At 36.7% G+C, this 72,089-nt stretch overlaps 1 protein-coding gene and 1 long non-coding RNA gene across 3 annotated transcripts; both read left to right on the forward strand.

Moving 5' to 3' along the window:
- Window positions 1–13,814: 13,814 nt before the first annotated feature.
- On the forward strand, window positions 13,815–54,135 carry LOC149843499 (mitogen-activated protein kinase homolog MMK1-like). Of its 2 annotated transcripts, XM_089999865.1 has the most exons (6): window positions 13,815–14,199; window positions 28,046–28,175; window positions 43,659–43,796; window positions 50,995–51,327; window positions 52,970–53,150; window positions 53,709–54,135. In XM_089999865.1, exons 1-6 carry the CDS (start codon window positions 13,976–13,978, stop codon window positions 53,879–53,881), a joined length of 1,179 nt encoding a protein of 392 aa, XP_089855991.1. In that variant the 5' UTR covers window positions 13,815–13,975; the 3' UTR covers window positions 53,882–54,135. The 2 variants fall into 2 exon arrangements, with proteins under 2 accessions (XP_089855991.1, XP_089855992.1); XM_089999866.1 differs by lacking the exon at window positions 43,659–43,796 and having other exon boundaries at window positions 13,823–14,199.
- Window positions 54,136–59,373: 5,238 nt separating this feature from the next.
- Window positions 59,374–61,288, forward strand: LOC149843500 (uncharacterized). Its single transcript, XR_016431139.1, has 3 exons — window positions 59,374–59,702; window positions 59,938–60,769; window positions 61,209–61,288. It is a non-coding gene; the product is annotated as an uncharacterized LOC149843500 (long non-coding RNA).
- Window positions 61,289–72,089: the final 10,801 nt, after the last annotated feature.

Genomic DNA, 72,089 nt, shown 5'->3' on the forward strand with positions numbered 1-72,089 from the left:
GTCAAAATGTGGTGGTGAGGATAGAGTTGCCAAAAACATCTTTTTTATATGAATAGTGTTGAAATGTGGTGTTAGGGGGTGCCAAGCAATGTTTTGGCAACATGCTTGCTCTCAAAAAGCATAGAACATAAGAGCTAGGGGTATAATTGGGTCAGGTCTAAGAGACCCAAGCCTGACACAATCTAATTTGGGTTCGGGTACAACTAGAAACTATGGACCCATGTGAGTTTATGAGTTCATGTATACATCGGGTCAAGCCTTTAGTAGATCCATTTTGATTTGGTTCGGGTTCAGGTCTGGGTATGGCTAAAAAAAATATACCCATATACGTTAATAGGTTTGGGTATAACAATTCAAGTCTTAATGAGTTCAGGTCTTAGATCGGGTCTTGATATGATCGGTATCCTGGACCCAATTACCTGCCAATAAAAATATGTATGTGCTAACTATTTTGAGCCCAAATGATGAGTCGTTGAATATCAAAATGAAAAAAATCAACAATCAAAGCCTTGGTAAAAAATTAGGAAGGTTATCTAATGAGGAAGGTACGTCTACCAATCATAAAAAAAAACAGCAAAATCATCTATTGAAGAAGGAAGTCTACCAGCCATTGTGAGAAGCCAAGAAAGACTCCTCATGAAGGAAATAAATTCAAAGAACAACGGAAAGACTTCAAGAGAGGATCCCACGTTCATAATTGTAAAGGGTTGGAAAAGAAATTCAAATAAGAACATGTTTCAAGTAAAAAGATAAAACTCATATTGGATGAAGAAGGAAAGGTTTCAAGTGTAACAACTTAGATTTTTTGAAATTATTAAATATTGTAATAACTATAATTGTTTTTAATTATTAAACAAATAAAAAAAAACCAAATATACCTAGAATTTATTCAATAAGTAACCCTAGTTAAATTTTGTGAACAAAATTTGTTCAAGGAGGGAATGATGTAAAACCAATAAATTTTTTATATTTTTATGAGGAATAAAGGTAAATTCAATGTTAAAATATTATTTGAATTTAAAATGATATTTAATTATAATTTGATCTTTAATTTGGATTTATAATGAATCTTAAATTGGGAATTCATTTTGAATTGGGTTTTGATTTTTAATTGGATTTAATTTAGATTTAAATTGGGTTTAATTTGGATCTAATTTTGGAGTATATTGCGAATTAAATTTCTAGTTTTAATTTAGTTCAGATTTGAATTGCGAGTGTATTTGAAATTGGATTCTCATTGAATTTGGATTTCAATTTCTGAAATTTAAATTCGGATTTGGATTTAATAAAATGATCTTGAATATTATAATTAGATTTGGATTTTATTTAAATTTTCATCTAAACTAAAATTAAATTGAATTCCAATTAAAAATTTAAAATATACAATATATTGAATTAATTTTGAAATTGAATTTGAAATTAAAATTGAATTTGTATGTAATACCTATTATTTCTCGATAATTAATAAATAATATTAAAATTTGAATATAAAAAGAATATATCTATGCCAACCAAACAATATAAGTTAAAAAAAAATAATATATCATATTCAAAATCTATCAAATTCAACAAGTTCTTGAATATTCTTCTGGGATTCACTTCAATCTAATAATTTTCACAACAAAAGGGCCGTATGAAATATATGCAAAAACTAACTAAACTTCATATTATTAAAATGCAATGCATATTAATTCTAAAGTTATCAATATTTTTAAGTATTTAATCGAGGGATAGCATTTGCTACCCTAGTGAGTAAGGAACCCCTTATTTGGAACTGATAAGAGGAGGTTGTTTTGACCAAATTTGACCATATAGATGTGCTCACTATTATCAAAATCGTAAGAATTGACCCATGGATCATAGTTCTTCAATATAAAAACATGTTTTTTAGGTTTGAAAAGTAGGCCATTGATTTTTTAACCCTAAAAAATTTGGCATATACATCAAAAAAACATTATTCAAGGGTGAGTTTCTACTACACTTAATGCATAGAATGCATCCAAAGGGTCAGATGTGCAAAAAACTCAAACAAAAAAATATATTTTTTTAACCCATGAAGATAGCAAACATTACCTCCTTAATTAAATATGTAATGTTTATCAATTGGAAACTTTAAGATGGATTGGGTATGAAGTGGGTTCAAGTATATGATTGTGTTGGGTACGAGTCGGTTCAGGTTTGGGTGTATAATGGGTTTGGGTACATAATCAGGCCAGGTTCTTGTTGGTTCAATTTTGAAACATGGAGAACCATTTGGGTCTGGGCACATAATTGGGTCGAGTGCATTTGGGTTCAGGTCTTCATTTTTAATACCCAAAAGATGATCCATTTTCACTACAAGTCTATATTTTATACCTAACCCAAACCCATGGGTCCACCAATGTCGGTCCAGGTCTGGTATAATTGGTTCATGACATCGGGTCAGGTTGGTATATGACCCCCCAGTTACAACCCTAATGAGAGCCCTGGGGAAAGACACAATACATCTCTGATTTAAGGGTCCCAATCAGTTCATAAATGTAAAAGATAAAATTGATTAGCTATATAAGTTGGTTGGATATGAATTTGATATTAGCTAATTGAATCCAACCTTGAATATGATTAAATAAATCTGATTAGGTCACATTTGGCAATGCCCAGATCAGAATTGAATTCCAACCATTTATATGCATAAATAAAACCAATGTCCAACAAAGCCAATAAGAAGCAAAAAAAAAAATCATAGCCAACATAGTTAGGGATATTAATGGATTGGATTTTATCCAATATCTAACCAAATCCGATTTTGTTTAGTTGGATTTAATAAGCCAAAGTTGTATCCAATTACAATCTGACTCTGATATGGTTTTAAATTTTTACTATTAAATCTAATCAATATTCAGGTTTCGTGGATATTTGAATCCAACTCTTGAATGCGAGAAAGTTGATGAGATGTTACAAGTGTAAAACTTATAGGTGAATGTCCTTTTTTTTTAAAGGCAGGTGTATCCTTTATTGCAAAGCAAAAACTAGGTGTATTTCTTCGTTTGAATGGAAACATGAGATTTATGTTTTTTTTTTCTAGTTTTTTACTCGAAGAAACCGCCTCAAGGGTAGAGACCTAGTTGTGCTAGTTCAACCTACCATACTACCGTTTCTATCCATGTTAGCTTCAAACTTTGAGGGCTTACCCCTTGACATACAGAGTCATCAAGCTTTGGCTTACGCAGGGGGTGACACTCATGAGACTTGAACCTAGATTGTCCATCTAACAATCTAGGTCCCATCCCACAAAGCCAAACCCCTTGGGTTTAAACATGAGATTTATGTTAGTGAACCCATGAGCAAGTTGTTTTATTTTCCTTTTTAATTGTATAAAAACCAAAGAGACAAAAAAAATATTCCGCTATCCAATGTTATCAAAATCGATTTTAATTGGCCTATTTTGTTAACACGAGTCTAGCCAACAATTTTTATTTCATTATTTTTCATTTATTATTTTTATTTTTATTTTGGGGGCTGACGAGGAAACCACCCGAGAGGGGTGTAAACCCAAGCGCACTGCTCAACCCCAAGGAGCCATAAGCTTTGACTTATGCGAAAGGAATAACATCCATGAGAATCAAGATGGTCACTTGGAGATTGACAAGCGGTTGTTCGTTGAATCATAGAGACTAACTGATGCAAGAGTAGAGTAATGCATATTTGGGTTCACTTCCTTCATTGGATCATTTGAGATCCATTTTATTTTAGTTTGGATATTTTTTTATTTTTGGATCAGTGTAATGGATATGTGGTCTTTATGCTTGATCCATATCTTAATTAAGATAAGTTTTATCTTTTTAGGAGTTTATCAAACTAGGTAGTTTACTTGGATTAGGATTTGAGAGACCTCATCTAAAAAATGATGAGAGCCCTATATAGAATTCAGAATTGATGTGAGATTTCTGGTTACTTTCTTGTTAAGTTTCTAGTTATTTCATTAATTTTAATTATTTTTGGTTTTTACAGTTTTTTCTAGAATTACATTAGAGGTAATCATAGTTGGTAGTTTTTCGTAAATCAAACCCTCTCGATTTATATCAATTGGCATCAGAACCAAAGTCTTGAACGTAGTATCATAGCAAGACATCAATAATGTCATGATGCAGTGAAGTTCGCAAGGTAACTTTATGGAAGCCCCGAAAGTTTGCATAATAACTTCTTTGCATGAGATAAGAAGTGGTGTGAGCAGTATGATTCAAGAGCTTGATGTGACAACAAAGATGATCAACAAAATGATTCAAAGATCTAATTTATTCAAGAAAAAGTTCATGGAGTTTATTCGGCGATCGAAAGAGACTCGAGAGAAGATACTCATCAATGAGTGCGAAACAAAGGTGTTAACCCTTGGTAATGCCCCACGATCACTGTTATCGAAGAACTAACATCGTACCTTAGGTGTTGTCATTGAACTATTATTGGTCATTGGTTGATCTTTTTGCAGTGGTATTTTTAAAATATATTTTTCAATGAAACATTTAAAAAATTGTCAACCAAAAATATAAAAACCGACTTTCCACGAATATAGTGAGTACGTGTCAAATCCTCAAGGAAGGGGAAAAAATTCAAATTAAATCTAAAAAAATTAATTTATTAATATCATAAATGTTTACAACTAAGTCAAACAATACAACTCTAATTAAGTTACAAACTAAAAAAAACTAACTAACTCCTAAGCAGGTTGCTAAAATCGTTTCCAGATCGTTAGGGGCATTTTCATCTTTTCACCAAGTATAACTTTCCCGCGCTCAACTTGATTAACCTGAAACCTGTAGGAGATTTATCAACCTAAAACAATAGAAAATAAAAGTCAGTAACAATTCTAGCAATTAATTCTAAATTACAACTAAAACTATTTCTAAAATTAATTACTAAATCTAAAATTGCAATTAAAATAAAAATAAATTAAATGATAAATGCTAATTAAGCTAACTAATTTATATTCAATCTAACTAAGCTAATTACTATACTTACACTAACTACTATGCAGGAAAATATAAAAAATCATAGAAACCTAACTAAGTAGTAAAAAGTTCATTTTGCCCTCAATAAAATGCATGAATCACATTCTGACAAGTTTTTGAAAACTGAGAGTTTGAAAGCCCAAATGGAATTCGAATCAGATGATTTTTTTTGTTGGATTTCTGACATGTGCAAGAATCTGACAAATTTTACGAATCTCAAAAATTCATTCGGGAGATTCGGATATAAGCGTTTCAAAAACAGTAAAAATTTGAAAACAAGCCTGTCTCGAAATTTTAAATCCAGAAAATTTGGTTTTTGAAAAACATTTCAAAACCCAACCACATCAACTCCGATTGAGCTGATTTTTGGTTTGCAAGTAGTCAACACCCCAATGCAAAGAACATAAGTGTTTTTTCAGAAAAACTCTAAAAAAAATCTACATAAAATGATGACTGCCATTTGTTGTAAAATCTGGTTCTAAATTTCAGTGCACTATTCAATATAAATGCATATGATTCACACACTATTGAAATGAAATGCATGCAATAACAGACTATTCACAACTATACTCTGCAAGAAATCAGTAATTCCATGTACTTTTTTTATCTAAAACAAAAATTTACATGCGACACAATGCAACAACACATTGCTTAATTAACTAAACTAACTAATACATTAACTATCTTTATATTAGTCAATAACTCTAAAGAGACTAAGTCACTTAACTAATTAAGCTAAAGATATGAACTAATCAGAATTTAAATGCTAAGGAGCTAAGCATGGAAGAATGCAAATGGAATAAAGTAAAAGCTAACAAGAAAATAAGCAAAAATAAATACTAAGAAGCAAAGGCTATTACACGGCTGCCATATCACATGAACCAGGCTACTAAAACAAATACTAACCCAACTATTTAACACATGAACTAACTAATTCAAAACACTAAAAATAAAATGTCTAATGTAACTTATCATAAAGTAAACTTTCTAGAAGAACTTAAATTTAAAATTGAATTTAAAACTAGCTAACTTACTTAAACAATTTAACTAACTAAAGTTAACTAAAACATATTAGGGCTCAAGGGGGCAATTTTAGATTGACTTTGACTTAGGCATTCACGCCCCCTAGGTGGACCCCACTATGGTTATTGGTTAATTAATAAAATCAAAGGGGAACTAAGTAAAATAAAGCAATTAATACATTACTTAAATTAATCTAATGAAACAAAGAAGGCAAGAAGAAAATACAAGAAGGGGAAATCATCGAGACTCATGCAATACTTTCCTAAATTACTTACCTTAAATTCAAACTAGCTCTAATGAAAATAATGAATGCAAAAGGCAACTATCTTATGAACTCAAATTGAAGATAAAATGCAATTAATACACCACACGATTTTTCTAAATCTAATTAAAGGTCAATTCTTGTTAAAAAGGTCGTACCTATGCTACCCTCTTAAAATTTATTACTTCCTAAAATTATACTAGCAATCTCACATATATACCTAAAGGGGTTGGACAAGAATTCAAGGATTTCTTAAAATACCATTCACGTTTTTGAAAGTCAATTATAAAAAATTCAAACTTGCTAAAATAATAAAATGCAAAGGACATAGACATGCTAGCCTACTAAGTTAAAATCTAACTTCCTAAGGGCTGAACAAAGAATCAAAGAATACCTAAATTGGCACTACACGGCTTTAAAGCTAAGACCCTAAACAAAAAAGTTAAAGACTTACTAAAAAAATATATGACATGGAAAGATTATTTACGCAAACCTATTACATTTTAACATGCACTCAACTTAACACAAGGCATTAAAATCTAGAAATGAACCTAGCAATTCAGCGTAGGCAATTCACCTAAGCTAAATTAAGCAATCAAATAAACTACCTAAACCACATGCTACACGGTTTTTCAAAATACCCATGAGAAGTCAACACCTACTAAATAAAATAAGTGACAAGGCATGAAATGTTAACCTAATTAAATCTATCAAGTAAGGGCTAGAACATATTCAAATTATGAAATTTTACCTAAACCAACCAAAACAACAAGACCTACCTAAGATACAATGCATGATTTTTCAAAATCCTAACTAACGGCCAATTCTTTCTAAATAAATAAACTGCAACGAGGATGGAATTGCTAACCTAATAAGCTGGTTACACTAACGTGCATAGCCCTAAGTCTATTCAAATTAACCTACTCTAATTATATTAATGACAAATTAGTAATACCATAAAGTTAAACAATTTAGAGAGTTTATGCTACCCGATTTACAAAAAGACATTAATCTATCCTATCTAACATTTTAACTATGTTAATTGTAACTAGGCAGCCATCATACAAACTTACGACCAACATTAATCTACTGTTAACAACTGCTAAGACAAAATTATAATCGTTACAAATTAATTTTAAAAGTTAATTGTGGAATGTACAATAACATAATGGAATGACTCACCCTAAATCGGCTAATTCTAACTCTAACCACACGTTAGTGGCGAGATCTAGATTCAGCTAGATCATGCCCAGATTTATCAAAACTGTACATAAAACCAGAAACAGGAAAATAAAATGAAAATTTTAAATTATAATTAACACTATTTACAATATCCAACCAATCTTATCTTAAATATGGAATTAAGTGATTTGATAATCGATTGAACATAGGAGTCAAGATCAATTCTTGCTCATGAAAGAACTCAATTTTGACATAACTTTAACGGTAAATAACATGGGTTTTTGGGGGCTAACACGATACTCTAAGGCTTTGGACAAACAAACTGACCCAACTCACAAGACTCAATCTACTCTAGAAGAATATGGGTGAAGAAGACTAACATCTAGGGCCGTCCAACGAGTGGAGGGGAAGGAAGAGAGCAGTCTTTGGTGCAAAATGAACCCCCATACAACCTTAATAGTGCCTCTACACCTCTGCTAGCTGTTGCTTAGAAGTAGAACCTGAGGTACGAAGAGGAAGACACGTGGTGGAAGCAAAGATGGAAGATCGGTTGAAGGAAGAACATGGCCGATCTTCATGTGGGGTAAACGGCGAACTGAATCCGAATTGAAGGTGCTACTTCTATGGTTACTATCTGCAAAAATCCAACAACAATCTCAAGGTAAAATACGTTAATGAAGCATGCAAACAAAGTAAAGAGTAGAAAAAAAACACAATGGATGATTGGGAAAGAAGATGGCTACAAAATGGAAGATAGATTGAGAAACGAGGGAGAAAGAAAGGAGTCATAAAGAGAGAAGATAATGGAGAGAGGAAGGAAGGGAGGGACATCCATGCTCCAACCAAAGACGTCTGCTAGGTTTTTTCAAAAACTATTTAAACCTATTACAAAGTTTTGCAATTTCAAAAACAAGTTTAAAACAAAAGTATTTGCTAGGCACCACTTCTTGAAGGGATTTTCTAAAAATTTTCATCTTTTGGACCTTGGATCACATGTGGATTGAATTAGAATAGTTTTAGAATAGATTCATGATCCAAAAGTAGGCTAGTGGGTCAGATCTAGATCTGATTTACCTCAAAAACCGCTATAGAAACTTAAAAATGCATTATCTCACTCATTTTAACTCTGATTTGAGTAAAATTCAAATTGTAGCTCCTTCACCTCTAAATACATCAATACATGGGTTCTAAACCTTAAAAGCACATAAAAATGCATCAACATTATATTAAAATGATATGCATTTCATGCATCATCAGTCATGCGCAACAGGGAGAAAGCTTCAACAAACAACGATATGGCACTACTGATCGAGCAACTACCAAGTGTACATAACGCTAGAGGAGGGTTTCCACACTCCCTCCCATTTTTTCTACCGCCATGCCCCCTTTTTCGTCCACAAAACCTCAATCTCTCACAACCTTTTACCAACCCGACGATGCTGATTTACTGATGGACCCAGGCCAACAGGAACCTACCCCACTGTTTAGGGTGGTTGACATAGGAACTCGGTTGATCGTTCCATATGCCCTTGGACTTACTTGAGAAACCCTCATGGGAGTCCACACCAACGTAGGGACTAGCCCCATCATTGAGGCCAACCTACGGTGGCCATTGGTCTATCACCCCACTCGTCGATAAGCAAAATGGGGACACCATCATGGGAGCACCCATCAATGGTCCACCACCATCCACCAGGGGCCGCCCCTACTTGGTGCACCTCCAACACTGGTGGTGGTGGATGGAACCCACAACCTACCTGACCCATTTTAGTTAACCCTTCCATGGTTTCCTAAAATGGGAAGATTTCTTCATGCGGTTGAAACCGACTGAACCGGTTCTCATAACTGACTCAGATAAGGAACCAACTATGACCTAAGATGCCCTGATTCCATGTATTGTGGGTTTGGCCTAAGGTGCTCAAGCTTTGTATTAGGCTCAACCACCTCATTTTGGTCCTATGTCTCATATCCAAACCGAACCTTATCAGACTCAAACAAAAATTTAGTTTCAGCCTGGATTGGGTCAAGACCAGCCCCATACATATTTTTTATCTGAATCAAGGCTAAACTAAACTTATTCCCCTCAAGTCTCGATCTAGTATTCGACCCAACCTATTCAGATTCAATGATTCATGAACAAAACCTCACCCAAACCCCAATCCATCTTATCCAACACCAAATCTACCCACAACTAACTTATGTTGAAAATTATCCTATCCATTTGACCTATGACTCATCCAAGCATACTCTAATCCATTTAAGGTATATTTGAGTACAATTGATTCTAAATGGATCTATGTGTCTCTTTAGTTGGATCATCATACTTTGTTTCATGTCTCATATGAAGATCCGTTTGTTTCTCTGTTGCACCGTCTACTCGCTGAATGGATTAACATTTATCACTTGCTTGGGTAGAGTGAAATTGGAGGAAGAGGAAGAGAACTCCAAACTATAGGGCAAGTCTTCTCCAACTCAAGGAGAATGATGCAGGAGCATAGCAATGTATATCTGAGTTCACTTTCTTCATTGTATCATTTGAGATCCATTTTATTTTAGTTTGGATACTCTTTTTTTTTTAGATTATTATAATGGATATGTGATCCTTATGCTTATGCTTGATCCATATCTTAATTATAATAAATTTGATCTATTTAAGAGTTTATCAAATTAGGTAGTTTGCTTGGATTAGGATTTGAGAGACCTTGTATATAAAAAAAATAAGAGCCCCATGTAAAATTTAGAGTTGATGTGAGAATCCCAGTTAGTTTCTTGTTAAGTTTTTAGTTATTTCGTTGATTTCTAGATATTTTTACTTTTTAAAGTTTTTTTTTAAATCTATAGTAGAGGTAACCGTAGTTGATAGTTTTCTTGTAAATCGAGCTCCCTCGATTTGCATCACTGACAAACAATTATTGGACTGAATCATGGCTCAAAGCTTAATGGGTATTTTATGATTTGTGTTTGGGTCCAATATTTGATTGAATATGAGTCTGTTAGTAATTCCTGTAAACGGCAGTCAATTCATAATTGGCTTTGAATTTGACATAAAGTTTTACATACATAGGCCTAAGTTCAAACCAAAATATAAATTAAATGGATTTCGATTGCATTGATCTATTACATGGTTTGGTCAAAATGTGATGCCGAAGATAGAGTTGTAAAAAACATCCATTTTATATGAATGGTGTTGAAATGTGGTGTTGGGGCTGCCAAGCAATGTTTTGGCAACATATCTGCTCACAAAGAGCAGAGAGCATTAGAGCTAGGTGTATAATTCGGTTGAGTTTGGGTAAGGTCTTATCAGACCTAATTCTGAATCGGGTCTAAGAGTAAGACCCAAGCCTGACCCAATCTAATTCGAGTTCAGGTACAACTAGAAACTATGGACCCATATGGGTTCACGAGTTCGGGTATACATCAGGTCAGGTCTTTAGAAGATCCATTTTGATTCGGGTTGGGTTCAAGTTTGGGTATGGCTGAAAAAAATATATACCCATATAAGTTAACGGGTTTGGGAATTAACTATTCGGGTTTTAACTTGGGTCTTGATATGATCAGTATTCTAGATACAATTACCTGTCAATAAAAATATGTAAATTAATGAAATTGTTTATTAAGAAGATTATGTGCCAACAAAATAGAAACTTAATATCTATTATAAATAATGTTAAAATCTGAATATAAAATGAATATATTGACACCAACCAAACAACTTAGTTAAAAAAAAAAACAATCATATTCAAGATGTATCAAATTCAATGAGTTATTGATTGAGTATTGTTCTGGGATTCAGTCCAATCCAATAATTTCCACAACAAAAGGCAGTAAGAAGCACATGAAAAAACAAATTAAACTTTAAATTAATAAAATGCAATGCATATTAATTCTAAAGTTATCAACATCTTTAAATGATTAATTGAGGGATAGCATTTGCTACCCTCACGAGTAAGAAACCTCTTATTTGGAACTGATAAGATGAGGTTGTTTTGAATAAATCTGACATCGCAGATGTGTTCCACTTTATCAAAATAGTAAGAATTGACCCATGTATCATAGTTCTTCAACATAAAAATATGTATCTTTTGAGGTATGAAAAGATGACCGTTAATTTTTTAACCCTAAAAAGAAATCTGACATGCATAAAACAAACATGATTCAAGGGACATAAGGGGTAGAATGCATCCTAAGGGTCAGATGTGCAAAAAAAACTCATAACCATATTATCTTTTTTAACTAGAGTTTTTCGTACCCATGAGGATAGCAAACATTACCTCTTTAATTAAACATATAATAATTATGAATTAGAAACTTTAAGATGGATCGGTTATGAAGCAGGTTCGGGTATGTGTCGATTCAGGTATATAGTTGTGTTGGGTACTCGTTGATTCGGGTTCAGGTGTATAATCGGTTTCAGTACAATGTGGGTTCGGGTAAGGTTAGGTTTGGGTTAGTTCTGTTTTGAAATATGAAGAACCATTTGGGCAGAGGTACATAATTGGGTCAAGTCCATTTAGGTTTGGGTCTTCATTTTTAATACCCAAAACCCAACCCGTTTTCACTGCGGTTCTATATTTTAGACCCGACCCAAACCCATGGGTCCACCAATATTATTTAGGTCGGCTATAATCGGTTCAGGATATTGGGTTGGGTTGGGTATATGACCTGATCCAATTACAACCCTAGTGAGAGCCCTGTGGAAAGCTGCAATACTTGTCTGATTTAAGGCTCCCAATCAATTCATAAATGTAAAAGATAATTTTGATTAGCTATATAAGTTAGTTGGATCTGAATTTGACATTAGCTAATTGAATCAAGCCTTGAATATGATTAAGTAAATCTGATTAGGTCGCATTTGGCAATACCCAGGTCAGAATTGAATTCCAGCCATTTATATCCATAAATAGAACCAATGTCCAACATATGACCAAATCCAATTTTGTTTAGTTGGATTTAATAAGCCAAAGCTGTATTCAATTAACCAATTACTATCAGACTCGGATATGGTTTTAAATTTTTACTAATGAATCTAATGAATATTCAGGTTTCCTGGATATTTGAATCCAACTCATGAATGTGATCAAGTTGATGAGATGCCACAAGTGTAAAACTTACAAGTGAATGTCCTTTGTTGCAACGCCAAAACTCGGGGTACGTTTGGCTGCCTCAACTCGGCCGAATTTGGAATCACAATGATTTGAGAATGATTCCAAATCCCAAGGCAACCAGCGAGATTTCAAATCTCATGTTCAGTTGAACATGACCTGAGAAAGTGATTATGTGAGAACGAACCGAACCGAACTGAACCGAACCGAACCAAACCGAACTTCGGCTAGGTGTATTTCTTGGTTTGAATGGAAACATGAGATTTATGTTAGTGAACTAATGAAATGTTATCAAAATTGACATGAATTTGCCAATTTAAATCAAATTGACCTATTTTTTAACACGATTCTGGCCAGCAGTTTTTATTTGAGTATTTTGCATTTATTGTTTTTAAAATTCTCTGATTTTTTTTTCTATGCAAATGAGGAAACCACCCTAGAGGGCTGTAAACCCTGGCGCACCTCTTAACCCCAAGGATCCATAAGCTTTAACTTATGCAAGAGGAATAACGCCAACAAGAAATGAACCCAGACTGCCCCCTTGACAGCCTAGGCTTGTTCCAACTGAGCTCACCTTTCAAAATTCAAAATGTTTGGTTAAAAGCAATTCTTCTAGATTTTTCTATTTTTTTTTTTTAAAGAATAGATATGTTTTCTAAATGTTTGGTTAAAAACAATTATAATAGATTTTTCTATTTTTTTTTAAAAAGAATAGATCTGTTTGTTTCATTCCCACCAATAAGGAAGGACCACGTGTAAAAATCCACGAGGAATGAATTTTAATACTAAATGCATGAACAATGCTAAAAGAAACCCTCGTTGACTGTAGGCTTACAGATAAATGGAGTGGACGAGAACAGATCATGTGATCTGTCAAACCACTTTAAGAAAGTGATTTGACATCTTCACCGTCCATTCTCCATCCCACAAGGACCACAAGGACCTCACGGTCATTGTCTACATTGTAGATGGTGAGAATGTAAAATGGGTGAAACAAACGAAAGTCCAACAACGTTGCTGCTAGCCTAATGCTTAATTCCAAGAGAAAAAGGGATACTGTAGCTGTTGACCTCAACTCAGAGGACAATTTCGAGTTTTCGACCACAATAAAAAAAAAAGTATAATAAAATTTACGAGAAAAATGTTCCATCGCCTGCAAATCTCGTCGCTTTCCTGCAAAATTCCGAATCGCTCTCTCGACTTAAAAGCCACACAAAAAAGAGGAAAAAGGTAAAAAAGAAAGAAAAGAGAGACTACTGTGAGAGAGAGAGAGAGAGAGAGAGAGAGAGAGAGAGAGTACACTCTCTGTTGATAGTTTCTAGGGTTTTTGGTGCGATCCGGAAAAGAATCCTAGGGTTTTCTCTCTCTCTCTCTCTCTAGGTGTGTTGCAGAAGGAGCGCTTGATCGATCGATCGGGGGAGATGGAAGGAGGGGCTTCGGACACGGTGATGGCGGAGGCTCACGGTCCTCCGCCGCCAGAAAACAACGGCACGGCCGCCGCTCCGGCTTTGGACGGCATCCCTTCCATCCCTAGCCACGGCGGCCGATTCATCCAGTATAACATCTTCGGCAACATCTTCGAGGTCACCGCCAAGTATAAACCCCCGATTATGCCCATCGGCAAGGGTGCCTACGGGATCGTCTGGTGAGGCGTTGTCGCTCTCCTTCCTCCTCTCTTCTCGATTCTTGGCGTTTCTCTTGTTGGGTGTTGGTGGAATTTTCGTGGATTTTCTGTTGTTTTCTCGGGGTTCTGATCCTCTGTTGTTTATGTGTTCGTTTTCTGTGCTCGGAACGAATATGTTTGGGCTTTTTGTTGATTTGAGGTTGTGAATTTAGCTCGATTGGTACGCACTTCGGTTCGGAAAGCGACTTCTTCTTGTTCTTGTTCATCTTCTGCTTTTTTCGTGGCTGCTTTGGTTTCGAGCTTGCTCCTAAATATGAAATATTTGGGCTTTTGTCATTATATTACCGTGCTGGGTTGCATCCGGGTTTGGTAGTTGGTAAATTTGTTTGGCTACGCCAAGGGAAAACACCACCATCACCTACCGCACAATGGCAGGCCTCCCCTGCCTGTCGGGTACTGCATCCAGATTTGACCCTTGTGGCAAGTGACGCCCCCGTGGGTTTCAATGGTTGTCCCATGCCTGACTGCAAACTACTTCTGCCCCTAACCATCAAGGTTGAGCTTTTGTGGGCAGTTTGGTAGTTGGTACTAAGGAAGTCAGAAAAATCCATAATTGGCTACCTTTTTTGGAGTCAGCGATCAATTTGTCCTAGGGAATCTGTTGAGGTGATTCTGAGATAAAGTGGCAATTCTAAGCTTTATCTTTTCCAGATGCAATATTATGTGATGATAGTAGATTCATAGCGAGATCAGTTGTTTGAAAAGAATCAAGATAGAGAAATGGTGAATCTGCACTCAGTGCATCCTAAACACAGTATTGTGTGGTTGGGCACCTGATTCAGTTGATAAGAAGAACCTGAAATAGAGAAAGTGGCAATGCTGTGTTTGATCTGACTGACCACAACGTTGTATGGAATCTATGGATCATTATGCTATATAGTTATGCATGCAAAGTCAAAATATGATCAAAATGCTTGATTATTATTGAATGAAGATGGAGGTTTTGAAGGACTTGCTTCTGAGAAGAGTTCATTGATTGAGGTGTATCCGTCATGCTTTGAGTTTATTAACTTTTCAAAAAATATATTTCCTTCTTTGGTGCTCTTTATACAAATGAATTTCCTTCTTTTGTACTCTTCAGTAGCTTACATAAAATATCAAGGCATTGAAACCCACACCCTTTTATATCTTAACAAATGTAAAAGAATGAGAAAGAAGGATTAGTGGAAAGTGGTTAATGTGGGGGTTTGCAAGCCTCAAGTAGTGAAGGAAGCATGGAGCACCAAATGAGGTGTACAGTTTTTGTGACTTGTGAACACTAGTGGGGTCTCTATTACTCTTAAGAGATGTTTGGATGCAGCATCCACCCAGAAACATGGCACAAGCTGGGATATCACATTCTACTATGCAATTCCAACTTCTGTCAGATTTTTGGATAAGGCACAGGATTTCTGGAGACCCCAATGTCACAACTTTGATTCTCCTTGGGATCAAAACCATGATAGGTGTGGAGCTGCACTGTGGGCCCAGTCCACTCTCCTCGGGGGTTTGCCATTATAGTGTGGGGCCAATTAAGGCACAATCCTGTGGATTCCTCATCATAAAAAGAAAGAAAACCAAATATATAGTGATTGCATGTGTCCTTAACTCTCTCTTTCTCTCCCCCTCTCAATTCTTCATATTCTTCTGTTGCGGTATCAGAGTGGCAGATGATTAGTTGTGTTCTCTTCAGAAGTCTACTACTACTTCCATATCCACAATTTTCATCGTTATAGTTTGGCAAACTAAAGGAAGGTTTCAATATTTTTCTGTTTAGAGATCAAGCTGTGATACTAAGCTATTCAGTTGAATGGAGGACTTCCATTAACATCAAAGGAAACACAATAAATTCTTGACTGGCATTCATTTCACAAATTAATCATTTTATGATCAAACATACTGTTCCCTTTTCTTCCAGCTTGTGTTCTCCTTTTCTTTTCCTTAATAGTTTTGTTTGTCTATTTCTCTCCCTTGGTCTTTCACATGTTTGATTGTTGTAAGTAATTAGATTTGTACAATTCCACTCCTCTAACTCTTTTTTGGCAAGTGTTGATAAGTGAAATGAAACATCATGTTGTTATTTCTTGGCATATCAATGTATTTGTGAAAGTTTTGAGTAATTTAAATTTTCAAAGATTTCTATCCATCTGTCTATCCTTGCCTTTTGCAGACACACCTTCATCTTTTCTTAATATCTTTTTGATATTGTTTTTCATAGTTTTGAAAATGAGACCATAAACTGGTTATATTAAAATTTATCACTCCATAAATACAAGGCTATGAAACATTATATTGGTTTATATTCGTATGAAGACATGAGCATATGATTTCATGATTAAAATGTATACAATATATTCTCTCTCTCTCTCTATATATATATATGTATGTATGTATATTAGTATTGATGCAATGCATGGGGTGCACTTATACCTTAACCAAGCCCGTTGGATCCATTTTGATCCAATGACTATGCTAATTCAGAAAAGATGCCTTGCCTTTAATATGAAGCACCTTTTTATCTTTACACCTTTATTGGAGCATTTAATTTAATGTGGATTAAGTAACCTATATTAAACATAATGCCCTTATAAATGCAATGTTTCTTTTTCTAAATGATTATAGTTGTTCGATTGAAACAGGGCAAATGGGCTTCACTATGGTGTAGGTGCTCCTTATGCACCATCATATCATTGCTAATATATATATATATATATATTTCTGGTTCTGCCCCATAGGTTTTTAAGTGCTTTATGATAGATCTGAACCGTTATATGTGTTTAGCATGCTCAATTTAGTGGGATTTGACTCTTGGATCATGTTTTTTTGGTGAAAAAACATATTTTTATGAGCCAGGAAAAACTGGTACCTTTATAGCCATTGATTTTGGATCACGGGAAAACCTGTATACAGGTCAGATTCCGGCGATCCAAAAGCCGGTTCCCACTAAACAAAACCTATATCACATCTACGGTGTTAGACGTGAGAAAAAAAAACTTAAAACTACTATTTTTGAATGGGCCCAACGAGACCTAACGAAAAAGGGGGCATAAGGAACACATTACTCATATATATATATATAGGGAAGGGGGACTGTTCAAAATCTAAAACTGATGATATCGACGACGTTCCTTCTTTGACGATCGAGTTTTTCATCAACCAGACTCTACATATTGGTTGTTTATCATTCATTTAGTGAGCAACATGTTTTGGATTATGAATTTTTGATGTTTAGATGCATTTTTGAAAGCGCTAAAAAATCAACAGCCCACAATACTTTGTATTGTAAAGTTTTAAAGGCATTGTGATCCTTTCAGTTTTCACGTTTCAAAAACATGCCTATATGCCATAAAGTCTTCGTGTAAAACATAATTCTTACTAAATAAATGATAAAGAACCAATATATGAGGTGCAATTGATGAGATGCTTAAGTGGAGAAGGGGAGCCGTCTGATCGTCATTGGTTGTAGATTTTGAACCTTCCTTTGGTTGGATAGTATATATCATACCCATTGCCAAGGCATATATATCATTGCTAATATATATATATATATATATATATATAACATTTGCTACCCTTGTTAGTAAGGAACCCCCTAGTGGAAAAATGTAATATTTTATTTTTTTTTTCAGTTTTTTTGCTCATCTAGCTTTCCAGATGTGATTGACATATTAAGTTCAGTAGAAATTGACTGTCTTTTGGATCATTGGATCATGTTTTTTTGATGTAGAAGTCAGATTTTACGGGGGTTAAAAAATCAACAGCCTACAATGTATCAAATTTTCAAACCTAAAAAAACATGTTTTCATGTCCAAAAACTATGTTCCAAGAGCTGATTCCTACTATTTTGATCATGTTGAACACATCCATGAGGTCAGATTTGGTCAAAACAACCTTCCCTTATGAGTTCTAACTAGGGTGTTCCTTACCAATGGGGGTAGCAAATGCTGTCCCATATATATATATATATAAGAGTCATCAACATCACCGATATTTTGAAAATATTGTGATATTATCAGCATTTCAAGGTAAGCCAAAATCATCGGCAAAATATCATATTATTTTCAAAATATTGCAAGAATACATAATATTGCAATATTATAATGATATTTTTTTTTGAGAGGGCCAAACCAAGCCAAACTCAAAGTTCAAAGTTGAATGTTTAATTGACATGCCCCCAATGGGCTTGTTATTATAACAATATTTTTGTGAAATTGAAAAATTCTTAACCTTCTATATATTTTAGTCCTACTTTTTTTTTTTTGTTCTTTTTGTATTTCAAAAGCTTTTCAAACTTTTTTCTTTATATTTTTCAGGAGAAATAATACAAATATTATTTGTTATCTTTTTGTTTTATTCTTTATATTTTTTACAATTTTTTAAACTTTTGATATTTTCTCAAGAAGAATCACTTTTTTGAAAATAACTTCAAGAAAACCTGCAGCGAGTCGAGAATGATACTCGTGACTATGTATTTATGTATGAAGTGCAAACATGCTTGAACTTTGAATTAAAGTGTGAGGGTGTCAAACTAGCAATGCAACTTATGAAAGATTACAAGTCTATGACACACTATTCTTTCCATAATTCCTTGATTTATGTTCATATGTATATAATATGAGCATACAATTTCAAGATTAAAACAGATGTTTGAAGTGTTACACAAAATTAAGGCGCATTTTTTCAATGTAAGTTTCATCCAAAATCCAAACATGTAGCCTACACCTAAACTCACAAAAAAATGTCTAGTGGAGTGTTGAACACCTATGTGGAGTCTCCAAAAGTACCCAAAATTCATTGTTGAAGTTTCCAAGGAGCACCAGAGTCATTTTCATCACCAAAGTGTGTTTGACACTACCACGTTGGCTTTTAGCAGTATGGAAGTCACATTGTTTTCTAGAGAATGCATGTTTTTTTTCTTGACTAATTATGGAAAGTTAAGATGTCCTCTCCCTCTCTCTGTCTGTCTGTCTCTCCTTCTCTCTCTAAACACATGCAGTAATGACATATGAGTCAACTGAGTTTCGGACTTGACTCAACCCACTTTATCCATTTTATGATCCAATCAACATGTAGTTAACATTCGGTATCAAAAACATCCTATACACACACACACACACACACACATGGCGCTGCATGCTGAGCATGCAGCTTCACTACTTCTGACCATCTATCTCAACATTTCTTGGGATGAACAATGCACCCATCTTTAGAAATGCCAAGATGGATGGGTTGTCTGGTAGGTCGCTGCATGCACATCATGCAGCAATGCTGCATACTATATATATCTATGTCACATGGGTACGGGTACGGGTGCGACACGGGTGTGGAGCAATTTCAAATTTTTTGGATACGGGGACATGGCTATATATATGTATATATATATATATAGCTGAGTCTTATTATTGTTATATATATATAGCCGTGTCCCCTAATGGGCACAACTTTGACCTATATATATATATATCGATTTTTTTTTAGTTTTTGCCCTAAAAATGGACAAAAATAGACTCGGTCAAAGTTGACCGAGTCCAAAATATGGATGGACTCGGCCCCGATGCATTGACTGAGTCCGACACTTGGTTGACCGTGTCCGCCTTGTGTCCGAAGCCGCATCCGTGTCCGGGCATGTCAACACGGGTGCGTCGACCTTATAGCCGAGTCCGTGTGACTTATATATATATATATATGTAGGGAAAGGGGACCGTCCAACCAAAAGAAGGTCCAAAATCTACAACCGATGATAATCGATGGCGTTCCTTCTGTAATGATCGAGTTTTTCATCGACCAGACTTTACATATTGGATTTTTATCATTCATTTAGTGAGCAACATGTTTTGAATTATGAATTTTCAATATTTAGATGTGTTTTTTAAAGCGCTAAAAATCAATGGCCCACAATAAAGTTATTGTAAACTTTTAAATGCATTGTGAGCTGTTGATTTTTCACGTTTCAAAAAACATGTCTATGTGTCGTAAAGTCTTCGTGTAAAGTGTATTTCTTACTAAATAAATTATAAAGAAAAAATATATGAGGTCCGATCAATGAGATGCTCAAGCATTGGAGAAGGGGAGCCATCCGATCGTTGTCGGTCGTATATGTTGGACCTTCCTTTGGTTGGACGGTCCCCCCTTCCCATATATATATATCCCCCTTCCCATATACATATATATACCCATCCTTTTGGAAATTTTGGTGTCATCTTTTGTACATGTGTCATACCCCATATAGGGATTTAAACAGGTCGCGCATGGGTTGGGTCTAGACAATATCGAGTTTGACCTAATCTGATTCAGAGTTGCATGGGATCAACTGAAACCGAATCTGGATTCGGCTAGCGGGTAGACGACTCTTCAATCTGTCTTTGAGGACAAGTATTTTCTACTAGAATTATGTTTCTAGTTTAGAAATTTGCAAATGTACTTTCTCATAGGAATATAAGCATATCAATTGGAAATCCTGCATGCACAACTTGGAGAAATGAAAACCACTTAGATGAACATCAGTTGTTCACTGTTAATGTAGCATGGGTACTTCTATCAAGCCACCACATACAGGTCTTGTACCCATGTTGTTACTGGGTGCTCCTAGGTATGGCTTATCTAGGTTTCGTACTTAACTCAACCCATTTTATCCATTTTAGCATCCAGTCAATGTGTAGCCTACATTTGAGATCAAAAGTGTCTACTCTTACCTATATATTTGTCGATTAGTATTTGCTAGTTATTTACATGCCTTTGACATGCTTTAGACTTTTAGTTTGAAAGACAGTCTATGACTTCATGTTTAGAGCATCTTGTAAAATATAGCATAATTATGCAGTTTGCATATATATATATATATATATGTATTGTATGCATGTATGTATGCATATGATCACTAGGATACAAGAACTGGAAATATGGGAACTAGAGTGCGAACTAGGCATTTCTGATAATTTTTTTTTGCAAATCCTATCCTGCAGATGTGTTCAGCATGGTCCATTTGCTAGGAATTGACTATTGGATCATGTTTTTTCAACAAGAAAAAAACATGACTTTTAGATGCTTGAATATTTATAAAAATTCTGAGCTGTTGATTTTCAAGCCTTAAAAAATCCTGCTTATGCATTGCATTGGATGTTTCAAGTGCTGGTCTCTTTAAAAAACCAAGTATATAGATCACATTTATACTGTCAGATTTAAGGAAAAAAACCTATGAAAATCTCGGTTCACACTCTAGGTTTCATATTCTAGTGACCCTCTACACACACACACACGTGTCCATGCCCTTTGTGCTCATGTTGTATCCCATACCAGAACCTGTACTTACATGACATAGGTCACTATTGATATCCATCAGTGGACATTGGATATTCTTACCTTCAAGTTGTGCTTAATCTTTTAGGAACCACTAGTTTTAAAGATCAGAGGCATTGTTCTACAATCTAAGGTTGAGATGCCAAAAGAGTTACTTGAGAAGCTCATTTCCTGTTTTGAAGGTATTTTCATTTGTGGAAGAAACATGGTGAATGGGTTGGTGGCTGTGCATGAAGCAATTCATACTTTTCATAGTGGTGAAAATGAGGTTTTTCTTCTTAAGGTTGACTTGGCAAAGGTCTTTGACAAAGCATCTGTTGATTTCTTCTATTTGCTATGGAAAGTATGGGCTTTGAGTATTTATGGAGAAATGGATTTTAGCCTATGTATTCAAAGCCCTGACTAGGCATGACTAGACCGCCCAGTCGGTCTTGGCGTAAGTAAAACACATAGGCTTTGCAATTTCTAGGTGGGTACCTTAAAAGGTACCAATTTTGCCGACTAGGCACCGACTAAGGCGCCTAGTCGGCAACTAAGTTACCTCCACATAGAGGGCAGTCTAGTCATTTATTATTCTTATATATATATATATATATATATATATATATATATATGTGCGTGTGTTTGTATGATTTGTTTTGTGAAATCATGAAAACATGCTTAGTTATTGTGTGTGTGTGTGTTACTTTGCCTTTGGGATTTTTCTGTAAAACATTGGAAGAATGCACAGTTAATTTTATTTATAGTTTTTATATATGTGTGTGTTAGTTTGTTTCTGATGAATTTTCCTATAAAAGCCTGAAAGCATGTTTAGTATTATGAATTATGTAATATGTTATTTATATATGTATGTGTTATTGTGCTTCTGTGAAAGGTTGAAAGCATATTTTGTTGATTATACTGAATATGTTATGAATAATTAAAAAAAATATGTATATATTTTGTGTGTGTGTACAATTATATATATGTATATTCTGGTTAGGTATAGTAATATATTTTGTGAAATCAAGTGTAATTTTGTACTTGTGTAATCAAAACATCTTATTAGTAAAAGAAGTAAACATATTTTTATGTATATTTTGTGTACTTTTTTATATTTTGATTGGGATACCGACTAGTCTGACTAGTCCCGCCTAGTCCTCGACTAGTCTGACTAGTCCCGCCTAGTCCTCGACTAGTCTTTTTAGGGGTCTACCGACTAGGCACTGCCTAGCACTTTTGATTACATAATTTTTGGCATGTGTCTTTTTCGTCTATCATAGTGGGTACTAGTGACATCCTAGTGAGTTACCTTTCGTCAAAAATGTCCCCTTGTGTAGATGATCCATCTTCATGTCTTTTTGATACTATGGGAGAATTCCTTAATCGTTTCCCTATTTGGATGTTCCTAATTAGACTATTAAGTTGTGTTGCATTATGAATCTATGATGCATATCTTATGCCTCATAAGTTTGTTGCATGCCTCCTTTCATCTATCTATATGTGGATGACATCTTAATATTGAGATATAATGGATTATATATATAACGGTTGGTTATTCTTAAAATCTTCAGTTTGGTTCTTGTCTTACCAAGTACCATAAGGGAAAAATGAAAATGACCTTATGATAGGAGTGCAATAGATAATCCGAGATTTGATGCGCATGATCAGTCAAAGGAGCAGAACTTAGAGCTGGTGGTTTTTAGTCTAGAACATGACAGAGTTCTATGATGATTTTTAATTATGGATTGGATATTTCCCCATTAACTACCCAGAGGTAAGGATGCAAGTGGGTCAGCAGACATCCGACCTGACCAAAGCTAGTTTGGATGAAAACAAGTATAAAATGTACGACCATTTTGTGATCGGCTAAGTTTTGCATTAAGATTATCGGATTTGGTGTCAGTCATAATAAAATATCCAGTCGAGTTTGAACAATTAGGGAAACAATTGGATTCTGGTAAATGTTTTCAGAATTGGAACTGGGTAAAGTTATGGTCAGGTATTAATTGGTTGCAAAAGCAATGGAAGCAATGTGGCTGAGATTTGAATGCTCGATGTGGCTCAATGGAAAGTACTTGACATTCGACAACAGCACCACAGGTTCCAACTTTCTGTGTGTTAACCTATGGAAAAAGAAAACTTAACCATTCATTATTTGCTGAGTCAATTTCCATCGATTGAAACTTGGCTTCGTAACAGGTTTTGGTAAAAAACATGTAGTGCTTGAGATGGATATCAACCCAATCTTCTTAAGCTACCGACATCACTGGGTTGAGATCTGTTGAATTCGAACATTCACCTAGCCTAGTAGACTGTTGTACCTCTACCCAAACTCAGCCTAGCTTAGTTGAATGCCCACCGTGGGCACACATGATCCATTAAGCTAACAACAATTAACATTTAACACTATGTATAAAGTTGTACTGGCTTATATTTCCCTTAACATATGAAGGTATCCAATCTAGACTTGATCCAATTGCATCCGTAAATATTATTAAACAATTATCCATTTTAGGCATCTAATACTGTCTAATAAAGTGAGTTCCATTTGTAGCAACTTGGTTATTTTGGTGACATTTGTAAATAGATCATGGTATTTATATATTGAATTCATTTAACAAAGTTTTTAGTCAAGACTTATAGTTTAAACTTTAAACAAACACAAGAATCCGACTCAACTTCTAATGATGGTATCAGTTTGAGGAGTTTCTCTTTTGCAGAAGGCAGTTTTAGTGCTCCCTCACCCCTGCTTAAAATAGGGTTTGTGGAATGTAAATTTAGCACTTTCTTGAGATAATGCTGTACAGTGTACACGATGGATATGATCAATTTTGCCTTCTTTATTGACCAGTGACCTTTGAAGGTTTTAGGTTGTGCTGTTGGAGAAAATGAGTTTTATAGTAATTGTTGTCTGGTTCATTTTGCCAAGAATATTGATGCATCATGAAAATTGGTTGGTGAAACCTAATTTTGATCAATATAATCCATGTAGAAGTTTCAAGCTGTGCAAACAATGAAGTATCAACCATGGCTCCTTGAGAATGAGTTTACCAATTCCTCTGTCTCAATGATGCATCTACACTTGAAGTCCTAATCAATCTCACGGTTATCAACCATGGAAACATATGTTACCTCTTTTCCTCTTCTATTGAGAGCCCGTACCTACTCCTATGCTTGTACCTCTCTCTCTCTCTCTCTATGTCCTAAAACTTTTGGAAGAGCCCAAAATCCTAAGTGACCGAAGTCCTACTTCTCAACCATTGGCAATTCAGTAAATTTCATTTAGAAAAGACACTTAAGATGTTATATACGGCCTATTTTCAATTCCTAATTAAATACTGTCTCTTTTTCAACTAACACTATGCCTTTTTCTTTTTCCTTACTAAACTCTCTTTTGCTCTCTCCCTTTCTCAAAAGTCACACTAACCTTTCACATACCCTACCACTTGCAAATCTTAATCCTACCATGGTACTAATGGCATTTGATGCATGCCATGGTACTAATGACACACTACTCTCTCTCTCTCTCTCCCAATACCATTTATGGCACCCATTCCTATCATGCTACTAATGCTATAACTATGACTCCTTTTCCAAGGTATCCTCTCTCTCTTTTCCCAATAGGATTACTATCATAGTACTGATTGCATCTCTCTTCCCAATACCATTATTAACATGGTACTAATGGCACAACTATGACTCTACTCTCTCTCTCTCTCTCTCCTTTCCATCTCTTCCTCTCCCCAATGCCATTTTTGGCATTTCATTAACTGCCTCAACCCCTTACCTCTCTCTCTCTCTCTATATATACCTTTATTTAAGTCTCTTTCAAGTCTTATAAAACGGTACAACATCCGGTGCCTGTCTCTAAATCCTCATCTCCTCTCTATTTCCCTCTTAGGCACGGCCACAGCACCAAGGCATTCTCTTATTGTTATAGGAAGTGTGGTTGAGGCATTCCCTGCTGAGGTAAGTTTCAAAAGCTTGTGCAACAATGAGACTCTCTTTGTTCATGTTATGAAAATGGTCGAAATTATATTTTTCATCTTTCTATAATCCGAAGTCACCATTCTATTCTCTCCTCTCATCCCGTACATATGCACAGGTAGTACGATGTCAAGTATTAAATGCCATTAATATCATGTTAATAATGATATTGGGAAGAGAGATGCCATTAGTATTATGGTAATAATGGTATTGGAGAGAGAGAGAGTCATTTGTACCTTGGCATGCATCAAATGCCATTAGTACCGTGGAGGAGTAGAATTTGGAGTGGTTGGGAATGTGAAAGGTCAGCATAACTTTTGAGAGAGGAGAGAGCAAGAGAGAGTTTAATGAGGGGAAAAAAGACAGTGTCGGTTGAAAAGGAAAGAGTATTTAATTAGGAATAGTATCAGTTGAAAAAGAGTGTATTTAATTAGGAAATGAAAATGGGTCTTATATAACATTTAAAGTGTCTTTTCTAAATCAAGTTCACTGAATTCCCATTAGTTGAAAAGTGGGGCTTCAATCACTTAGAATTTTGGGCTCTTAAGTTTCAGACTTATATATATGTATGTATGTATCTTGCTGGTGATCAAATTGATGGGCATGATAAAGACCAAAATATTTTATCCAAGAATCATTAGACTTGGATCTACAAGAACATGTCCAATACTTTAATTAGGTCTGGTCTATAAACCTTGCTTTTTTAAAATTTGATTCAAGCTTGGTTTGGGTGTTTGCAACCTAGGCATAAATTTGATTTCATATTTGTGTAAGATCCAAACTCTGTGTATTTTATTCAAAAATAGGGCTCCAGATGCTAGACTATTTGACAAGTGCCAAAAAAGGGGCTTTTTCTTTTTCTGGAAAACAGGAATTTACTTACTGGGTTTGATTGAGAGCTAAGCCAAGGTCCTGTCTTTGGTGCAGGTAGTCCATCGTTGATTTCGAGTTTGAAGTTTAGATTAGGATGGATGGATAAAATCTTTTTTCAAGAACTTGAAGCATAAGATGCATCAAGGAACTGATGTTATGCACTTTCAACAAAGAAAATTCTCAACCCTGATTTGATGAAGTGAGACTAAGCTTCTTTTAATTGCATAATTAAATGTATTATCATATTCTTCTGTTATGTATGCCCAGATTTTATGATTGTGTAACGGCCTGAAATTTAGAACATGATCCAAATCTAGTGCTCAGGATCCAGATGTCCCCTCCAGAGCCCCACGAGGGTCGACCAACATAGTGTAGGTCACAAGTTGATGATGTGACTTTTCTAATTAAGGAAAGACTAATTGATTAAAGTCCTAGTTAGAAAGAAGAGCTGGACACATGACATCACCGGACGACAAGCCAATTAGCAGACGGCACCACATGAGGGGCGCATAAATGTAGAAGAGTTTTAAGGGACTTCTCCCACTTCTAGAAGTTTCTTAATTGCTTTTTAATTAAGAGTCCTTAATTAGTAAGAAGTTTTTAGATAAGTAGGAGGCTGAGTTTAGATGAGTTGTTGACTTTTCTAATTAGAGGTCGTACTGGATAATTAGTACTTAACCCCAACTCTCTCTATATAAGGAGGTCTGAGGGAGCTTATTTCATTATTGAATAAGATTATTGAGATTTTCTTTCTTCTCTCTCTCTAGCTGTCCACCCCTCTCTCTTTATATCTCTCTTCTCTCTTTCTCGTTTCTCTTTCTACTCTCTCTTCTCTCTCATGACTTCTGGTCCTCCCTGAACCCTTCAACATATCAATGACACAAGGGCTGAAAGTTCGACCCCTTTACTCGAGCTCGAGCTCCTAGACAATGCGTTTTGCTTTCCTGACGAGCCGGTGACCTCTTCGCGTTGCAAATTGTGTGTTTGAGTTTCAGAACGTGGAAACTCTTCCCAACCTGCTACAGCCCTCCAAAGTACCTTCACAACCCTTCTTTAGCTTTATATTAGCTTTTGTTGTCTTCCTAAAACCCGAAACCGCATGTTACTAGGTGCCCAAAATGCTCAAATTCTCTAAACCGATAACTCCTGACCATCAACACCCTTTCTCTTTATTTAGATCACATCCCTGACTCTCATGCACGTTCCTAGGTGTCCCTAGAACCCTTCAATTCTAGATCGAAACTACACCCAAAACGCTTGCCAGAACCCAAACCGCACCTACCCGATTTAGACGATTGATCATATTTTTTCTGTACCTCCCAAACGGCTGAGATGTACCGCCACAGAGATCCTGGGGTTGCAGGTAGTGGCCACAACCAATTGTCTGTTCATGTGCATTCCTCTTGAAGGTGTTGTTCTTTTATTTGTCTACCTTTTTAACCATGGTAATGTTAGATTTGCTTTTTGTCCAACTAAATGTTCTCTTCTCTCCGCACCCCCTCCTCCCTGTTGTTAATTTTGCTAGAAAGTGATATTAGTCTGAGGTGGTTATTATATTTTTTCTGTTATTTCGCCTATGCTTTTTTTTAAAGTTCTATCTTTTGATTTCTGATAACTCATTTTTTTTCTATCAATGCTTTTCTTTAATTAATGATCAGTTCATTTGATTTATTATAATTCACCCTTGAAGCTCTGCAATGAATTCTGAGACAAAGGAGCAAGTGGCAATTAAGAAGATTGGAAATGCTTTTGAAAACCGAATAGATGCTAAGAGAACACTTCGCGAGATAAAGCTTCTTCGCCATATGGATCATGAAAATGTGAGATACTAATTTTTCCATGTCCTGTTAGCTTCTTTTGTTCCTTTCCTTGGGTTGGTTCATATTTTGATGTTAACTGATATTTTGTTGATATATCTTATTAAAATGCTGTCAAGATGATGCATATTTTGTTACAATTACTAGTGTTCCTGTTTCTTTTTCTTTTGAGTATTGTGTTTCTTTTGTAGACCATTATTTCTTCTTGTTTATGGTTGCCAGCTGCTAAAATTTTAGATTATGAAAAATCATTACCCATTTTTTAATTGCAAATATTTTTCCTTTTTCTTTTTGTTTTCTAGAAGTGGTGAAACAAATCTTTATGTGCAAATTCTTGTGTTTTGCATTTATCCTTAAAGTGTATATTTGCTGTCACTCTTCTTGTATGCACTTGCATTCATGCAATGAAAAATGATATATTGACCAGTCATGAATTTTAAAAATAAGCCCTGATAGCTTGCTGCACTGTACTTATAGTTGAAATGTTTTCCTAGAAAATTCCTCCATCTTTTTTTTTCTGGACTACAAATATACACCTGTATGTATGCAAAGAAGCTTTGACTTTTTGGAGTTTATTCGGCATCATTATGATTGTTCTCATGCGATAGTAAAAGGCCAGATCTGCACCATTATGATTTGTCACGTTAGATTGGTTGAACAATGAACACCTGATTATTGGTACTATTTGACTTTTAAATGCCCTCCCCTTAACAAAAATGATATTTGGTGTTCGTATCAGATGTTAAATATGAGTACAACACGATGTTTTCAATATGAAGCGTGGAGATTAGTGGCAGTCCACAATGTCATGAATTGGTCAATCGGAAGTCATTAGTTGACCTTAACTGCAGCAACCACTAGAAGGATCCAGCATTGACTGGGACTACAAAAGTCAATATGAGCAAGCAGCAGCATTAGTCAAAACAAGGCCCACAAAGTACTCACACAAACTACACCCTGCTTACAACGGCCGGGGTGAGCTGACCCAGGCCCAATTGATGAGACAAACCAGCTGGTACGGGACGACTGGTTTGGTCACAACCCCAGTTCTCATCACCGCTGGCCAATCCCTCTTCAGTCTGAGGTAACGACAATGCTTCACTGCAGGAGCGGTCGCCAGTCGCACCCTGACCAGAAGTCCCTGGCCTTAATCAGCACACAGGGAAGAGAGAGGACATGGGCACTGCTTAAAGCAAAATTCCAGCTAGAACCAACCACGCAGTGCCGGCAAAACCAAACCAATGTTTCAGATATTCACTGCTCTTAATAAAAGAACTAAAATGGTCATTTTTCACTTTGGTACAGAGGATGTGAAAATGCGAAGAGGAAAAGTATATATATATATATATATATATATATATATATATATATATATGAGTAGGGTGTAGCTGCCTACACCGATCGGTGTCTACAGCCATCATAAGAGGCTGTTTTTTGTTTCATTTTTTTAGTTTGAATGTACAGATGTTCACCTGTGTGATTCTATAGGAACTGACTCTTGGATCATCCGATTGAAAATCAGTAGTCTGGAATTTTCATAAATATTCACACACATATGTATGTATGTATGTACTAGTACAAAACCCGTGCAAATGCATGGGGTGAAAGGGGTGTTAAGAAAGAAAACACACTTCTTAGTCAAACAGCAAAAGAAAGAACTTGTGAAAGAAAAATATTCCTACCATTCTTCAGAATTAACAGGAGGTTTGCAGTCAGTCCACATGGATTTACCCGTATAACCTGGTGAACTGAAACTTATGTAGAATCTTGGAAGTAGATACACTCAAAAAGGGAGAAAAAAGAAGGCAGTGGGTCAGTCTTGATGTGAAGACCATCTTCCAAGATGCATTGAAATAATCCCTACACAAGAATAATGAAAAAATAAAATCCTAATTTGGCTAGGTAAACGCTTCATATTTCAGAAAAGTTAATCAGAATAAAGAATGCCAGCAGAATCCTAAGCAAATTAAATTGATTCCAATTAAAATAAAAGTTAGAACGAACATCAAATCCACATTGTAAATATAGTGATTTCCAAGCATATTATTTTGCGAAAAATCTAATTAAAAGATTTCATCTCCAAAACAAGAGTTTTTTAGGATGAATTTACCCAAGCATATACAAGTCAGTTGGCTCATGCATGTCTTGGCATCCATCAATAACCAGGCTTCCGTGTACTAACATGTTCTAAGCAACAGAAGAATTAATATATTAGTAAAAAAAGAAGCATACTTGAAGAAATCATGAAGAGAACATGCCTGAGTTCTTTGGAGCTTGTGTATTGCACCATAAGGGTCTCAAACTGCCGTTGTCTCATCCTGCAAGTAAGAATCCATGAGGTAGTCCCTGGAATTTAAAACAGAATTGATTCTCAATTAGGTCTTGTTTGGAAACTAGTAGCTGGGATGGGAAGTGGCAGCTACCACCTCCTAGAGGTGGTAGCTGTCAATTCCATGCTTTAGTCTAAATACAATGCCACTTCCCATCCCAAATGCATTAACTCCCATCCCTGCTACCAGTTTCCAAACAGCCATCAGGTGGTTGTTTGACCAGAGTTGTCAATCGGGAAAGCGGGAGCCAGAAGCGAGGCACTTCCAAAATGTTAGGAAGCGGGAAGCGCGAGACGACTTAGAAGTGAATCAGGAAGCGTCTCAGAAGTGACCTAAGAAGCGCGGGGAAGCGAAAAAAGAGAAAAAAAGGAAAAAAACAAAAAGAAGGGGAAGCGAGCTTCTCAAATTTTTTTGGCGCTTCCCAGCACATTTTGGAAGCACCACATTTCATGCTTCTGAAACGTGCTTCGGGGAAGTGCGCTTCCCCAGGTCCTATGGTGCTTCTGGTAACCCTGAGTTTGACCAACTTTTTGCCAAATGCATTAACTCCTATCCCAGGTCCTTAATCAAGGTGATCAAGAACAAACAATAAAGAGTGATTGTCACATTTAACACATTATCAATACATACATTCACGCCTTGCAATTCATTTTGTACGCAATGGACCTTTGAATGCATTGGAGCTGCCATGAGTCTAGTCTGAACAATTGGAAATCAAGCTGCAGAAACGATGAGTCATCTGAACATATATGAATTTACCAATGAGACACCAAATTAAAAGCCAAACAATGATTCTGAGCCTGTTTATGATGATTGAAAAGAGCAGGTTAATTTATACATCCCTTAAAAAAATAAAATATCAAGACCCGGGAACAATGTAAGAACCTATCGTCCCCTTTATTTTAAACCACAAAATCAAGGTGAAAATGGTGGGCCAAGAGGAAAAAGGGACTATAGCAAAATTATTTGTCATTTTTGTAAAGAACCCGAACATATCAAACCCATATGTCCCAAATGGAAAAAGCTTCTCGCAATGGCTACCACCGGTGTATCACAAAAGGAGGAGGCATCATCAAGTGGGTCACTCTCTTTAAATCAAATAGTGGAAGCCCTTCAACCTCTACTCAAGGGAGCTACCTTCGGTGCCGCCGTGTCTACTTCATCTCTTACAGGTAAAGTCTTTTGGCTTTTGGACTCAGGTGCATCTTTTCATATGTCCCCAAACATGTTTTCACTTTCCGATTTCTCAAAAAATGTTTCTCCCTCTTTTGTTTCCACTGCGGATGGAACATCTCTTGAAATTAAAGGTATAGGTAATTTTGAAACTTAAGATTTTTTTATTCAAAAAATTAGATTTATACCTAAACTAAACTTAGATATTCTCTCTGTTTCTCAACTCTCGGACCATGGTTGCGATATTAAGTTCTCTTGTGATAAATGTTTAATACAGGATCGCCGGTCCGAGTAATTGATTGGGGAAGGCTTTAGAAAAGGAGACTTATACTATATGGAATCTCTTCAAGTTCCAAAATCTTTTTGTAATGTGGCCCAAAACAAAGATATAAGTGTATGACACAAAAGACTTGGTCATCCTAATATCACCAAGTTGTCTTATTTACATTTTGCAAAGGACCTATGTAAAAGTTCATTTTCTTGTAATGATTGTATTCTCGGGAAAATGCAAAGTTTACCTTTTGAGCAAAGAACTATGTTCTTTTCTAAAACTTTCGAAATTGTTCATTCAGATGTTTGGGGACCCGCACCTGTGACTTCAAAAGGAGGCTTTTCTTATTATGTCATTTTTGTGGATGATTTTTCCAGATATTCGTGGATCTATTTTCTTAAGTTCAAACATGAAGTTTTTTCGTGTTTTAAAACCTTCCATTCTATGATCAAGAATCAATTCAACAATAATATAAAGATATTTAGGAGTGATTCTGGAGGGGAATATCTCTTCAATCAATTTAAAGTATATCTTGAGGATCATGGAATTGTCCATCAAAGGTCTTGTCCTAAAACTCCTTAATAGAATGGGTTGGCCGAAAGAAAACATAGGCACATCTTTGAGACCACTAAGACCCTTCTTATTTTCCAAAACATTCTTAAAATTTTTTGGGCAGAAGCAGCTCTTGCTTCTGTTTATCTGATAAATCGCCTACCATCTAGGATATTAGGAAAAATATCCCCTTTTGAGATTTTATATAAGCTTGAACCGGATTATAATAGGTTACGAGTTTTTGGGTGTAAGTGTTTTATACTTACGGATACGAATGACAAAGTATCTCCCAAGGCTATCCCTTGTGCCTTTCTTGGATATTCCGAAACTCAAAAAGGGTTTCGTTGTTATGATCTTCAAGATGATAACTTATATGTCTCTAGAAATGTAACTTTTTTGGAAAATGAAAGTGGCTTTGAAAAAAATGTTTCTCAACAAGAAAATTTTGATTATTCCTTCTTATTTGATCTATTGTCTAGTAATGATGATATATCTAGTGATGATGATGTATCATCAAATCATAATGAAGAAAATGATGGTGACGTTGGTGAACATAACTCACTCAATGAACAAGAAAGTAGATCTTCAAGTGATCCAATAACCTACTCTCGTAGAAACCAAGACACCTTTAGAAGTGCTATTGACCAATATAGTGAGCTCGTTCCTACTATCGATCACCGGAGATCTGAAAGGAATAGAAGACCTCCAACTCGTTTTGTTTCGTTTGATTCTTTTTCACCCCGATATAGGGCTTGTCTTAGTGCCATTCACTCTTATTTTGAACCAAGGAATTTTGAAGAAGCTAAAAAATGTATAGAATGACAAGAAGCTATGCAAAATGAACTTAATGCGCTTAAAAAGGCTGAAACTTGGGATTTCCAAACTCTACCCATAGGAAAGAAAACTATAGGTTGTTGATGGGTTTTTAAGGTTAAAATTAAGAGCGATGGATCTTTGGAAAGGTATAAAGCTCGTTTAGTTGCAAAAGGGTATAGGCAAGAGTATGAAATTGATTATGAGGAAACTTTTGCCCTTGTAGCCCAAATGGTTACAGTTAGATGTCTTATTACTATTGCATCTATTAAAAATTGAAACATTTTTCAAATGGATGTGAAAAATGTTTTTTTAAATAGTGATCTTAACCAAGAAGTATATATGGATGCTCCACCAGGCATGAAGATTCCTAAAGATAAAGTTCTTCGTCTTCGTAAGACCCTCTATGGTTTGAAACAAGCCCCTAAAGCCTGGTATGACAGGTTTATCAGTGTAATGCTGGAAAATGGTTTTTCCTCATGTTATACTGACACTGCTCTATTTACTAGAAGATCTAATGCAAGAATTGTGATTCTATTACTCTATGTTGATGACATGTTAATTACAGGTGATGATGTTCAAGGAGTCAAGGGTATTAAGTCCGTATTGACTTCAAAATTTGAGATGTCAGACTTGGTTTTCTGACATTTTCTTGGAATTGAGGTTGCCTATTCGCAACGTGGTTATTTTCTATATCAGTCTAAACTTGCTTGTGAGATTATTGACAGATCAGGAATTTCTGATGACAAAGTATGCGAAACTCCTGAAGTCGTTGGATCAAAAATGAAGATTGACGATGGTGTTCCCCTAACCGATCCTACTCCTTACAGGCAGTTGGTAGGCTCTTTAATGTACCTTAGCATTACTCGACCCAACTTGTCACATGCTATTCACATCGCCAGTCAGCTTTAGCACGCTCCTACAACCGTTCATATGAGTGCTGCCCTTCACATCATCAGATACTTGAAGGGAACAATGAATAAGGGAGTATTTCTATCTTCTTCCTCTGAATTAAAATTGCTTGCTTATAATGATTGATGAGGTGACCTTAGTAACCGTCACTCCACCACTGGTTTTTGTGTTTTCTTAAGTGAATCTTTGATCTCATGGCGATGTAAAAAGCAACAAAAGGTCTTTTTGTCATCCACTGAAGCCGAATATAGAGCCATGACATAAGAACCAACAAAGCTATGCTGTGACAATAAAAGTGCAATCTATATTGCCAATAACTACACCTTTCACGAGCGAACAAAGCATATAGAGATGGACTGTCATTATGTCAGAGAAGAATATTTGAAGAAGGTTATTGATCTACCATACGTGACGTCTGAGTATCAACTTGCCGACTTCTTCACAAAAGCTCTATGTTCGCCCAGATTTCATTTCCTTCTTGACAAACTTGCGGTTATCACACCGTAAGTTTGAGGGGGGTGTAAAAATGTATCTCCTAAAATCATTATTGTAAATATAAATATATATATTTATATATATAGAGATATATATACATATAATATATTATATGTATATGTATCTCTCTCTATATAAATATATATATTTATATATCTTTTTATTTTTTTACCCGAAAAGGGTATTCTTGTAATTTCCTATCTTGCGCATATTTCATTTGGAATATGTTGTAATTTTCTTATTTATTTTTTTGTAATTCTTTTTTTACTTTTTTTCTTTTTCTTTTTTATTATTTAAAGTGCATTGGGGGTCCCCCAATGGGGGCTCCCCAATGACTCCTTTGGGAGCCCCCCCTTTGCACCTTTTGGCACTTGTATAAATAGGGGTGTTCCCCCTTTGTAATACCTAAGCTTGAGAGACTCAAGCATTTGTTCTTTTTATCAAATACATGCATTATTGTATGTTTGCTACTTTTACGCTTTTTGCGTATTTTGTAAGTGTTGTGAGGGTGTTTTCGTACACTTCTTTTATAAAGTATTTATGCTTGTATGCGTATTGTCTCTTCATAGACAATTTCACACACATCCCCTCATTTCTTTGCAGTCAACCGACTATGGCTCTTGTAACTCATTCCCCACCTCATCTCTGTGTGTGTTGGTGTCCCCTAAATCTCCATTACCTAGTAAATAAAAACCAATCCTTTCCTAGATTTTCCCTTAATGTTACACAAATCGGGCATGAACGAAGAATCGAACGAGAGGAAAAGAGGTAGAGAGAGCGGCACTGTGTGGGGCTCGATAGAGAAAGAGGGGAGACACATTGGGAAGATGGAGATGCCAATTTAAGGGGAAAATCATTGATGATCCACAAGAACACTTCATGCTTTTTCAGTTTCCAACATAAATTCAGGAGCTAAATAGAAAATTTAATTAGCACCCTTAAACACACAACTCGAGAAAAGTCCAAGAGAGAGGAGGGAGACAAAACAACCAGAGAGGGAGAGAGAGAAAGCAGGGGGAGATGAAACAACCTTTTGTGAAATGTTCATAGGAAAGAGAGATAATTGGAGGGTTGAAAGAGGGGGCATGTTTGAAGAGAGATGGAGGGAGTAGATATTAATTCATTTTAAGTTTCTATTGAGAGAGAGAGAGAGAGAAACGTCACCGTGTGGGGGAAGGGAAAGGGGGGTTTAACACATTAAAAGAAATATTAAATAAACAAGAAAAAATGACATCATTAAATTTTTATTGGTTGAGAACTGGGTTTGGTCACTTTGGAGTTTGGGTTTCCTTCCCAAACATTGTGCTTTATATATATATATATATATATATATATATATATATATATATATATATATATATATATATATATATATATATATATATATATATATATATGGGGTCATGTAGCCATGACCATCTGAATGAGTTTTATTTCTTATTTATAACCTTACAGATGTGACCTACATGGTTTGGTTAGTGGGAATTGGCTCTTGGATAGTCCGATTATGAAATGTAGGTGTGGTTTTACGAGCCTTGAAAAATCAATGGTCTACATTGTATGATATTTTTGCAGCTCATACAATCATGTTTTCTCATCAAAAAATGCATTCTGAGCCAGTTCATAGCATTTGGACCATGCTGAACCCATCTGAGGTTTGTTTGGTTCAACTTGGCCTATATATATATATTTATATAGAGGTAAATATGTGATACTATTGATAGTGTTGCACCGTCTGATATGAAGTCATCTCAATTGAACCCTATTGATGTGTTTTATCATGGTGTTCTTTGTTTAACTGAGAAAAATGCTTTAGATCAACTTGTTTTAATATAATGACCTGAATTTTTGTTTCATAAAATTTGGTGCATCCCGGGCTGTTGATTTTTAAAGTTCTTAAAAAACCTGTTTGTCAAAATGTCCTAGTCTAGAAACATGGTCACCAACATTTGTCTTGGTAATATCTCAGCATTGCTGATTCTCAGGATGTTATATGTTTTTCTGTAAGCCTTGGGAAAATCTTGAAAAAATGTCAGTAGGAAGAGAACATTAGCGAAAAAGGGAAATCAAGTTTGCTATTTTTATTGGTATTTTTTAAATATAATTTAAAGAAATTTAAAATGATCAACGACATAGAAATCCGTTGTCAAATTAAGTTACTTTTTCTAAGTTATGTTTTTTAAAAGACAATGCCTCGATATCTTTGAGATTTCAAATATGGCCATGTTTTGGAAATATCATGATGTTTCCCTCTTTTTCTAAAAAAAATTGTTAAAATGCAATAACACCGCAGATGTTGTTAGCTATATCTAAAACACATTTTTTTACTAAATAAACTGTTCTGCGGGGTTTGATCTTTGAAGCACTCAATGTGTAACACCCCAAAATTCGGGACTTGTAACTTTTTGTGAAAAGTTTGAAAGCTTTGTAATAATTCGTTTATCAGAGTTTTTAAATAATAATTCAGCGGAAAATAGTGTTTGAAATAGCAAGTAAATGGACCTTAAGTGCATTACAACACAAACTTTATTTCACAAATAGATTTGAAACTCCATGCATTTAAGAAATCAAATAGATTATAGAAATAAATTTTTTAATAGTTTAAGACTTGAACAAATGAGAAAAATTTTAAGAAAACTTTTATGCAAATTTACCGAAATGACCTTAGGAGTGGAACGTCAGGGAAAAAGTATCATCTTGATCTCACAACGCCATCGTGCAATCGCAATCCGAAACATCACCCGCACATAAAATGAGTCAGTTCCACAAAAAACTGGTAGGTGCACAAGTGAGACAATATGAAATTGAAATAAGCAATTATAACAAGTAATGAGTTAAGTCTAGCATGATTAATAGACTATACAAATAAATAAGTATTTTTAACATAAACAATTGAGTGTGCAAACAAATAAAGATTTTCAATGTGAACAATTAATTATTAAGTCAAGTGAGCTATCAACTATCGTAGATTAGTGCTAGTTGTAAACAGTTCGTAGATTACGAGCTGTAAGCTATGTCACATGGGTGCGGGTGCGGGGATTCGACACTTCCAAAAAACCCAGGTGCGGCAGGGGCAATATATATATATATATAAAAGGGGGGTTGGGGGTTCCCCCGGCGCGGGTCCTGCTGCGCGGTCAGCAGGCGGGGGGGTCCAGGGGGGCCGCCCCTAGCGGGGGGTTATAGGGGGGCAGCCCCCCCCCTCCCCCTCCCACAGATTTTTTTTTTATATTCCGCAGCCCATTTCATAGGGCAATTTTTTTTTTAAAAAAAATGGACCAAAATGATCGCACCCAGGGTCGGGTTGACCGCACCCGCGTCGTGTCGCGTTGACGCGGGTGCGGCACCCTGCTAGCCGAGTCCCTGTGACATAGGCTGTAAGCAATCACATTAGTCATTAAGAGGCTCATGCCAACAAGTGATGTGAATATGATATTTATTGTTTCGATATTAGTTGACTTTGCGGGTACGCACAAGGCACGATACATAGAAACAACTGAGACTAATTTGAAGGTTTATTATGTCATGCATTTTAGATACCCCGGGTAGCTAGCTGAGTTCGCTCCTAAAGAGACGACTAGTGACCAAGAGAGTAAATCCCCAAAGGCATAAGTGACATATGAATGCATCTGACTTTTGCAGAAGTGCCTAATGGTGATGGTTTCGCCTTCACAGACAAGATGCTCTAGTGAGTCGAAAGACTAGAGCATATAAAATGTGTATTCAGTTAAGTAACACCTAACGTACCCCATTCGACCCGCTGACTTCATCAAGAGAGATGATGGATGTTACAAAAACTTTGATGGACATGCCATTAATGGCTATTTCAGGTAAAAGACTTGGCTTCCTCGGTCATTAGAGTTAGGAAAAATGGGCTATAAAAAGTAGCTTCAGGCACTTCTGCAGAAGTTAGATGCATCCATAGGCCACTTATGTATATGGGTATTTACTTTCTTGATCATTGGCCGTCTCCTTAGGAGTGGACTCACCTAGCTACCCAGGGTATCTAAAACACATGGCATAATAAACCCTCGAATTAGACTCAGTTGTTTCTACGTATCGTGCCTTATGCGTATAAACAAGGTCAGCTAATATCGAAACAATAAATTACCCTGTTCACAACACTTGTTGGCTCGACTCTCTTATGACTAATGTGATTGCTTACAACTCGTAATCTACGAATTGTTTACAATTAAGACTAATGTAACTACTTGTCGTATAAGTTGCTTATATCTTGTCATTGAATGAACTCTTACCTTGTGATAGTTGATAGTTCGCTCGACTTTATAACTAATTGCTCACATTGAAAATCTTTATTTGTTTGCATACTCAATTGTTCATGTTAGAAATACTTATTAATTATTAATTTGCTAGACTTAACTCATTACTTGTTATAATTGCTTATTTCAGTTTCATATTGTCTCACTTGTGCACCTACAAGCCTTTCGTGAAACTGACCTATTTTATGGGCGGGTGATGTTTCGGACTGCGATTGCACGATGGCGTGATGAGATCAAGATGAGACTCTTTCCCGGACGTTCTGCTTTTGAGGTCATTTCGGTAAATTTTTATAAAGGTTTTCTTGAAATTTCTCTCATTTGTTCAAGTCTTAAACTATTAAAAATTGCATTTCTATAATCTATTTGATTTCTTAAATGCATGAAGTTTCAAATCTGTTTGTGAAGGAAAGTTTACGTTGTAATGCGTCTAAGGTCCATTGACTTGCTATTTCAAAACTATTTTCTACTGAATTACTATATAAAATCTTTGATAAACGAATGATTACAAAGCTTTCAAACTTTTTACAAAAAATTATAAGTCTTGGATTTTGGGGCGTTACAACTTGGTATCAGAGTGACATGGAAAATAGTAAATCTTGATCGTTCGACATCTGCATCTGCATCGCACTGTAAGTATTATTATTATTTAAATTGTTTTGTATTTATTTTAACTAAAGAAATGTGTTTTGGTTTAGATATCGTTCAAAGAATTGATCGAGTCAATAGATACATTGACCAGAGCAGTTGAACAACTCCAAGCAATGGTTCGAAACCTGGATCATAAGGTGGATGGGTTAGTTTGCTTATGCAATAACCTAGGACGATGTGATAACCCTCCAACTCTCTCTAGACAAATGTGCCCTCGAGATTCTTATGATTGTGATGCTTATGTTAACATCTAAGTGAATGATGTATCACGTCTACAAATGATTAGTTCTGACTTATTAGGTGGATGACATATCACGCCTACATAGTTTTCTTACAAAGGATTGCATTATGATTGTCTGAGTAAATATAACATACTTGTATAGTATGATTGATGAGTATCATGAATATCTAACTAAATTACATAGGAGGTATGTGCATGTATTTCACGTTGAAATGGTCAAATGTGATTTGATTTATCGTATATCAGGATTGTGAATGCATATGAAGATGCAATGATCTGAAGATCTTAGATGCATATATAACTTAAATCCTGTGTGCATAACTCGAACTACGTAGGAGTTACGTATGTTGAGGTTTAGTTGTTTCATATTATGATATATGCATGTTCACGTATGAATAGAACTCATGTTGATGCATGCTTCGAGGTTCAATTTTAGAAATGCAATGTTCTTGGTGGCAATGATATGATCCGTATGATATTATGCTTCTGGCTGATATGATTTAAATGCCACCTAATATGAAATATTGAAAGCGAGTTCAATAGTGGATTATGGTTCATGGAGCCTTATTGATTAAATGCGTGATTTTATGATTTAAGTGCTATATGAAGTAATGTGATGCATATTAATGGTATATATGCTTGTGCTCATATTGGTGGCTACCGACCCTGAGAGCGGTCAATTATACTGATGCATGTATCACTGAATATGGTATTTGTTGAGGACCTGGTCTCCAAAAGATTCTCTGTGAGGGTGTGTATGGTCAAGATCAGGTAATTCGGCTAGAGCGGTAGATATCTATGAGGAAGTACACTGTCCAAGAGCGGGTAGCAGCAAAGACAGTAAATTTTTGTGAAGAAGTGTATTGTCTAAGATCAGGTATACCATCTAGGGCGGTAGTTCCTTGTGAGGTCGTACATTTCTCAGACCTGGCGATTCGGCGTAGAACTTGTGAATTTTGATTACATAGAGAGTTATGGTGAGTTGTAACGATCATCGGAGATTGATTGAGATGACCAATTATGAATCTATAGATTTGACTTTTCTGTTGTATCATGAGAGAATCAGATTTTTATTGAATTTAGATCTCGATATAACGTTATGTTTGGGTCTTTTGTGGAAAGATGGGGCCATTATGAGAATGACAACTTAAGTGAAATCATGACAGGAGACAGTTGGCCGCGTAAGGGCTTGAGAAATGAGAGTAAGTAAGGTTATTCATGACGAAGAGTGTTAGAAATGGTGAAGGCAACAAATGATAGCCTGATGATATCATGCATATATTTTGTTCAAACTGAAACCTTTCTCAGGAACTCATTATGAGTTGTCCTGATCACTTTAAAAGCATACATGTTTGGGATCACACGCATGATGTACAACCTCGTTGACATCGATTAACTTAGACTATTATCTCTACAGATAACCTTTGAATGAAATTTCGCGGTCAAAATTATTTTAAGGAGGGTAAGATTTAAAACCCAGGTTAGAAAAAAGGAAAAAAAAGATGAAGGAGGTAGAGAAAAGAGGCGGTATACCTGCAGACTCACCGACAAAGGAGATCCGACCGCGATTCTGCTGTGGAGTGAGGCTACTGAATCAGGAGGACGACCGACGACAAAGTCACCAACGTGAGTCATGGGAGAAGAGAGCGAGGAAATTGCGAGCGTGGTTAGCTCATACAAGGGTCGGCAGAGGGGAATGGATCAGGTCGAGGTGAAGCCGACTAATTCAGGCAGTAGGTGGGTAAATGGTGGTGCCATGGAACAGGGAGAGGGTTAGGGGGTCGCTCGCAGGAAGAGCGGTAGCCGAAGAAGGGGTGTTGACAGGCGTTTGGTGAGGGTGCCAACGTCAGGTGATGGTCACCGGAAAGCAAAGCAACAGAAAGGGGGAGGAAGAGGGAGTGGTGACAAGGGTGCCGACCGTGGTCAACTGCCGGACGAGGAGCGTCGGGCGAGGTGTAAGAAGAGGCAACATAGGGGAAAAAGGGGACGGCCGGACGGGGAGAGAGATGAGCGACACGGGGTGTCAGACGAGGTCGTCGGACACAGGGAGGAAGAGGGCGATAGAGGGGGAACGAGCGAGGGAGGAGAAAGGAGGTGGAATGGGGGGGAAAGAGGGTTGAACGGGGTGCCGGAGCAACGGGCGACGGGAGGGAGATCGTAAAAAGGGGAGGCTTACTGGCGCCAGGGCTCCTTCGACGAGCCGAGGAGGTCGAGAGAGAGAGAGAGAGAGAGAGAGAGAGAGAGAGAGAGAGAGAGAGAGAGCATGCGAGGGAAGGGGGATGACAGCGGCGCTGCCGGCGGCGGCTAGCGAGAAAAGAAACGGGGGAGAGAGGGTATTGTGAAGAATCCTTGCAAACAATCAAGTTTTCAAATAACTTGATAATTCAAATACTCAAGACACAAAATAAATGCACAGTGTTTATAAGCTTTACACCACAAAAGGAATGCAATAAATGCACAGTGTTTATAAGCTTTACACCACAAAAGGAATGCAATAAATGCACAGTGTTTATAAGCTTTACACCACAAAAGAAGTACAATAAATGCACAATGTTTATAAGCTTAAGGAGACAACTCCTTATTGAAATTGTGTCTTTACAATGAGCTTACAGCCCTTATTTATAAGCTTTAGCAACTCATAAGAGCTGTTGGGCTGATTCCCAACAGCTCTAATTAGAGCCGTTGGGAGTCAGCCCAACGTCTCTTATTGCCACTGACTGTTGTACACTGTACACAGTCAGCTACTGACTGTGTACAGAAATAGTACATAAAAAAAAGATAAAGTAAAAATAAAAAGTTACAAAAATAAGAAAAATTAAAAAGAAGAATTATAATCATATTCAACAACATGAATATGCGTAAAATGACTAAAATACCCCTACAGCTAATACAAGAAAAAAATATATTATATATATATATAAGTAGATGGATACATGTACATATATATATGTATATGTATCTTCTTTTATATATATAAAATATATATTATAAAATACATTGTCTTATGGATTACAATTTAATATCGGGCGATGAGGAGAGAGGAATAGCAGGGGGGAGCAGGGTTTCTCATTCGAGAAACCCTCATCCCCCTGCATGCTTTAAGTAAGCACGGGGGAGATGATGGGGTACCCGGGTTCGGGTCCAGGTCAGATCCGGATCTGACCCGGGTCCAACCTTTTTTTTAACCTGGGTTTTACACAATGGATTGTTAGAAAGTCAATGAGTGTCTACCAGATAGTATGGTATTACTGATAATACCAAATATTAGCCCTATATTCATCTGCATATATTTGTGTTTAAGTATGCATGCACACATGCGTCTATGTACTGAAAATGATGGGAACCAATAGTGGTCTGAACTGAGATCTTCCTATGCTGCATCTCATTCCAGCAAAACATTTTACAACCGAACAAAGCCTGAAAGCTGTTCTCCAAGCTTTCATCAAAGCATTGAAGGGTGATATTTTAAAATGTTCAGGCCAGTGCATTTCAAAGGACTCATGTTGTTTTTCTTCTTGCTGTCAAAATACTTCAAATAATTGATAGGTTACCATTTAACTGGTTTACTAAAATGTTGTGTTTTTTTTTCTTGTAACTTATATTTTATTGCACGTGTTAAATTCCATATAAAGAGAATTCTTTAATTAGCCGTGCTTTTCATGCTTTCATGCCATATTCATTTTCCTCACTTCTGCCAACAATGCGAGATTTCTGGCTTCTGTGAGGGAACTGTAGTGTGTGCTATCCTTGCTGATGGAATTTTTTGAACAGGTTGTGGCAATAAGGGATATAATACCACCACCTATTTGTGCGGCATTCAATGATGTCTACATTGCTTATGAATTGATGGACACTGATCTTCATCAAATAATTCGTTCAAATCAAGCTCTGTCAGAGGAGCATTGTCAGGTTATTATTTGTATTGATTTTGTGTTTGGAAAAATAATGTTGGGATTTAACATGTCATAATATCCAGTAATTATGTTTTCTTTCACTGCAAGTATCATAATTGTTTTGGTTAACTTTATTGTTTGAATTTTATTGGTGATGACAAGCCACCATAGCACCACTTCAAAATCAGATCTCTAAGAAACGGTTGTTTCCGAATATATCATACTTATGTATGTAAAGTCAATACATCCTTGTGTAGGTAGTGATGCAGTGTCATTCTCTCAAGAATATAAGAAGGTGATGTTCACGGTTTGTAAATGGGTAATTGAGGGTCTCAGACTATAGCTAGTCTGTGAATTGGCAGTTTGATGACTCAATGACTCAGCAGGGTATGCAACAAATGATTTGTGAAATTGAACCAAAAAAAAAATTTGCAATGTCACTGGTGGAAGCTACATCTAAATGTAAAAAGGGAAATTAGAGTTTTATCTTCAAAGAATAGCTGGGGTCTCCAACTCCTCAGCATATGGATTCATAAAGTACAATTTTTTTTATGTGGTTTCCATTTCTTTTATTGTTTCCTTAAGAAAAACAAATTTGAAGAGACTGAAAGCTAGTTATAAATATTCAGTTTCTCAATTTTCTATGATATTATTATACATTTCCTGTTGTTCAACACGGAAAACACTAATGCTTTTATCAATCCAATTGTAGAAGTGATGGCTGCTGCCTTTGCTCTTTTTTTTCCTTTAGCCGCTGTTCGGCAAACTGCTGTAATCTTGAAAATGTGGATGCCCAGGGCTTGGTGCATTCAAGGGTTCTTTGCTGGTTTGCGAGCGACCAGAAAAAGTGGCCCTTGGATTGGGAGAGTCCATGAAGGGGACAAGAGGGAGGTGCTCAGAGAACAGCATGATTCTCATAGGCTCTGCCTCTATCCATTTAGGAGATAGCTGTGGGAAAGGCCTTCAAGCTGATACTTTCTGAGCATTGGCAGCAGGCACAGACCATGGTGAAGTTTTCGTAACTTAAACACATACCGATCCAATGCCAAATTTTGTTCGATCCTCTACTGTGGGACCTTCAGTGATAACTTCACTTCGATTATTTGCTTGCCGGCCTCTCGAATCCATAGTCAATGATGGATTTCGTTGCTGGCTAGATAAAGTGTTTTGGTATAAAGCAAATAATCGGCCAAGCTTGAAATAGTAAAAGAACTGCAAGGAATGTACAGATTTTATACTTCCTCTTTATTTGTATGATACTTACCCAAGTGTGATGTGTATAATCGTGCTGGCTATCAGGCATCTTTTTTTCACGTGTACAATATCACACGGACATGTTAAAATGTACTTCATATATATATATATATTACATCAATACCCGATAGGGGTATTTTTGTAATTTCACATAGTTGTTTTAGAAAACAACTATCTTTATTTTTTGTTAAAATGTAATTTCTTTTTTTTTTTTTTCCTTTTTGTATTTTTTAGGAACCAAAAGGGGCTCCAACCATAGAGTCGTTGGAGCCCCCAACGGTCACAAATGTGACCGTTGGGGGCTCCCAACGACTCCATGGGAGCCCCCTTTTGGGCTCTCCTTAGGCCCTTGGCCCTCCTTTTCTTTCCACTCCCTCTTGTATAAATAGGGGTGAACCCCTTGTATTTATTCATTCTTGAGAGCTCTCTCTCTTTTCAATAAGAGGCTTTTTATATTGTTGCCTTCTTAAAGGCTTGTGCTTGCATTTTCCCTTAGTGGACTTGTGATATTGTCTCTTTTATTCATTGTTGTAAGTGCTTATAAGCACTTTTTATATTTCCGCAATATCTCATTACATGGTATCAGAGCCACTCGATTCTTGAAGGAAAAGTGTGGTCCGTGTATTTCATATTTTGTGTATCTCTTCTCACTTCTTGGAAACATCATGGAGGCAAAGATCGACCTATCCTTCAAGCTCAATGGAAAGAATTACATGATGTGGGCATCGACAATGGAAAACAACCTCAAAGGAAAGAAACTTTGGGGTTTTGTCATGGGTACCGTTCCGGAACCTAAGCTTATGCTCACGAAGAACGAAGGAGGTCAAGAAAAGGCTCTTGAAGGAGATGCTTGCCTCAAGGCCATTGAAAATCATAAAAAAGAAGTGGAAGATTGGGAAAGCAATCACGCGAAAATCCTTGCGTGGTTTATGAACAATGTTGAGCTTAAGGTATGTGCTAATATAGCTAAATTTCGTCGGGCCAATGAGGCTTGGTCCTTTATGAAGGGTATGTATACCCAAAAGGATCTTGCAAGAGCATATTTCTTGCAAGAAAAGATTAAAACCACCAAACAATGTAATTCTAGCATTCAAGACTATTATAGTGCCCTAAACCCGCTATGGGATGAATTGGCTCTTTTAGAGCCAAAATGGGTTTCTATGGAAGATATTTAATTAAGACAAAAACAAATGGAACAAGAATGATTGTTTCAATTTCTTTTTGGGCTACGTCCCGAATTTGAGCAAGTGAGATCCTCACTTCTCCATAGATCTATTTTTCCTCCTATTGAGGATGCCATTGCCAAAATCACTCAAGAGGAGACAAGGCTTGGCATGAGTAAACATGTTGATGAAGTGCTTGCCGTATCAAAACCCGGTAACAATGTAAGAACCTATAAACCTCCTCACTTTGGGAAACAAGAAAACTATAATGGAGGAAGAAAAATGATTGTTTGTCATCATTGCTATCAGCCGGGCCACATCAAACCCGCTTGCCCAAAGCTTAATGGAACTTTCAAGCCTAAGGTGGCCTCTCTTGAAGAAACTACCACCAAAGAAGATGAAGACAAGAATAATGACCTCAAAGAGACTCTTGGGCAAATATCTATGGCTCTCCAACAAATTCTAAAAGCTTCTTCCTCCACATCGGGTGCGGTTATTGCTTCTACATCATTACCCGATACGTATTCTTGGATCCTTGACTCCAGAGCCTCTTTTCATATGACCCCCCATGAAAATGCACTTATTGATGTTTGCACTAATTCAAAGGATTCTTGTGTCTCTACGACCGATGGAACCTTTTTAAAAATTTCAATTATTGGCTCTTTTAAAGATTCTCAAAAATTTTGTGTTCCAAAAGTTAGAGTTGTTCCCAAACTAAATTTAAACCTTTTTTCGGTCTCCCAAATTGCCGACCATAGATGTGAAATATCTTTCTCATCTAATGGTTGCTTTGTGCAGGATCTCCGGTCCGAGAAGCGGATTGGGCAAGGCCATAGAAAGGGAGACCTCTACTATATGGACCATCTCGATCTTCTTACAAATTATTTTTGTTCTTATGTCCAAGAAAAAAATATGGAAACTTGGCATAAAAGACTTGGTCATCCAAGTTATTCCAAAATGTATCCTTTTCCCTTTGGAAACAAATTTTGTAAGGAAAAAGAAATTAGTTGCAAAGATTGTATTTTTGGAAAAATGAAGTCTATTCCATTTCCAACTAAAACTTTTCTTTCATCAAGACCTTTTGAATTGGTGCATTCGGATGTTTGGGGGCCTTCTCCGGTTATGTCTAAAGGGGACTATTCTTATTATGTTACTTTTATTGATGACTTTACTCGGTATGTTTGGATTTATTTTCTTAGTCATAAGTCAGAAATATTTACCTTCTTTAAAGATTTTCATAGAAAAATTCAAAATCAATTCTAAAGTAACATATCTATTTTGAGAACCGATTCCGGTGGTGAATATTTATCTCACGAATTTCAAAACTATTTAACCCAAAATGGAATTTGTCATAAAAAATCATGTCGTAGGACCCCTCAACAAAATGACCTTGCGGAAAGGAAACATAGGCACATTGTAGAAACCGCTAGAACATTACTTGTTTTTAGAAATATTCCAAAGAAGTTTTGGGCCGAAGCCGTTCTAACCGCAACTTATCTAATCAATAGAATGCCCTCTTCTAAATTAAAAAATGCTTCTCCCTATGAAAAGCTCTTTAAACTTTCACCCGATTTCAATCGTCTTCGTATTTTTGGTTGCAAATGCTTTGGCCTATTGCATAAAAGAGATAAGGTTTCTCCAAAAGCAATTGAATGTGTTTTTCTAGGATATGGTGAAAATAAAAAAGGGTATAGATGTTATGATTTTAAGAATGATAAACTATATGTTTTAAAAGCTGTAACATTTCTAGAAGAAGAGAATGGTTTTGATAAAATAGAAGAAACAAATGAAATTGATTACATATTTTTATATGATCTTATTGATGACATACAAAAAGATTTCCCTTAAAGCATAGAAGATACATGTGAGGCGTCCAATCTTGATATAATACCCTCAAATGATAATAATACAAATGTAAATGTTTACTCAAGAAGAAATCAAGAAAACCCTATTAGTGCCCTCGAAAAATACTCTCAAATTTCTGAGTCTACTGAGGAATCACAAGTTAGACATTCTTCTAGAATATCAATACCCCCAAATAGGATTGTATCCTATGATTCCTTAACGCCCAACTATCGAGCATGTTTAATAACCCTACATTCTTATTTTGAACCCGTTCACTATAATCAAGCTAAATCTATACATTGGTTTGAAGCAATGCAAGTTGAACTAAATGCACTAAAAAAGGCTAATACTTGGGAAATAGTTAATCTACCCCCTCACAAAAAACCTATTGGGTGTCGCTGGGTCTTCAAAGTCAAAACTAAAAGCGATGGCTCTTTGGAACGATATAAAGCTAGGTTAGTCGCTAAGGGATACTCACAAGAATATGGAATTGATTATGAAGAAACATTCGCTCCCGTAGCTCGAATGACCAGTGTCAGGACTTTAATAGCTGTCGCATCAACCAAAAAATGGTCTATTTATCAACTTGATGTAAAAAATGCCTTTTTAAATGAAAGTTTAAGTGAAGAAGTTTACATGGATCCACCACCCAGAATTAATATTAAGCAAGGTCAAACTCTTCGGCTTTTAAAAGCATTGTATGGCCTTAAATAAGCCCCTAAGGCTTGGTATGATCGTTTCAGTGATATCATGATAAAATTAAGATTTCACTCTTGTTATACTGACGCTGCTCTTTTTGTTAAAAATGCAGGTACTAGTATCGTAATATTGTTACTTTATGTTGATGATATGATTATCACTGAGAATGATCAAAATAGTATTATTGATGTTAAAAATATGTTAAAAAGTAATTTTGATATGTCTGATCTAGGTTTTCTTAGATACTTTCTTGGAATTGAAGTTGCATACTCTTCTCGAGGATATATTTTGTCACAGATGAAGCTTGCTGCAGATATATGTTCTAAGTCTGGGATTTCTGATGATAAAAAAGTAGACACTCTCGAGGTTATGAATGCCAAATTACGGTTGGAGGATGAAGTTCTTCTGGAAGATCCCACACCCTACAGACCACTCATTGGGTCTCTCACCCATTTAACCATCACCAGACCGGATATCACCCATGTGGTTCACTCAGTTAGTCAATTTCACCATGCTCCTACAACTGTGCATATGAGTGTTGTTCTCCGGATCATCCGTTACATTCGAAACACCATCAATAAACGACTATTTCTATCATCCTCTTCTTCCTTGAATCTTCTTGCTTATACTGATGCAGATTGGGGAGGTAATCCTAATGATCGAGTCTCAACTACTGGTTTTTGTGTCTTTTTAGGGGACTCTTTGATTGCCTGGCGATGCAAGAAGCATAAAAAAGTTTCACTATCATCTACTGAAGCTGAGTATCGGGCTATGACAACCACAACAATGGAACTTGTTTGGCTTCGCAGTCTGCTTAAAGACATGGGGGTTGATATTACCGAAGCTTTAAAATTATGTTGCGATAACAAGAGTGCCATCTATATTGCAAACAATCATACCTTTCATGAGCGTACCAAACATATCGAAATGGATTGCCACTATGTTCATGACGAATACTTACGAGGAACAATTGTTCTACCGTATGTCACTTCATAATATCAGTTGGCAGACTTCTTTAGTAAAGCTCTTCCAGCTCCCCGCTTCATGTTTCTTCTTGGCAAACTTTCCGTCATTTCCCCGTAAAGTTTGAGGGGGGGTGTTAAAATGTACTTCACATATATATATATATATATATATATATATATATATATATATATATATATATATATATATATATATATATATATATATATATATATATATATATATATATATATATATATATATATTACATCAATACCTGATAGGGGTATTTTTGTAATTTTACATAGTTGTTTTAGAAAACAACTATCTTTATTTTTTGTTAAAATGTATTTTCTTTTTCTTTTTTCTTTTTTTTTCTTTTTTTGTATTTTTTAGGAACCAAAAGGGGCTCCAACCATAGAGTCGTTGGAGCCCCCAACGGTCACAATTGTGACTGTTGGGGGCTCCCAACGACTCCATGGGAGCACCCTTTTGGGCTCTCTTTTTGAGGCCCTTGGCCCTCCTTTTCTTTCCACTCCCTCTTGTATAAATAGGGGTGAACCCCTTGTATTTATTCATTCTTGAGAGCTCTCTCTCTTTTCAATAACAGCCTTTTTATATTGTTGCCTTCTTAAAGGCTCGTGCTTGCATTGTCCCTTAGTGGTAAGTGCTTATAAGCACTCTTTATATTTCCGCAATATCTCATTACAGGACACTCCATTTTGCCCTCCGTGCCCGTGTTGACACATGTCGACACCCTACATACAAGTTTTGTATTCAATTTATAATTTATAATTGTTTATAACTTTATATTTTCAGTATATAATATATATTTTAGATATAACATATATATTTAGATTATATTCAGTTTATTTTGAATTTATGTGATATATATATATATATATATAATGTCCCCTTACCCACATTTTTTGGAATTGCCACATCGTACCCTCGCTACCCGCACCCGCACCTGTATCCAGGTGACATAGGTGTACACACACATATTTGTAATAAAAAGATATCATTAGCCAACTCTTCACAAAGAAATGTTGCTTGTGTTTTTTCATATATAAACAGCTGCAATACCATGAGAAACGTTCATAGAGATAATAGTTTACTTATTTGATCTATTTACTCAAATTGTTACTTACATGCAAGTGCATTGCAATATTTTGGTGCAATAAGCATTGATGACAGTTTTTTTTGGAGTGTATTACGCCTATGTTTGTAAATTCTTAATGGTTTTCTTTCATTTTGTGAGCTAACTAAAAAGTTTTACTTTTCTTGCAGTATTTTCTTTATCAGATTTTACGTGGACTGAAATACATACATTCTGCAAATGTTCTCCATAGAGATTTGAAGCCCAGCAATCTCCTCCTGAATGCCAATTGTGATCTTAAAATATGTGATTTTGGTCTTGCACGGATCACGTCTGAAACTGATTTCATGACAGAATATGTTGTCACAAGATGGTACAGGGCACCAGAACTGCTCTTGCACTCAGCGGAGTATACGACTGCAATTGATGTGTGGTCAGTGGGTTGCATATTTATGGAACTAATGAACCAGCAGCCTTTATTTCCAGGGAGGGACCATGTTCATCAGCTGCGTCTGTTAATGGAGGTAAATTTCTTGTCAAATAACTTTAATTGTCAAAGCCCAGAAGTGAATGCTATGTTAGATAGGTTGGGTTTTGATTTATCATGGACAACAGAGAGATGCAAATTGCTTGGTAAACTGCCATGCACATGACCTCATACAAATGAATTCTTAATAGGCATGCGAGAATGTAGGAGAAGACAAAGGATTAGCATAATGTGTTTTTGTAAAAAATTCAAGTGGGTATGAGTATGACATTCTTGCTGGAAACTGGAGGGATTCTCTTAGTTCAACTGGGTATAACGTTCTGTCTGGAAACTGGAGGGTTCTCTTAGTATGATTGGCATACTTTGCATTATCCTGATATGTTGAGGCCTCTAGGTATAAATCTCAGAAGAGAGGAGGAGGAGATAAATACGTAGACAAAGGAGGAGGAAGTGGCATGCAGCCCTGGGAATCCTTAGCCTGAAAGCTTCTCTTGTTTGGGGCTTCCACACATATGTGCTATTTATAACAAAACCCATGGTAATTTATAATTACATCAACTGTATAAAAATATTATAATTGGCCATTCTTAAATGGCATCACAAATGTTATTTAATATTATAGCATTGTCACCACCCTTTTATCATTTTAAAGGTGGTGTTGCCATTGCTCCGCTCAAGTTGTACATCAGTGTTGACATTTAAAGTCCTTCAGATAATTGAATCTATCCTTTGAAAGTCCTTTTGGTGGAGATATCAGCAACTTGGTTTTCTTGTCCTTCAATCATTGACAAAATGAAAATCGATATATATATATATAGGGTAATACATCCATGCTAAATGGTTTTTTCGGCTTTTCCATTTTTTTTCGCGGTTCTGACCCCATGACTGCGTTGGGCATGGGCAATTTACTAGAAATCCACACCTGGATCATGTGTTTTTGATGAAAAAAATGATATTTGGAGCCTCAAAAATTTGCAAAGATTTTGGATCATTGCTTTTCTGAACCTTATAAAAACCCACCCATGTATCAGAATCAAACACTCCAAGAGCTGATCCCTATAAAATCAAGTATATAGATCACTCACAATTTAAAAATAAAATGAAAAAAAACTCGAAAAACCCATTTAGCATGATTCATTTAGCACGGATGTATTACCCTATATATCATAAAAGACTAGATTTGCTGCAAGTACCAATGCACTTCTGTTATTACAGTAGATGGTTGATTGTTAGGTGTTGAAACCAAAACTTTGCAATAAGCTTTTAATCCACATAATTTCAGAAATAGTTCCCCATGTGGTTGGGATAAGGCTTGATGATGATGATGATCTTGAATTTCATAAATAGTTCCTGCCAATGACATGGTTTGATTCTTACAGTGTTATTTAAAACATTGTTATGGGATGTCTGGCTGACACTTTTCTCAAAAAGGCATTTTGATAAAGCCATTTTGAGTCTCAAGAATGTAGTTTTGGAAAAAATAGCAGACCTGTATTTTTTTTAAATCTATTTTTTTAAGAAGGTTAATTTATTGGGGCCATGCTCTTTATACCTCAGCTTTATCCTTCATGCAACCACCATTGGCCACTCCCTATTCTTGCCCATCCTTATCATCATCCGTCGAGCTTGGAACAATATTGTATGATCTTTCTAACTTATTGTGATTGCATTCTTTGCAGCTAATTGGAACTCCTACAGATAACGATTTGGGATTTGTGAGTGAAAATGCAAGAAGATACATTCAGCAGCTTCCACGACATGCTCGTCAATCACTTGCTCAGAAATTTCCGCATGTTCATCCTTTAGCTATTGATCTTGTAGAGAGGATGTTGACATTTGACCCAAGACAAAGGATTACTGGTAAGGGCAGTGGAACTTATGTATCCACGAATGCATGAGTATGCTTGTTTATGCCCCACAAGAATCATTCTCTCATACAAATGATAGAATAATTCTCATTGGCCCCATTCTGTCACGTCAAAACAAATGAGAGACGCGACAGAATGGGTCTTGAGAAAATGACTCAATTTTTTTTGCAAATGAGTCATTTTCTCATTTGCGCCAGAATCAGGATCTCAAGGGATTCCCTGCGAGTCTGGTTCACACGACTATAAATCACATTTGATTTGGAGTCATACGTGGCCAGCAAATTAAAGGTATCCTACGCGTGCTTGCAGAACATACACAATGGAAAAGGATAGAGAAAAAAAAAAGGATCAGCCTTCGCCATTCTGTTAAGCTGACCTGATTCATTTTGATCTGCGTTCTGTTTCAGAATGGGCATATAACCTGTTCGTTTTTCCAAATATCCATGCATCAAAATGAGTTGTATGTGCCATATTTTGATGTGTTTTTGTGGTTGCACCATAACATTTTGACACAATGTTGTTGCTCTTCTGACATTTCTGTCAATTGCAGTTGAGGATGCGTTGGCTCACCCATATCTGGCATCACTCCATGACATCAGCGATGAACCAGTGTGCTCAACTCCTTTCAGCTTCGAATTTGAACAGGACGCATTGACGGAGGAGCAGATGAAGGAGCTAATATATCAAGAGGCTATGTTATTCAACCCTGAGTACCGACAATAACTTCTTTCTTTCTTTCATTTATGTGCTTCAAATGTTGTCTGTTGTCTTGTATGTGGTGATTTTTCTGTAAATATGCATATTCTATTATTTTGCCCTGAAGGAATATGCAAACTCACTTTGTTTGATAGGGGAGTTTCTTTTTCTTGGTATCATGTTTTCCCCAGCTAGAGAATATTTAGTGGCTTTGTAAGTGCTGTGTTGAGTCTGAATTGATGGAACAAGGAAAGAGAAAAAAAAACACTTTCTCTGTTTAAGCGATCTGAGTATGTCTCAATTATAAAATCACTGGGTCTTAGAGTCATCTTTGAGTCTCTTCAGATTCACTCTAGCAGCTGAACCCCCACTTTGATTAGATTATGGGCACTAGTACTGTTGATCTACAATGTTCAATGATTGTCCTAAAGGCTGGTAAACGAGCCAAATGGGTTGAGCTCTAAGTGTTCAGGCTTGGCTCATTCTTGTGGCAGGCGGAGCTGAGTTTGAACTCATGATAAGTTCAAGCTAGATGAGTTAAGTTCGAACTGACTTGCTTGCAAATAGATACATTATTCAAAGCTGCAAGCTATAAGGTTAGAGCTGGCATCAATCAGATTTCATTTGTAAACCCATTTCTTGCAAGCCATATACTTTAATTATTTGTTCTGTGATATAAAATATATTTAAAATGTATTCCTTACTATTATATGAGTTGAGTCAAGGTGAATACTTACAAATTAAAGCCATATATTTTTTTCTGACAAGTTCATAGGTGCTTGTTGCTCAAAAAGTCGACCTAGACTGTTTGACAAAATGAGAATATTCTGCCTATAAGAGCTCCGGCTTCGTTGTTAGGTGCAATTGTGGTTTGTCACCTGACATGGTACGATCACAGTTCGAAATCGTGGTTTGTCACCTGACATCCCTTTGAAACTAGGTACTCCTTGATGGGTAAAGGGGGAACTCAAGTTTTGTTTTTACGAACCAGAGGCCTGCTGATGTGCCGTCGGTGATGAGAAGGTTAAGAACACAATGACATATTCTGGACCCAAAAGGTAATCTATCTCAATTATATTTAGGGAATCCCAGATGCCTACTATGTTTGGGAGCTTGGATATAGCAAATCTCAAGTGATTTGATGGGATTTGGCAGCTTCAAGCCCCTCTCATCTCTGAAATCCAGCCACAACTTCATAGAAGCTGTAATTGGCAATTCCAATGTTGGACACCTTTGCCATGTTCTTTCTCTACTCTTTTGCAGTTTACTCCCTGACTCTTGGCTGTTTGGGATAGTTGGCAAGAAAATAGCAACTCTAGTCCCAAACCGCTACAATGATTTGGTGAATTCTAAAGGCATCCAAATCCTTAATTTGGGATATGCAGGATTTCACATTTGGGTGCTAAATTCTGGCTTTCAAACAGAGCTTAACCAACCTTCGGACTGAAAATGTGCTATCCAAGTCTGCTGCCCACGCTCATAATTTGACTGTACAATAGAATTTGTACCACTGAAGCAATCAGCAAGAGTTGAAGGAGCCTGTGCAGCGATGAATGCTTCATGACTGAATCTGAATGTCATTGCAGTGAAATCCTTGAGAATAAACGTGAAGGGATTATCCTTGGTTTGTTTCAAGTGCACAAGGTCGGATCAAGTGATATGCCAAAACAGAATTCCTTTTTTTTTAACGGAGGTTGAAAGGGCAGTGGTGGGGATGGCAGTGAGACGGGGAAGCAGATCAGGTCATGCTGAACATGAGAGTTTTTGCTCATGCCGACATCGTGGCATCTGATTTGCATTTTAAAAAGCTCAAAAACCAACAAAACCACGTGGCATTCATCCAAAATGCAAACGGACGGCCACGATGTCGGCATGAACAAAAACACTCATGTTCAGCATGACCTGACCTGCTTCCGTGAGACCGGTGCTAGTGGTGGTTGTAGTGGTGAGAAGGTGGTGATTTTTGAAAAAAGGGAGATTTCTCATCAAAATTATAATTTTTTATAAAAAAAACAGAAGATCCAAATGTCAAAACTAGCTTTTTAAAATAAATATAAATGACACGGGCCTATTTATAAAGTCGTTCAAACAAAGGGGTAATAAAGCTTGTCCGAATGATGTATTTAAGCATCTCCCTAACATAACTTATTTTTCAGGTTTTTGATATTAACAGCTAGAGAAAATTTCATTTAAGGGCTAATTTCATTTAGGGGAATTAGATTGTTTATTTTTATGAAAAATGTGATTTTTGAATGCTTGAATATTTATAAAGAATATGAATCATGCATTGATTTTAAAGTCTTAAAAAAAAATCTCGTTTATGCATCAAAATCAGATGATTCAAAAGCGGGTTCTTATAAAACCAAGCATGTAGATCACATATGTACAGTTAGATTCAACAGAAAAGAACAAAAAATCTATGAAAATTGTGGTTCACACAATAGTTATCATATTTTCAGTTCTCATACTCTCTCTCTCTCTCTCTCTCTATATATATATATATATATATATATATATATATATATATATATATAGAGAGAGAGAGAGAGAGAGAGAGAGAGAGAGAGAGAGAGAGAGAGAGACGTTAAGGATGTTTTGAGCATGTAGTTCACACTCGTGTTGCATCAGGTTAGAGGTGCCTTGGATGCCATTCATCCATGTGATTAACAACAACCCAAACACCATGGTTGGATAGTTTACCACTCATATGGGTCCCACAAAAATTTTCAGCACCGTCCATCCTGTAGGTGATCAACATCTAAAGCACAAAAATAAATGGCTGGAAAACAAGAAAAACTGGTGGTGTTTGGATTGCCCTTCATCTCATAGATGAATGACATCTATGAGTCGGGGTGTCAACATGCCTCGTTTACCTGGATCCGACCCGAACCAAACCCTATAGGGTCCGGGTATGATGATAAATAAGAAGACCCGATTAAGGCCTGGTTCTGGACTCCAAGGTCCAATTAATACATGGACGACCCGGGTATAGTTTGTGAAACAGACCCGGACCCAATTCGAGTTCCGATTAAGACCGCAAATTTTTCAATGTAAAAATGATAAACAAATATGGTTTTACCGGGTATGGTCCGGGGCTTGGTTCATGTAGTTCTTATCGGGTCCGGGTATGGTTTTTTTATAGTGAACCCAATTAGACCCAAGTCCGGACCCGATACCATACCCCAAAATCTAGTCCAAATCTGATTTTACCTGGGTCCAAACCAAACCTGACCAGTTGACACCTCTACCTGTGAGTGGCTGTAGCAACAGCTAGTTTGTAGAGCCTTGAGTTTTGAAGTTTTTGCATGTTCCCAGCTATGTCACAAAGACACAGGAGGATTTAGATTGGCGATTCCAATACTTGACACGGATCTGCCAAAAAATTCAAAAAATATGGTATGAGAACGTGTATATATATATAATATTAAATTTTTGGAAAACTATGCAATTTTTTTTTTTAATTTCTAACTTATCATGCGAACTAGTTGAAGAGATATTTGGAAAGCCCCCGTCACCCTTCACCCTTCACCCTTCACCCAAAATCCAAACCCCCCAAAAAACAAAAACCTAGAGCTCGAACTAGTTTTATTTTATTTTTTAAGCATGTCTAAAATTCAGAATACCCATTTAGATTTTGCAGTAGATAATTAAAAGCCAACAAAACATACCTGGAACTAGGGTTATTTTATTTTATTTTATTTTCTGAAGGATCAAACCCTCCTCAGTCCTCTCCCTTTTCGGTCGAGACTTGTGTAGCATCTGTTTCTAGAATTTTGCTCTCTCTCTAAGTTTGGATTTCACCAAGGAAAGCTCAGCAACAACTTCAATTGTGGAATGTTTGTTTGGTTGAAAGAACAGGGTACTGTCCGTTTTTTTTTTCTCCATATGGAAATAGAAGAATCACCCCCGAAATTGGAGACCTTGTCTCAGGCTAGTCTTGCCTGTTGTATCTATGTTTTTTCGATATCCAAGCTGCAGTTAGGCAGACCCCCTACCAGTTCATTTCATTCAGCAAGAAAGTAATTACAAGTCAGTATTGTCCATGGTGGGATGCCAGTCCAGGGGTGGTCTTTCCAGAACTTAACCAACTTTGCCCTACCTAACTTAACCAGGGTTCTGACAAAAAAAATTAGTGTCTTTGCTTTTTGAACTATAACTCTTGAGACTGAAATGTCTTGATTAAGCAACATCTAGCATTGCTAACATTCCTTACTGCATCAGTTCTACTGGTCTCTATGATTATCTTCGATTCACTCTGCAAACCGTCCAAAATGTGCCATGAAGAGGATCATCCTGCTGGAATTTAACTCCAAACTATCTCTAACTTTTTCTTCATTTTTTTATTTTCTTTTAAGTTTGTGGGTAATGAGTTCTTTACAAAAGTTTAGTTTGTGGGAAAAACTCTTCTCCACAGCTTTAAAAAGCAAGGCCCCTCTTGGGCTTGTGCATTACTTTATTCTTGAATCTTCAATCTTAAATCTTAACTCTTGACCTTTGACCCCGTCAATATGGTTTTACTTTGTTTTTCTTTTTAGTACTTGAGATGAATTTAATCCTAAGTCTAAAATCATCTTTGACCAATACATTTATGGACTTTGACTTAGCATTGAATCCTACTCTTGTCTTTCTAGATCTTACACTACAATAAAAATCCTGATTAGCGACGAACATTTGCGATGGATTTTTTCAAACGCTAATTAGTGACGAAATTAGCGAGAGAACATTATTCGTCGCCAATCTTTGAAATATTTTCAAAATTAGCGACAACACATATTCTGTCGCAAATCCGTCGCTAATTAGCGACATATTGACGACACAATTTTCGTCACACAAACTGTAACAACCTAACGACGGATTTAGCGAGAAAAATATTCTGTCGCAAATTAGCGACGAAATATTTCACTCACTAAATTCGTCGCTAATTTTCGATTAAATCTATCAAATTAGGGCATTAAATTCTCCTTCATTTTGTCTCTCTCTCGTTACGCTAAGGGCGCTTCCCCTCCCTCCTCCCCCAGGTCGACCCACGTTGTCGTACGGCAACCGACGCCGAGATCAGCCGACGATGGTCACCTGCCCCCCGGCGACGCACCTCCGACGATGCATCTTAGGCAACACTCGGGCGATAGGTAAGGGGCTCGTTTTACTTCTTCTTCTTTTTTTTTAATGTCTGTCGCCAGAGCTGTCGGTAAAACGGCGATGCCGCCGGGCAGCCAGTGGCGCCGGCAAGGCCACCATCATGCACGACATTCTCGTCTTCTCGACGAGAAACCACCGGCCGGAACCACAGCCCGACGGCCATGGGAACCAGAAAAGGGGAAAAGGGGGGTTTTAAAACCCTTTCCCGATTTTCTGTCGCTGGCAATCTGGCGGTCACACCCCACACTGGTTGCTTCAGAGAAGCATGTCAACTGTTTGACAACATGCCTCAGCGGAATCTCATATCGTGGTCTTTGATCATTTCTGGTTTTGCTAAACATGGTCGTGGAGAAGAAGCATTGTTACTCTTCTCTCGGTTCCAGGCAACACACGAGAAGCCGAACCAGTTCGTTTTAGCCAGTCTTTTGCGGGCTTGTTCGAGGTTAGGCGCAGTGGAAGAGGCCGCCCAGTTGCATGATTATGCAATGAAATCGGGTTACCATTCAGATGTCTTTGTGGGCATGACCCTGATTGATGTTTACTCAAAGAATTGTTGCATTGAAGAAACGCAATTGGTTTTTGATGAGTTGCCGGTGAAGAATGAAGTTAGTTGGACTTCAATTATTTCTGGATACTCACTTGTTGGAAAGAGTGAGGTTTCAATTAAACTATTCTACGAGATGACAGAAACTGATATTCAGCCTGATAGGTATGTCCTCTCTAGCGTGATTAGTGCTTGCTCGCTTCTTTCATTGCTTCATCATGGCAAACAAATTCACGCTTATATTACAAGGAAACAATGCGATTTAGATGTTTTGGTAAATAATGTGCTTATTGATATGTATTCAAAGTGTGCACAATTGAGTATTGCGCGTAAGTTATTCAATCATATGATTGTTAAAAATGTCGTCTCATGGACTATAATGATCGCTGGTTACATGCAGAATTCATTTCATTGGGATGCCCTACAACTGTTTTCATTGATGAATGGATAGGGTTGGAGGCCAAATGGGTACACTTGCACATCTGTTCTGAATTCTTGTGGTGCGCTTGAGGCTTTTGGCTATGGTAAACAGATACATTGCTACACTATCAGAGCTAACATTGACCATGATGAATTTGTCAGGAATGGTCTTATTGACATGTACGCAAAATGTGATTCTGTAGCAGATGCGAGGAAAGTATTTGATACAATGGTTGATCACAATGTGGTTTCATTTAATGCAATGATTGAATGTTATGCTCAACGAGGTGAGCTTGAACCAGTGGTTGATCTTTTTAACGAGATGAGGTGGACATCATTGAACCCGAGCCTGTTGACGTTTGTCAGTGTGCTGGGAGCATCAACATCATGCACAGATGTATGGTTCAGCAAACATATCCATGCCCTCATCATCAAGGCAGGAATGTCATTGGATATTTTTGCTGGAAGTGCTCTTGTCGATGTGTATTCCAAATCTTTCAGTGTAGATGATGCACGAACTGTGTTTGAAGAGATGCAGGAAAGAGATGTTGTGGTGTGGAATGCTATGGTTTCTGGATATGCTCAAAATGCAAATGGAGAGGAGGCTCTCAAACTCCTCATAGAAATGCAACATGAAGGAATGATTCCCAACGAGTTTACTTATGTGGCCGACTTTATAACAGCTAGTCAATTAGCTTCTCTTTTACATGGTTCACAGCTTCAAACTAGTTATTGTGCCTTTTTTGTTTGGTATGGCCTTTTAGTATTCTTTGTTTGAATTGGACATTGAGAGTGCCAACAAAACAAACAGGGTACGTTGCTTCCTTTTTTCTGAAATTTGAATTTTTATCTCTTGGTCTAAAATTTTATGACTTTATTAAGAGTGTTATTTCTGTTAGGACCAACTAGTTGGTTTTGTTGAAAGAAAGGTAGTTCTTTTTTTTTTCCATCATTGAATTGTTTTCAGTGGCTAGTTTCATTAAAATAGGATGAAAAAAACAGCTGCCTTTATACACCAGTCATGAACTAGTTGAATTGTTTTCAAAGAGGGAGGGGGGGAGGGAGGGAGGGAGGGGAGTGGGTGGGAATTTTTTGACCTTATAAAGAAATTATTTATGTTTCATCTACCCACTTGATGAAACTTGTAGATACTTTGCTTATGAGCTATCATTTGATGGAAGCTATACTTTGAGGAGTTTTATGATGCCATACCATATGTTGAACATCTAAATCTCCTTATTCAAAATTCAGTCCTGCAATCAACTGGGCTTGGAGTTTTTATCCCCTGAAAGCTTGGAGTCTATTAAGCTGTCACAAGAAATCCATTGTCTGCCAAAAGATCATGAAACCAAGAAGCAGGTTTTGGAGGTTGTATCCTCAGACAACTCGTATTATATTTTCTTTCTACTTTGTTAACTTTGGAACTTTATTTGGTCATCTGTAATATTTTTCTCTTGTTGTTCAGGTGGGGAAAATGGCATTGTATGCTGCCAAATGGGCTATAAGAGAAATTCAGAAGTTGGCACTTGATCCCAGGTTAGCAAGCACTTTCCTTTTCTGCAGAAGCAAAAAAATAGACATATTTTGTTATGTTTTGCACGATGAAAAGTACTTAAAACAAGTTTTAATAAACATTTCAGGCTCAATTCTGATATTCAAATCGAAGACAGAAACCTTACATCTCTAGTTTCAGAGAACTTGGAAAAAATCACAAAGCAAAGACAAATCACATGCAGCTGAGCTTTCATTATTTGAGTTTGCTAGTGCTTAACCTTATTGGCAATGTATTATATGTAAGTTGATAATCATGATGGTATTTTGTAACATAGATTACTTATTGTTGATGTATGCTATTATTCTTTATGTGGAAGTTATATTGGTGAGAAAATTAGCACAATGCTTGTGAAGTTGGCTTTTGATTTTGAAATCCTGTTGTTGGTTTTATTGCTTTTCCTTCAGCAAAAACATGGAAAATAAGCTGCGGTGGCGCACAAGGCGCATGAGGCGCACGCCTCGGCTTGAGGCGCGTCTCAAGGCGTATGAGTGTGCACGCCTCAGTTTGAGGTGCGCCTCAAGGCGTATGAGGCGCACGCCTCAAGGCTCTTTTTTTTTTTTTTTAATTTTGCGACGGATTCGTGACAGATATTATCCGTTGCTAATTTTCAGCGATGATATGTTTTGCGACGGATTGTATTCCATCGCAACTCCATCGCTAACTTGCCGACCAAAAGTTAGTGACGAAATTTATCTGGATATACTCCATCGCAAATCCGTCGCTAATTAGCGACGAATTTGAGATGAAAATAAGTCATCGCAAATCCGTTGCTAATTAGCGATGGATTTGCGACAGATAAATTTTATCGGAAATTAGCGACTAGAATTATGTGACAGACGATATCCGTCGCCAATCTGTCGCTAAACACGTTAACGACAGAATTGGCGATGAAGTAGCTACGGATAGCATCTGTCGCTACTTGGCATTTTTCTTGTTGTGTTATTCGGATCCATTTGAACTTTGCCCAATGATTTTGCATGGGCATTAAAGGGTCAAAATGGTCCATAGCCACTTCTTATCCTCAGTCCATTGACCTATTAACTTAGTCAAGATCATTCTTAGCTATTTCAGGGTCATTTTAGGCTCTTTTTTGACGTCCCTCTATGTGTAACGATTTGAGCTTTAATGGTTGGTCAACATATGTCCACACATAGCTAATTATTTTTGGCCATTTTTGCCTCTTAAAAGCCTAGGTCTTTTATGACCTTTATAGGTGGCTTTGGACTGAAGCCTATATAAACCCCAACCTTCTCCCATTTCTATCATCCCATCATAATCTCTCTCTCTCTCTCTCTCCCACAAGCTGTATTTTTTTTTTCTCTTTTTTTGATTTCGAAGTTGCAGTTTGAATCCCTATCCACGAATCCAGATCTGTTTTTTGTTTGAATCCCTATCCATGATCCTGATCGGGTTCTTGTTCGAATCCCTATCCAAGATCTAGACTCTATTTTTATTCGGATCCCTATCCATGATCCATATCTAGTTGTTCAGATCCTTATCTAGGATCCAAATCTAGTTTAGATCTAGATGCAATTATTATTTGGATCCAGATATAGTTGTTTGGATCCAGATCCAAATGCAATTCAGATCCAGTTGTTTGAATCCATATCCAATTCAGAACTAGATCCTGTTCAGATTCAGTTGTTTGGATCCATATTCAGTTCAGATTCAGATCTAAATCTTATTCAGATTTGGATCTAGATCAAGTTGTTTGGATTTAGTTTCAGTTCAGATTGAGATCTAGTTTGAATCCAGATTTAGTTATTGTTCATATCTAGATTTAGATCTACTTTGGATCTGAATCCAGTTGTTATTCACATTTAGATCCATCTGCAATCCAGACCCAATTAATATTCAGATCCATTACTAAGATCTTGATCCAGTTGTTATTTGGATCTATACCCATATCCAAACTTAAAATTCATATCCAATTTGAATATAGATCTTCCTATCCTAGTCAAGAAGTTGTTCAAGGTGGTTTGTATCACCACTAAAACAATCGAATTTGGTTTTAAACTTTAAAATGGATTAAAGTTGAAGATGTTAGATTTTTAACGCATCAAAAATCACCTAAAACAGACATTCGTATAATAAGTTATGACCGAAACAAGTTGACCTGTCTTGTCCAATTTTAATAATGACAAATCATTTGTCATTATTACTTTCATGAATTGTTGTTATTAGAAATAACATAAAATCATGTGTTGTTATTACTTTTGTTCAACATTTGTCATTATTGGAAGCAATAACGATAAATCATTTGTCGCTATTACTCACCCATTTATCGTTAACGCTTTTTGAAATGTCTCGCGGTTTAGATGTCAGCAAGCTTAAAAAATGTGCGCCCAAACTCATCCTTGAGCATTTTTTACAACCAAGGACACCCCTCTCACTTAATGATACTCTTAAACCCAAGAATTTTCTCTTAACTCAGCTCCCTAAGATCTAATCTTAGCCCTAAGTTTGAATTCTTTTAATTTTAATCCTAGATCTTGTCCTCGATCTCGGATATATAGTAATATATCTAGATGCACTTCAAAACCTATAAATAGGGGTGACCTTCTCTCTCTATGAAAATATATGGTTTATGAAATCTCTGCAGAACTGAACCTAGCCTAGTTTAAGCCCACATCGAGCCTAGTCTAGGATCCAGATCTCCAACTTACCTATTTTCGAAGGTCAAACCAAGCCAAAGTACCGCCTGTGCTCAATGATCGTAGAGAAAGTTACCTAAGCTCATGGTAAATTGATTTTATTTTGATGTATTTTAATCATTTTTATAGATTCGGATTTGTCTAATGTTCGCATATTATTATTTGTCTTGTATTTTGCTACACCGAACTCACTTTTTCTAGGTATTCGTATCCGAGGTACGCTTCTTTGCAATGCAACTTCAATAACAATAATCTCACGTCTTTGATCCGGTTGATCCCTACTCAATGGAGGAGGAAATGCTCGAGGTCTTGAAGAATGGTTCTCCACACTCTTCTCAAATTTGGATTTGGATCTTGGATCCATTTTTTAATCAATTTTTAATAGAAAACCTTATATTTTTGCTTTCAAAAATTAAGGATTTACACATATATGGCTCTGTAAAATAACAAATGATTGATCTTCCACATTATTGAAAATATTTGTTGACCTTTTAGCTCTCTTAACTGGGCATAGATTTGCTATGTATAGTGCAAATTGTATATGACTTCACTATATTTAACATCGGAGGCAGAAACTCAAATTGAGTATGTGAGAATCTTGGTTTTTTCTTGGATGTTACCCATGGTCCAAGTTGAGATCACAAAGTTGATGAACAATATAAGTATGGGAATGCCAAAGCTGCATCTTTTCTCAACAAATTTTGAGTTGTCCCAGAAAATCTTATCAGTAGAACTTTCTTTTTCCTTAATGGAGACAACCAAATTGGATGAGTCAAAATCTTTCATCAAATCAGCATATTCAAGAAACACATTTTTTTCCTCTAGAATTGGAGCATGAGCTTGTTTTTTTGGAACCATGAGAGGACTTTTCTCTTATAGAGCCTTGCCAAAACTTTTTCCTTTTGAAGCCTTGGAAAGACCTTATTTCTTCTTTATAATGACAATATCAATGGATAACTCAGACACAATCTCTTTTTCTGAGACTTGTCTAAAAGCATTCTCTTATTTCTCTTTTACTTGAGTCTCACATTGGTAGACCTAAGTACAAGCAAACTGTGGTGATTTAGACAACAATGAAGCTCCTTTCTGATCAGCAAAGTCAATGTAGACTTTGAGAATTGTTATAAAAATTATTAATACTGGTTCAACTTTGCTAATCATGTGGAGTTCATCATTCTTCATGCAACTTTGTTCCTCTTGAGCTTCTTCATTTTCTAAGATTAGTTCTGTAAAACCCTAAAAATTTTGAGTCTTTTTGCAATAAATAAAATAATGATAATGGATTGTTGTGTTCGTATTGGTAGTGTGTTAGTTCGGCATTTCCAAAGAACGAAGTCATAATCGAACGAGAGAACTATGAAAAACAATCATACCTAAAGGGGAAAGAGTTAAGAAGCAAAAGAGGAAGAGACATCTTAGGATTTGAGACCCCTGTCCGTAGAAAAAGCCCAAGAGAAACGTTTATGTTAGGGATTTAGACAGATGGTCCTAAGTGGATAAGAGGATTTTAGTTGCAAGAAAGAGCAACTAAAGAGAAGTTGGCGCAGTGGTCAGAATAATGGACTCATAGGGTAGAGGTCATAGGTATGAATCCCTTGGGTGACATAACGTTTTTATTATAGAAAATATTTTTGTGTCATAGGGCCATTCCGCCATAATGAAGATAAATACATTAGTGTTGCAAGATACTGCAACGGAACACATCCTGGCGCACTAGTGGGGCTCGTTACCCCGTGGGGAGAAGGACCATGGTTCGAATCCTCCTGTGCGCCAAGAACTTTTGCAGAAACGTGGGTCTTTTTTAAACTAAGCTACAAAAGAGAAAATAGGTAAATTGAATTTTGTTGCAAGGAATTGCAACAAAATCACTATTGGCGCACTGGTGGGGCTCGTTACCCCCCTAGGGAGAAGATGCTAGTTTGAATCCCCCTGTGCGCGAGGGTGCATTTTGCCAAAAACAAGAGTGAGTAATAATAAAAAAAAAATTATCTCATTTAATAAGGGAGTAAATGAAAGGGCGTTGGGCCATAAAGGAGGGGCGACGACTGGGAGTTTAGTTTTCAAAAAGGAAACCCAAAGGGTGTCCTCCTTTGGAAAGGGAAATGCATCCTCCTTTCCATTAAGGCATTGAATGGGGGGGGGGGGGGAGGAAAGTTTCCAAGACTAGGGCCTTGGAATTCAAATGGGAAGGGGGTTACATAGGATATTCATTGTGGAGGGGCTGGGGAGTGTTTCCAAAAAAAAAAAAATGGCTGCCTAAGTATTGTTACAAAGATTCATGCCTCTTGAAAATCGCCATTTTTGCTCAGCCAACCTTTCCTCTTCCCCAACGAGCATAGTGCCATTTCCCCTTCTCCTTTTCACCGATTTCCTCCTCACCTCCATTATTTCCGGCGACGGTCCATGAAGGGGAGAAGCTCCGACGTTGATGAGAAAGATGAACACAATACCGTTTAAATCTTGTATCGAGGAGCCGTGTGGCATCTCCTCTTTGCATAGCTTCCACCATTGATTCCGGCGAAGAGCTTGCACGGGGAAGAAGAACGCTTCATTTCCGGATTCGCATCTACATGAGGTAAGGGCATAATCTTCGTGTGTTTGTGCATGGTGTTATGAAGCACATGTGTGTGCTGGACTTGATGTCTGCGTATACCAACATTTTAAGTCATGGCTGACGTAGGGGCACTCTTCTCTACATACGTGCGTAGTATCATTTGGCCTAGTATGTGTAGAAATGAGAGAGAGTGTATATATATATATATATATATATATATATATATATATATATATATATATATATATATATATATATATATCATAGCCAAGTAAAAACGTGTTCATATATGAGCAAAATTATCAGATTCATTAACACTGAAATTTGATTTCTGTAGTTACAAATACGTACCGAAATCTTATTCATTTTGGTAAAATATGTATGTTATGCGAATTTGTTTTCCAATCAGATTGTAATGGTCATTCTTGTTGCTCGTTTCTCAAATAGTATGGAAGGGTAACTACCATTTCCTAAGCATCGGGTTACGCTGGTACCCACCCCAGCCTGCTCACCCATGATAGATGGTTCGAGATATCCCAAATTGAACTTCTGGGTTGGATGCTTAGGAGAGTTGCTCTCTTAGGACGGTAAGACGATCGGCCGAACCAATCAGCCTGTGCGTCTTCTATAGCAGGTAAACAACCATCCATACTACATTCGGACATGGTTAAGGTTCACCTGCCGGAACTGCATTAGTCCAGACCAAAAGATAAAAAAAAAAATGTATCTCACAGAGAACCGTAAGACTCAATTGCTAACTCAGTATCTAAGTTGAGTCCATGCAAATATCATATGGAGACAGCCAATTCGGTCAGGGATAAAATGCATAAAATATTTCCGTCATAGCATTGTTAGACAATGCTATCCACATAATAGTCACACAGAATACATATCGAAACCATATCAAATGATTTTTAAAGTGTGTAATCAGTACTAAACAATGTAACATCATGTCGGTGGTTCAAGCATAAAATGACCAGAAATTTACATAGGAAGTCATATGAAAATACAGGTTCAGTCCCATAAGATAGAGGGTTCATGGAACGACTGGATTTTTTTTGAGGCATTGTAATCAGGTTCTAGGTATGAACAAACTGAGTCTTACAATAGACCAAAATGAGATTCAAATCTATTAGGTCTGGACCCAAGGTATATATATAAAAAAAGATCAATCACCCATATAACCCAACGTCAGCTTGGTAAAGCCATGGCCTGAGTAAGTACCATCTAGGGTCTGACCCTAGTGGTAAGGCCAGGGTCGTGACCCACTTCGCAGGGCAGCACACGCTGCTCCTGCTGGTGCTGTCAGCACCACTTGTGCCAATGGCACCGCTGGAAAGCCACGACCTACACACACGTCATCGATGGTTAGAAAAAAAAAATCCAGCCTGGAAATAACCTGCATACATAATGTGTTAGTCAGTGGATTTTACGGTTGAGCCTATCAGCTTACACGAACTGCATACATATCATTGAATCAGTCAAAATAAATAAATAAATTCCAGTTTTCATGTAGTTGCAGCGAGTGCGACTCCACTATGAACGAAAACCTGTCATGGGATTCATGCTAGTCACATTATAATACCTGCGAAGCTACGACTGCCATTGAATTTATATAACTATCATGTGGTAGTATATGCAAGAGCTCGTAGTATCATGTGGAAGCACCTATGAAGAGTCATGTGCCATGAAGGTGTACGAATAATGGGGTACGAAAGCGTACACCCTAGCCTAGAGAGAAAATAAAATACAGAACATCAAGTGTGTGTATATATATATATATATATATATATATATATATATATTACAGATAAAAATATATTTATGTAGGTCTCAATTGCCATTGCCAAGTTATCACAAACAATGATTGTTAATTTATCACACATGATTGAATATGCATACCTATCAAGAATGCGTGATCTTGACTATGACACACAGAAAGATGAAAAAGTATGATAGTATAGAGTATCATTTCCTTCAATGAATACAAATACAACAACAACAACAACTACGCCTTCATCCCAAAATAATTGGGGTCGGCGATATGAACCAAAAAAGAAAATCATTATGGGTCGTCCACATGAATCCTTCTCCTCCAATCATTTCTATCCAATGCCATGTCCTTGGTGAGGTTGAACGCATTCATATCCTTTCCTATCACCTCCATCCATGTCTTCCTAGGCCTACCCCGACCTCTTTTAACTAATATATTTTCCCATTTCTCCATCCTTCTAACTCGAGCATCATTAGGCCTTCACCGAATATGTCCAAACCACCGTAAACGATTCTCTCTCATCTTATTTTCAATGGGTGCAACGCCTACCTTCTTACGTATCTCCTCGTTCCGAATCTTATCTTTTATTGTATTTCCACACATCCATCTCAGCATACGCATCTCAACTACACTCATTTTTTGAATATGATGTCTCTTGGCAGCCCAACATTCCGTACCATATAGTAAAGCAGACCTAATAGTCGTCCTATAAAACTTTCACTTCAACCGCAATGGCATTCTACGATCGCACAACACTCCAGTTGCACTTTTTCTTTTCATCCACCCAACCTTTATCCTATGATTTACATCTCCATTAATTTCTCCATACTTTTGAATGATAGATCCCAAATATTTGAAACAATCATCCACCGGTATTTCTTGCTCACCAAGCTTCACTACACTCTCATCATTACTTCGTTGCTTACTAAACCGACATTCCATGTATTCTGTCTTACTCTTACTTAACTTAAAACCTCTTGCTTTCAATGTCTGTCTCCATAATTCTAACTTAGCATTAACCCCAGCTCTAGACTCATCAATCAAAACAATATCATCAGCAAACAACATACACCACAACACATTTTCTTGAATTGATCTCGTAAGCTCATCCATCACTATAGCAAATAGGAAAGGGCTTAAAGCAGATCCTTGATGTAACCCAACCGTTATAGGAAAATTGGTTGTCACCCCTCCACAAGTGCGGACATTGGTTACTACTCCTTCATACATATCTTTAATTATTTTAATGTACTTGAGAGAAACACCTTTCTTCATCATTGTCCACCAGAGAACGTCCCTAGGTACTCTATCGTATGCCTTCTCTAAATCAATAAAAAACATATGCGAATCTTTATTGCTCTCTCTATTTCTCTCGATAAGTTGTCTAAGAAGATGTATAGCTTCCATAGTTGATCTTCCAGGCATAAAACCAAATTGATTCTCCGATATCATGACAACCTTCCTCAACCTAGACTCAATTACCCTCTCCCAAAGTTTCATAGTATGACTCATGAGTTTTATACCACAATAGTTTGTGCAATCTTGTATATCACCCTTATTTTTATATAGAGGCACCAAAGTACTCTTCCTCCACTCATTAGGCATCTTATTTGTCCGCCAAATCTTGTTAAAAAGATTTGTCAACCATTCTAAACCTTTCTCTCCCAAGCATTTCCAAGCCTCGATAGGAATACCATCTGGGCCAACTGCCCTTCTTGATTTCATTTTCTTCAAAGCCTCTGCAATTTCTTTCTTTTGAATCTTGCGCATGAAGTCACAATTCATCTCATGAAAAGGAATAGAGAAGTCTCCAAGATCCTGAGCATGACTTTCATTAAATAGCTTATCAAAATAATTTTTCCATCTCTCCTTAATCTCCTCATCTTTGACTAAAACCCTTTGTGTTTCATCTTTGATACATCTAACCATACCCAGATCCCTCGATTTCCTATCTCTCATCTTTGCAAGCCTATAAATATCCTTCTCGCCTTCTTGGGTATCCAATTTGTCATAAACCTCCTTATATACCTTATCCCTCGCTTTCCGAACTACTTTTTTAGCTTCCTTCTTTGCTATCATATACTTCTCCAAATTCTCCTTATCACGACTCTTACTTAGATTTCTATAATACTCTCTTTTAACCTTAATAGCTAATTTGACATCCTCGTTCCACCACGATGTATCCTTACCTAGCGGTGCACCGCCTTTAGACTCACCCAATACCTCCTTAACCACCTTTCTCATGCCACCCGATATCTTATTCCATATTGATTCTGAATCCTCCTCGAGACACCAATCAACTTCCTTAACTACCTGCTCTACAAACATTCCTTGTTTAGCTCCTTTCAGTGCCCACCACTTAATTCTAGGATCTATCCTATGTCTATTCCTTTTGCGGCATTGTCTGATTCTAAGATCTAAAATTAAGACTCTATGTTGTGTAGCTAGACTTTCTCCCGGTATAACCTTACAATCGATGCAACAACCCCTATCTCTCTTTCTAAGTAAGAAAAAATCTATCTGACTCGTATTAACTCCACTTTTAAATGTTACTAAGTGAGACTCCCTCTTCCTAAACCAAGTGTTTGCTAAGATCATATCATAGGACAAACCAAAATCTAAAATCCTTTCTCCACTTTCGTTTCTTTCTCCTATACCATAGCCTCCATGGATACTCTCAAAACCATCCCTACTAATGCCTACATGCCCATTAAGGTCACCGCCGATAAAAAGCCTTTCTCCATAAGATATCCCTTGTACTACTCCATCTAAATCTTCCCAAAATTGACTCTTAATGGAATCATCTAAACCTACTTGAGGAGCATAAACACTAATAATATTAATAATATATGTACCTAGTACTAATTTAATAAGTAAAATCCTATCACCCTTCCTACGGACCTCAACTACATTATCTATAAACTCACGACTCATAACAATCCCTACTCCATTCCTATTCCTATTTATTCTTGTATACCAAATCTTATATCCCCAAGGTTCTATCACTTTTGCTTTCTCACCTACCCATTTGGTCTCTTGTAGACATAAAATATCAATCTTTCTCCTACACATAACATCTACTAACTCTACCAACTTACCAGTTAAAGACCCTATGTTCCAAGAGGCTAACCTAAGTTTATGGTCTTGGACTAACTTCTTTACCCCCACCCGTCCAACAAAGTGAGGGAACCCTTGCCTATTTGACACCACACCCGTGCGCCGGTGTGATGCGTCGCTTCCGGGCGACGACCTAGCAACCCTTGCCCATTTATCACTGCCTCCGGGCCTATAGAGTACAACACGTCGCTCAGTAGGGAACACCCCAACGAAATTCTCATATTGGTTCATATTCATAGGGTATGACTAAGTTTTTATGCTGGCTCTCACAGGCCTACCGCAACCCTCCTCCTTTATCCGGGCTTGGGACCGGTAGTGTATAACTAAACAGTTATACACAGGCGGAGTTTTCAATGAATACAAATCTACCATCTAAATTATGACTGCCAGATTTCAAATCTACTACGAACCTGAAGCTGTCATAAGATTTTCTTATGAAATATGTGTTACATCTGAGATTCACAAAAAGGTACACACT

The sequence above is a fragment of the Nuphar pumila genome, chromosome 3, assembly GCF_984573655.1.
Source record: "Nuphar pumila chromosome 3, dmNupPumi1.hap1.1, whole genome shotgun sequence".
NCBI lineage: Eukaryota > Viridiplantae > Streptophyta > Magnoliopsida > Nymphaeales > Nymphaeaceae > Nuphar > Nuphar pumila.

Excerpts from the sequence above, each read along its gene's own strand:
- LOC149843499 (XM_089999865.1), top strand. The coding sequence starts at position 13,976 with ATGGAAGGAGGGGCTTCGGACACGGTGATGGCGGAGGCTCACGGTCCT. Across the intron at positions 28,176-43,658 it reads GCCATATGGATCATGAAAAT|GTTGTGGCAATAAGGGATAT; the intron begins GTGAGATACTAA and ends TTTTTTGAACAG. Across the intron at positions 43,797-50,994 it reads TGTCAGAGGAGCATTGTCAG|TATTTTCTTTATCAGATTTT; the intron begins GTTATTATTTGT and ends CTTTTCTTGCAG.